The sequence below is a fragment of the Protomyctophum bolini genome (assembly GCF_963924005.1).
Source record: "Protomyctophum bolini genome assembly, chromosome: 22".
NCBI lineage: Eukaryota > Metazoa > Chordata > Actinopteri > Myctophiformes > Myctophidae > Protomyctophum > Protomyctophum bolini.
Genome location: NC_137883.1, coordinates 25408184 through 25480272, shown reverse-complemented (window position 1 = coordinate 25480272; position 72089 = coordinate 25408184). Strand labels below are relative to the sequence as shown.

Sequence of the window (72089 nt, the reverse complement as noted above, 5' to 3'; positions counted from 1 at the left end):
ATGTGAATTCACTCACTACCGCTTTTACCTGCACGTGCTATCTATACAACACTCAAATATCATTCCCAACACAAGGATTAGCCGTTACAGCTAAACATCAAATGGAGAGACACTTGTCCACCCTTGTCCACAGGTCTTTCCAGTGTGCTTGTCTTGGCCTGCACACAAATGACCAGCTCCTTTCCTACTGTATAGTATCGATGCATAGTTTATTATATAGGAATTTTAACGGTTAGGTTCTTCACTTACATATGATACTTGATGACTATTCCCAGGCAGGCAGGCACTCTGTTGCTGGCTCCATGAAGAGGCCTGGTCCACAGTCACACTCTTGAGGCAGCTGGGGGTCCATAATAGAAGTCCATGGACCTGCAGAGGGGGAGACGAAAAACTCCGGGGAGTGTCTCCCCGGACGATGAGTTAGTGGCACACCTTACTGGACCGTGAGTCTGTACAGTGTTAATAACAGCCACACTGATGGGAAACACAGGGGGGGGAGGAAAGGGAGGAGGGGGCAGGGAATATAAAATGCCGCCCCCAGGCTAAAAAAAACTTGAATAACCTCCCTATTCTGCATCATACCGACACTTTACATGTAGAGCAAAGGACCGACAGAGATACTAGCCAGAGCAAGCAATTTTACAGGAAAATACATTACAATATAATATTATATCATTATTATATTCACAATAATATCATCTGACATTGATATACCATAACAAAAGGTTTTCATGATAAAGTTTATTTGACACTTATATGGTTAACATTGAAGGTGTCTGTTTTTCTCCATGTTTTTAGTGATGGGAGATTAATCGGCAAACACATCGGTATCGGCCAATTTGAGTTGTTTTTAGATCAATCGGCATCGGTTCGATGAATCAATTAGACCGAATAATTCATCGGTCCGATTAATCGGTCTGTCTTCACAGATAAACAAGCCCAAAATAACAGCTTGAACAGATCTACAAGCTCACAATATTAAATATAAAGGTATTTAAGTTAAATCTGACTTGCCTAAGCCTGTAGTGCAGTTACCCTGTTACATGTATTTTTCAGAATGGACAAAATCATTAAAAAAATCAATACAGAATGACATATCAACATCGGTAATATCGGTTATCGGCCATAACAGCAATTATTTATATCGGATATCGATATCGGCCAAAATGTCTCATCGGCACATCCCCAATTACTTTTACATATATTTTCTAAATTTCACATGTCTTCTGCAGATCAGCTTCCACCACATTATGGAAGGAGGTGGTGTTAGGAGGTAGTGTTAGAAGGAGGTGGTGTAAGGAGGTGGTGTTAGGTGGTATTAGGAGGTGGTGTTAGAAGGAAATTGTAGAGGAGGTGGTGGCAGCTGATCTGCAGAAGACACGGAAATGTGAATTCACTCACTACCGCTTTTACCTGCACGTTCTATCTATACAAGGGACTATCATTCTGGGTTACAGCTAACATCATTAAATGGAGAGATACTGCTCCAAAAAAAAGATTTATCATGAAAACAATAAACTTAAGTGTCAGTCTGTGTCAGATGAGGCATAACTTGTCCACAGGTATTTCCAGTGTGCTTGTCTTGGCCTGCACACAAATGACCAGCCCCTTTCCTCAGGTATCATCTGTGTGACTCTATGCATAGATACTGCTACTGTATGTCAAGTTTCATTACATAGACATTTCAACAATTAGGTTCTTAGCTTACATATGATACTTGACTATTTCCAGGCAGGCAGGCACTCTGTTGCTGGCTCCATGAAGAGGCCTGGTCCACAGTCACACTCTTGAGGCAGCTGGGGGTCCATAATAGAAGTCCATGGACCTGCAGAGGGGGAGACGAAAAACTCCGGGGAGTGTCTCCCCGGACGATGAGTTAGTGGCACGCCTTACTGGACCGTGAGTCTGTACAGTGTTAAGAACAGCCACACTGATGGGAAACACAGGGGGGGGAGGAAAGGGAGGAGGGGGCAGGGAATATAAAATGCCGCCCCCAGGCTAAAAAAAACTTGAATAACCTCCCTATTCTGCATCATACCGACACTTTACATGTAGAGCAAAGGACCGACAGAGATACTAGCCAGAGCAAGCAATTTTACAGGAAAATACATTACAATATAATATTATATCATTATTATATTCACAATAATATCATCTGACATTGATATACCATAACAAAAGGTTTTCATGATAAAGTTTATTTGACACTTATATGGTTAACATTGAAGGTGTCTGTTTTTCTCCATGTTTTTAGTGATGGGAGATTAATCGGCAAACACATCGGTATCGGCCAATTTGAGTTGTTTTTAGATCAATCGGCATCGGTTCGATGAATCAATTAGACCGAATAATTCATCGGTCCGATTAATCGGTCTGTCTTCACAGATAAACAAGCCCAAAATAACAGCTTGAACAGATCTACAAGCTCACAATATTAATAAAGGTATTTAAGTTAAATCTGACTTGCCTAAGCCTGTAGTGCAGTTACCCTGTTACATGTATTTTTCAGAATGGACAAAATCATTTAAAAAATCAATACAGAATGACATATCAACATCGGTAATATCGGTTATCGGCCATAACAGCAATTATTTATATCGGATATCGATATCGGCCAAAATGTCTCATCGGCACATCCCTAATTACTTTTACATATATTATCTAAATTTCACATGTCTTCTGCAGATCAGCTTCCACCACATTATGGAAGGAGGTGGTGTTAGGAGGTAGTGTTAGAAGGAGGTGGTGTAAGGAGGTGGTGTTAGGTGGTATTAGGAGGTGGTGTTAGAAGGAAATTGTAGAGGAGGTGGTGGCAGCTGATCTGCAGAAGACACGGAAATGTGAATTCACTCACTACCGCTTTTACCTGCACGTTCTATCTATACAAGGGACTATCATTCTGGGTTACAGCTAACATCATTAAATGGAGAGATACTGCTCCAAAAAAAAGATTTATCATGAAAACAATAAACTTAAGTGTCAGTCTGTGTCAGGTGAGGCATAACTTGTCCACAGGTATTTCCAGTGTGCTTGTCTTGGCCTGCACACAAATGACCAGCCCCTTTCCTCAGGTATCATCTGTGTGACTCTATGCATAGATACTGCTACTGTATGTCAAGTTTCATTACATAGACATTTCAACAATTAGGTTCTTAGCTTACATATGATACTTGACTATTTCCAGGCACGTGACGTTACTCCTTTAAAGCAGGGATATACCATTCTGGCACGATAGTTACAAACGTTTAGACGGATGTTATATAGGAAAAAAACATAAGTAAAACAGTAAAAAAAGAAAAAGGGTAATTTACATTTACTTCACTTTTACCACTACATCTCAGAGGCAAATATTCTACTTAAACTTTCACTTTTAATTTGAAAACTTTTGTTACTGTATGTACATTTAGATCAGTGGTGGTTTTCAACCCTTTTCATATCAAGGCCCATTATTTATTGGGCATTTGAGCCACGGAACCACCATTTGATGACATTTAGCCTCTCAGACCCATTTGAGCCACGGAACCACCATTTGATGACATTTAGCCTCTCAGACCCATTTGAGCCACGGAACCACCATTTGATGACATTTAGCCTCTCAGACCCATTTGAGCCACGGAACCACCATTTGATGACATTTAGCCTCTCAGACCCATTTGAGCCACGGAACCACCATTTGATGACATTTAGCCTCTCAGACCCATTTGAGCCACGGAACCACCATTTGATGACATTTAGCCTCTCAGACCCAAAACTAAAGAATATTTTGGTATCGTTGCATTAGATTTTGTCCAACATTCCATGCTGTGTTTATGTTGGTGAGAGACAACAGGCAGATGTTGATCAAAAACACAAGTCTACACATTCTCTAATTGTGTAATGTAAAATAAGTAATGCAGATGTTTGACAATAATTTGTACGGGTCCATTTGGTTTCATTTTACACTCTAAAGAGTGGTTGAGGACCACTGTTTTAGATCATTACTACGAAACACACATCAGCCATATTAAGCCCTATAAGCCTATATACACTTCGGCCATTTGAAAATTGCTGATCTACAAGCATGCATTGTGACACATTGCGAGTTTGTAGATCTGCCATTTTCAAAATATTTGTATACAATTTATACATTTGAAAACGTGTCTGAAATGGGACATTCTGCATAATAATTGCAATTACTATGAAAACCTGTAAAACCTGTCGCTCCGTCAGTCACGCCACCATATACGGGCGTCAGTCCGTCACACCTCGTGACACAAGAAGCGAGAACAGAGCGACACAGAGGCTGCCATGACACTCCATATTTAGGCATTGCATTGGGACTCCAGAAGCCCTGAGAATTAAGCCATTTAGACCGAGGACGATTCTACAAATATCTCCTAAATCCAAGCGTTTGTTTCATAAAAAAAACACTGTAGACATGTTATGAGCTGCTTTCTGTCAAGAAATTATCTGCAGATGATTAAGACAAGTGATGGAGTTTGGAAGCACTCGTTTTTATTAACGGGTCGTGCTGCTGCCTCCTGCATTATGTACCAATGCTCAACAGGTGGTACCCAGGGCCGTTCAGTGACTTCAACGAGTGCTTCCAAACTCCAACAATTAGAAAAATAATCACCTGCAGAGAATTTCTTGACAGAAAGTAGCTCATAACAACATGTCTACGGTGGATTTTTATGAAACAATTTAAACCAACGCTTGGCAGATTGAAAGAGGATCTTGCCCTACAGCTGCAATGTTGGTGAGTTTAAAGTCGTTTAATACTTGAGCAGATCGCAAAAGCAAATTGGATGAATGGGGAGTCAATGGAGGGTATTGCAACTCTAGATTCATCCCATTATGCCCAAAGCAAATCACAATGTTGCACATTAAGCTACATCAACTGTAGACCCGTGGAGACGATTTGTATATAAATAGCAGATCTACAAGCTCTCACACACACACACACACACACACACACACACACACACACACACACACACCAAACAAACCAAAAATAGCCTCTGAGAAGTGTATTTTCAATGCATTGAAAATCTGAAATACTCCAGTAAAAGCTTCATTCACAACAATGCTTCTATAACTCAGTGGTTCTTAAAGTGGGGTCCGGGGACCCCCAGGGGTCCCTGAGGGAGTTCCAGGGGGTCCCCAGCTAAATGATAGTTTGGAACCAAATGGACCCTAATGGATATGTAACTCTTAAGTATCCAAATGTAACCAAATGGATCCATTTATACACTCAGACTGAAATAAACATTGTTTTTATAATATAAATTGGGATAGAAATGCCATTAAATGGGGGTTCATAGACTAATATAATTAAACGGGTTGAGAATCACTGCTAGAGAGCCATCGAAATATTCTCATGGGGGTCCCTGGCATATTTTTTTCAATTGGGGGGTCCGCGGGCTAATTAGTGTCAATTTGGGGGTCCTTGGTATGAAAAGGTTTAATTGGGAACGAGTGGTCTAACCAACTATTCGCTGCTACATCAAAGTGAAATTACACGCAATTCGATGAATTTTGATGGATCCATCAAGATCCTTGATATGATATGATATAAGCAGCTAAATAGCTAAGCCAGTCCACCAGTGGTCCTTGAGTGGTTCCAGGTGGTCCCCATGTAATGCAGCTATGGAGTTTAACCAAATGGACCCTTATTAGATCTTTAACTCGAGATAGAATGAAACCAAATGGACCCGTCAAGAGTAAAACAACATTGTTAAATATACCTGCGTTAGGCTAATTAATTTACCAGAAGTCTACACAATTAGATGGAAATTAATTTTGATCAACGTTTGCCTTTTATCTGTCCCAATGGTCCTACCAACATCAACACAGCTAGCATGGACGTGTGGACAAACTCTCTCCAACGAGACCAAACTATTCTTTAGTTTTGGGTCTGAGAGGCTAAATGTCATCAAATCAAACTTTATTTCTAGAGCACATTTGCAAAGACCAGAACAAGCTCAACCAAATTAAGTGCTGTAGGCTACACGATCATGAAACAAGCAAATCAACACAAACCGCATAATAAAACAACATCAAAGCAACACAAATATTACACAGGTTAATTAGGACAAACATCATTGAAAGCCAGGGAGAAGAGATGGGATTTAAGACATCAAATGGTGGTTCCGTGGCTCAAATGCCCAATAAACAATGGGCCTTGATATGAAGAGGGTTGAAAACCACCACTGGCACTGATCTAAATGTACAAACTAACATTACAGGAACGAAGTTTTCAAATGAATGTAGTACAAGTAGAATATTTGCCTCTGAGATGTAGTGGTAAAAGTGAAGTAAAAGTCCTGGAAATTTAAATACTCAAGTAAAATACCCCTTTTCTTTTTTTACCGATGAAATGATTAAATAATGGGCCTTGATGTGTAAACGGTTGTAAAGCACTGAGCTAAGCTAACAGTAACACCTGCACTGCAAACACTCACCTGGCTGAGTTTGATGATCAGCTGCTGGACATAAAGGCCTACTTCTGATTCCACAGCTTCTTGTAGAAGCGTTTCTTTTATTTTTGTCTAGTTTTCTCACCAGCCTGATAAAAAACACCGTCGACTCTCATTAACTCCATGTCAATGAAAGTTACATTCCGAGGTGTTTAATATTAAAAGTAAAACAAATGGCTTTCTGTAACAAACACTGCAGCAGCGTGGCGTGCCTGTTTGGGCGTGTGGGTCAGTGACTCTGTCTGTGCGCGTGTGTGGTGTGGGTGTGACCAAGAGGTGGCGCGCACGACCTGATGACTTAAAAACATGCACGTGCGTCATTATCATTATGGATCCCAGTCTCACCACAGCTCAAGCCCCCCCCCCCCCCCCCCACACACTCAGAACCCCCACTGCAAAGATGCACGCACGCATGCGATGACTGACGTTATCTGGCTGCATAAAGTCCATGGGGGGCTAATAGGAAGTCATCATGCTAGTAGATGATCTGCTAGTTTTTGATGAATGTTCCCCTCAGAATAATAGATGCTAGGGCTCAAGTGGTTAGATTGTAAAGTTTGCAACTCCCTGCAGTGCCCTGCTCAATTTGTTGTATTTACATGGTTCATTGGTCCATGGCATTAAAATTTCCGCAATTTCCTCAATTTTCAATTTCCGCAATTTGCAATTTGAAATTTCCGCAATTTTCAATTTCCGCAATTTCCACAATTTGAAATTTCAGCAAATTTTCAATTTCCGCAATTTTCAATTTCAGCAATTTTCAATTTCAGCAATTTGAAATTTCTTCAATTTCCGCAATTTGCAATTTCCGCAATTTCCGCAACACTCCGCAATTTTTCCGCATTTAAAAAAAAAAAATCAAAAACCGATTTGCTAAAACCCATCGTTTTTTTTTTGTTTTTTTTAACACTCCGCAATTTTTCTGCAACACTCCGCAATTTGCTGGATTTATATACTAAAATCCAAATATAGACGATCTATACAAGCTCAACATGTTTTGACCTTGCGATGCATTGCAGGCTTGTAGATCAGCTATTTAAAAAAATAAATATCTGTATATTATACATGTCAAAACTTTAGATGAGACATACAGCATTTATGTACTTTTATGCACATTTTGAATTCCGGATTTTGACTTGTAACAAAGTAATAAGTATACATCTATATTGCAGTATTGATACTTTGTCCATCACTGGCCATGATACTGACTTCAGCAGTACCTACTAGGCCTAGGCATGTGGTCTGCTGCCCTCTAGTGTTGGTCCACAGAACTCACACTAAACTTGTGTGGACTTAAAAGCAGTGCAAGTGATTTTCTTTAGTTAAATTGTGATTTTAGTCTTTTTTTCAAATCCTCAAAGTCCACACTTTTAAGATATAGGCTACCATAAACAACACTTTCTCTCTGCTCTTTGTATGTAAAAGATTTAAGCAAAAACCAGATAACACTAGGCCTAATGGAAAAGGCATATTTTATTCCTGCTATTAGATCAGAGGAAAACATGACACAAGCAAAGCCATCGTGGTGATTAGGACACCTTGTTTTAGCACACATCCCTTACAGCAGTGTTTCACAAACAGTAGGTCAGGACTCAAGACCCATTTATGGGTTGTGAATAAATATCCCTATATTTTTGTAATCATTTCAAAAGATTATCAAAAATGTTCACACATTAAAACTAATATAAATATATTTAAAAAAATTGCAAAGAAATCTGTGTTCCTATGAATCAGAGATGAATCCATTTTGGGCGGGAACCCCTTTTGGTGTTAGCATTATGTTATGCTTTAGCTATTGAAAAATAGCAGATCTACAAGCTCATAGCTACGAGCTTGTAGGTCTGCTATTTTTGAAAAATCGAAGAAACACTGACATAGAAACATAGCTTTTTCATATTTAGAAGACATTTTTAGAATCTTATCTCAGGTCAAAATGGGTTAAGTCACAAGATCTAAATAATCTTCATAGGCTTCATAAGTATTTTTAAAACAGGGTGACACATTTATGAAAAAATATGGTCGCCCGACAGCGACCATATTACTTGAAAGCTGGTGGAAATGCGTTAATTTCTATAATAGTGGTTCTCAACCTGTGAGTCTGATTTTGGCAGGGTCCGCAGATGACAGCAATTTGTAAAAAAAAAAAACAATTGAGGGGATAAAAAACAAACACATACATTTACTGCATCAAAAGTAATCAATAAACTATAAAAACTGGTAAAACATTGGCCAAATTGTAAAATAATTTAAGAAACATGGAAACAATTTGAAAATAGTCGATCTGAAAGCTCAGCTATTTTTACAATATTACATCTGTGGAATCGAGTCAAACAAAATTTAACCTACATTCCTATCATCAGGGTGCGGGGTCCCCAGTTAAAACATTATTCTTTTGGGGGGCAGCCTGAAAAGTTTTAGAACCATTGTACCAATTACTAACCAGTGAAAACCAGTCTGAAGATCCACTGATGCAAAAAGTATGTGCAAACAACCATTACCAACGCATTCCTGTAAAAACAAACCGATGACTGAAGCGAGGCAACAAAATAACACGAAGACAAAGGTAACACATTGCTGACCGAGTACTGTGCAGCATCTTATCTGAATGACAAATGCGAATCATGGCTCCGATGACAATTAAACCCAAGTTATATGCTTGATCAAAATAGCAGATTTTGCCCTCTATTTTCAACTAGTGACCCTGTCATATAACAAAGTATAAAGTAGGCTTCACTCCCTGAATCAAGATAATTTCCCTCAATAAGGCTTGGGCAGAGCATACCTCAATAGATTTATAAACACAGACCAATCAATCAGCATATATTCAATAGCAAATGAAGGATAGAAAGTTAAAACGTTCTTCAAAGTACAGTAATTAAGCTCACACTCACCTACAAGGAAACAAAACACATGTCAGAATGCAGCAAAGTGAGATAAAACTCAAGCTCTGCTCATTATGCTTTGAAATATTTTGTTACACATGATCCCATTATGTGTTAGAACCTCTTAACCGAAGATAACTCGGGGAACAACGGATGCAAATTAAAGTGTATAACAAATACAAAGAGCGAATGTCTTGATCTTTGGCTGTACTGGATACATTCCCAAAAAAACAAATCGTAAAGATACGTTTACAATTATACTGGAAAAGATTAATGCCGAAATGTTACGCCGTCTCTCTGTGTGTGTGCTGTATAATAATTATGATTTTATGTATGCATGAAATTATAAAATATAATTTCACAATGCCATTATGTTCTATTCAGATTCCCTGAAAGGCTCATTAGTTAAAAGGATGCCACTCCCACCATACTTGAAAAATGACCTATCACCATTGACAGCAGCACAAACATCAAAAGGAAATATAATAAATACAATCAATAGGAATAAAAAAAGGAAAAAAATAAACCTTCCTATTAACCATGCCCATTCCAATTGCGAAACTCCACATTGTGTACCAAACCGTTTCTTTAAGTCGTCATCTATCTTCTAAATGGATAACACCAAAACAACAAATAGTGTATATAGCAGTGTAAGTAATAAATAAAGTTAGGGACATCGCTATGTGACAACAGGTAACGCCTAATCATTGCTCTGTCGCATGGCGGCATCGATTGGCGAACACCTACCCACCTACAAGCTCGTGGGAAGGCAATTTTCGGCAAGCAACGACGCCAGTACGCATCAGGCTTAATGAGCATGGAAAGGTGGATGGATGGATGAATGATGTAGGTAGGACAGACTGACGGAGGCGGTTAGGAAGGAAGGAAGGAAGGAAGGAAGGAAGAAACGTCTCTGTGACAACTGAAGTAACGAGAGAATAACCGGTTGAAAAATGGCGGATGCTTCACTCGGGAGCCCCGTCTATCGTCCCTGTCATCTTTTCTTCATCCTCACGTTTGCCGTGGTGCAGTCTGGCGTAGGTCACTCCATCACCCCTGAAGATACAAGTGTGTGTGTGTGTGTGTGTGTGTGGGGGGGGGGGGGGGGGGGGGGTTCAGAAGCAGAGTGATAGCGAAGAAATGTTATGTAGAAGGATTCAAGGAGGACATGAAAGGAATTATCGATATAGAGCAGGGGTGTCAAACTGGTGATCCGCGGGCTCAAGCAAAAAAAAAAATAATAATAGCTAATATACAGGCTAATAAGTAAGGCTGCATGATTGCGAACGCAGTGATTGCGAACGCAGTGAGCACTTACTATGAGACCTAGCAGATCATGTCTGTCTGTCTGTCTGTGTGTCTGTCTGTCCCGCTATCCAAATATGGAGTGTGTTGCATCAGCAATCACTCAGCTCCATATATGGGCACAAAAGGGGCCAGGTCCACATATACAGTAACAGCGGGACAGACACACAGACAGACAGACAGACAGACATGATCTGCAGGGTCTCAGCTGCGTTCGCTTCCTGCGTTTGCGCGTCTTACTGGTATATCGAACATGTACCTTCATCAGAGTGGGGAATATAAGTATAAATCAAGTTGAGCAAAGCCACTCTTCTCTGCCCCTCTCTCTAACAGACACAGTTAACGATCGCTTGTTAAGTGCCTGCCAGACAGACAATCAGATGAAATGAAGGCAGGTGTAAAGTAGAGTGTAGACTAGTGAACTGAACATGTTCTCTTAATATCAAATACTTCATACCAGCCCCTTATGAAACTACTTCTCCCCAAATCCAAATGGATTTCATTTTCCATCCTGAATGGCAGTAACTAGCATACAATGAGAACTGAGAAGATCTCCACAAAGGTTTACTCATCAAAACTGATTATAAAACTGTAACGATCAAAGCATGCACTCAACATATAATGGTTATGTGACCATGGCATGTGCATAATATAAAATCTTATAAGTTGTATCTGATATTGATTAATATGGGGGGTGGGTTCAATGAATCGATTATTAATCGGCAGAGCTGTCGACATATTCCCCAATTTCCACTGAGATTATGGGGTGAATGAATGTGGCCAGACCCATCTTCTCTTTCTGTCATAGTGACATTGTCCTGCATCAGATCATGTCCAAATCAGGTTCTCCAATCTCCAGTAACCTCTTCAGTTTTTTGAAGATTTTTTGAGTGGTGCAACCACTCCCTTACGGAGCTATGTGTGTGGCTGGCTGGGTCTGAGCACTATGTGTGTGTGTGTGTGTGTGGCTGGCTGGTCTGAGCATACATAGACAGATAGATAGATAGATTATAGCAGTGACTGACTGAGACATCGAGCGTGCGTGCGCAACTGGTTGTGGCCCCCATCAAGTAACCTTTTGACCAATGCGGCCCTCGCCCCAAGTTGAGTTCGACACCCCTGATATAGAGCATGTACGACAGCGGAGGTTAAACACAATATTAAATGATTATATTGTAGACTCATTAGACTTCAAGCATTAAAGGAAATGTATCAGTACAAGCATTAATTTAAAAGCACTGTATGTCTTATTAATTGATTATAACCTGACAGGGGAGTGTTTAGGATGAGCCATTGTAACATTTTAGAGTGGGGTTTCTTATGCAGGACGGGGGAATGAAGAGAATGAGAAATTCCAAAATCATTAACTTGTTCGATAACATTCAGCTAACCACATGAACCCTGGGATCCCTAGTCTGAGCATGTCAAATTAGGCCAACATTCGCTGAAAATGGGTGATCAATTTGACAAAAATTGCAGATCTACAAGCTCACAACGTGTCACAATGTGAGCTTGAAGATCTGCTATTTATTTTATTTTATGTACAATGAAATGTAAGTTTAAGTGGCTAGATCGTATTGAATTAAATGTGTTTACTTAAGCAGAGCACTTACCTTTTGCCCAGAGAGGCAAGGCCATACAGGACTCCTGTAGCGAAGGCAATGGAATTCCCAAACAATGTTGTCAAGGAGAAGCTCAAGAATATGGGGAACACCGCCATTCTGCAAATGAACGACAGTCAGACAGACAGTGAGTGACAACCAAGAACAGAGCAAAACAATTATGCCAATTCATGCATATTTCCTGTATGCTGTACACTTCAAGAATGAGTCATAACTCATGTAATTTGTCATATTGTGAGAAATGTACAGTGCAATGTGACCGTGAATGAACCTTGGTCATTGTAAAAGGTTTAGGGTGCAACAGTAAATGGAACTGCCTTGATAAATACTTTTTTTAAGTGCTTCCCGATTAATAATCAGTAAAATAATTGCTAAGAAAATGATCGATAGTTGCGGTCCTAGTTGCGGCACATGTTCGTCTTACCCACAGTAGAAGAAGGCTTTCTGCCACGGTCTGAGTTTGTCTGCACGTGCCGCTACTGCGTTAGCAAACTCTATGAACTGGCAGCAGAATGGCACCTCACACAGGAACAGCACACAGGCATTTAACCTGTAAACAGGAGGACAGACGAAAACAAACAAGGGAGTGTGAACTGTCTTGTGCACTCAAAACGAGCCTGAACATGTGCATAGGAAAATCGTGAAACTTTGTGTGTATATATGGAGATACAAAGTTTCTTCTTCTATTCATGCCCCATTTTATACTTTGTCATTATGTCAGTGTCGCATAAAGTAATGAAAATAACAGACCTACTAGCTCAGAAGAACATGTCGCATTGCGAATTTGCAATGCGTTGTGTGAGATTGTAGATCAGCAATTTGTGTGTGTGTGTGTGTGTGTGTGTGTGTGTGTGTGTGCGTGTGTGCGCGCTGTGCCACTGACAGACCCAAAATAGGGATGCCAGGTTGACAGTGGTTAAAGTCAGTCTGTGGGTTTGATAAATGTTTAACCAATGTAAAGTATTAACAAGAGCTTAGTTGTGACTAAATGCAAACTACATTGGATCCCATCGGAACGGTGATGATATAGAATGTATAGGACACATTTCTACACATACAATTAGGCTGCATGTTAGCATTTGATGAACTTACACCATCCAGACTCCGGCAGCAATGTTTAAGGGGTTGACGGTCACACAGTTCCACACTCCCGAGGTGGCACATGCTATGTGGTTGGGATGAAAACAAAATAGTAGTTCATTTTAGTAATAGTAATTCATTGTATTGACTAAGGGCAGATTCACACTATGGTCCCGGATGCACACCCGGACCATTTGGCAGATGTTGTGGTAGTGTGAATGCTGCGTACCGTTCCCGGGAGCAGATCACCCAACCGTTTCCGGGACCACATGGAGGGGGACCATAGTGTGAATCTGACCCTAGGGGGGACCGACCTTGACGCCACGAGGGGTCAAAGGGGGTACTTGACCCCTCAACCCGACCTCCTTGACCCCCCAAAAAAATGTATTATATATATATATATATATATATATATATATATAAAACGACCTTTTGTGCTGGATTGGTTTTCTAGTGATATTTGGCAGTGATATTCACTAGCAGCACTGGTTATAACAACTCAAAACATGCTGCTACAAACATTTTTTTTTATTGTACAGGCATGCAAGGAACATCTAACATGCGTCATGGCCATCTCCCATCTGGAAAGAACATGAAGTACGACATTCCTGAGGCACAGGAATTTAACACATGTCAATTCGGATCAACTGATTGTATGTGTCTGACATGATTGTCTGCCATTGGGGGGGAGGGGTGCTATTGATGCAGTGGATCAGAGAGAGTGGCAAAGTGGGATATGGACTATTGTGGACACACTGAAGAATGTATTCTTTGAGCACAGACGCAGTACACTTAATGTGGTCTGCAGGTTAATATCAGAATACTGGTATGTTATTGATTTGAGCTGTTCCAATTGCAATTCCAAACATGCGAACATGACCCGCTTTAATTACTTCAGTCTAATGTGTTAATAGCTTAATGACTAGTACTAGTCTTTTTTATGTCCAATATTTGCATTTCAGTTCATAATCATAAAGTTAATGTATTTAATGTATTCAAAAATAGGTGAAAATAATGTAGGATTCCAATTAAAAAAAAAATAGCGACACATTTTGAGCTTGTAGATCAGCTACCTTTAACTATATGCATATAGAGTGTCCCTCTCCATCTTCAAAGTTGCCCACCCCTGCCCTATCCAATGTTTTGTAGCCTACTGCTGATGTTGGCAAATGGCAATAATAGCACAGTAAAGATGATAATAATCTAATATGTGTGTAGTTCTTTATAGATCTAGCCTCTTCATTTTTATCAAGTGCACTCGGATACGGATCGCTGCAATGTAAAAGCATTGAATACAGTTGAATGAAGTGTACTCAGGTGCGGAAGAATCAAGGCCAATGTGAATCATGGCCAGTGGGGACCAGGCAATCGTATTCGGGAACAGTTTGAATCAAACAGACTCAGTGTTTAGTTTATTATTAGTTTGTTTTTTCTTTCCATACAAAACATTCTTAGTTCATCAGTTTTTTCTTTTTCTTATTCTGGAAAAAAAAGGGTATAGACTGAAGCCTAGGCTTATTACGTCTACCCTTTTGTCCATTAAATTAAAATAATACAAATGTAAATATATATGTACATCCCTTTTACAGGTCCTCAAACAACATTTCTACTGAACAGTGCAATATTCATGTTTCTTTTCCTTTTTTTCTCTTCTTCTTCTTTCTGAATAACAAGCAAAAACAAAAAAATAACAATATGCTAATAAAAGTCACTGTAGTAACATGAAGTAGTAGTTCCTTTACTCTGTATAGCTATTTAATACTTTTTTTTTAATACCTTCTTAAATTTATCCTTAGCTACACAGTCTTTCAATTCATCATCACATCTGTTCCACAGCTTCACACCCCTTATCGTTATACAATTACTTCTCACGTTGATCCTTTCTTTTTTTTTGTTTAAACATACATTTACCTCTGAGGGAATAACAGCTCTCTCTCATTGTGAACAACCCTTGGATACAGTCTGGAAGTGTTTTCATTTTGGCTCTAAGCAGTATCTCTAATGTTTTAAATTCAACTACCGTAAATCCTTAAATTTCAGCGTACGACATTTAATAAATAATTCATTGGTGGGGTGAATATAATCAACCCCATTTATGATCCTTATGGCTTTTTTTTGCAGTAGGGTGATACAGTTTGTACTAGTGTGAATCTGCTCTAAGACTAAAACAATTGATATTTAGTCGACTAAGACTAGACTAAGATTAAACAATTACAGATGACTAAAATAGGACTAAAACAAATTGTTTATTATTCAAATTACTATAAATTAATTTTCTGTCAAAATTCAAAATGAACGGCCCAGGCGGTTAGCTCAACTGTCTGGGCACCTAGGCTGCTGAGCCAGCCTGACGGCGTGCTGCGGGCTCGACTCCCGATCCCGACGGTCTTCTCCCCCATGAGAAGAGGAAGAAAACGCGGACTATGCATTTACACATAGTAAAAGAACTGACCTGTAAAGAGCACATTTGGTACGCTCTTAATTCACTCTATACAAATATACGGTTCTCCAAAAATAGCAGATCTACAAGATCACAACATGGCAAGGGTGTTGTGAGCTTGTAGAGCTTTGGAAAAGGCAAAGTTTTGGCAAACGTTCCCTTCAGAATAGTGACAAAAGCGCCATTTTAAGCATTAGATTTTGATTATGATATCGCAATAATCGATTTTTTTTGCAATGGCAGATATGTAATTTTCATATCATCGCATCCCTAAGAGGGAGAGGCTTTTTCTAGCTCTTGCTCACAGTAAACTCCTCTGAGTTAATGAATCCAGGCATTAATACATTAAAGACTGTACAGATTCCTTACATTTGTTACAGTAAATAAAATAAAATAAACAGACTCATGTGGATGGAGCCGAGCTCTTGAACAGAGCAGCTGTGTGAAGCAGATACTAAATTTCCCACACGATTTAATAAAGGTCTTTCTTGGTGATGTGGTGCCTTTGTCTGACTCCGATACTGCAGGGTTCAATTAAATAACTATGAAATGCTTTGCCTATAAAACATCTAGTATCCTTCTCAACTCTCTGTTCTAATTTTGTCACAGCTTGTCACAAGATCTTATGAGGGTGATTGGCACTCCAGCATTATAAACATTAAAAAGGCCATGTCACCCATGACTAACCTCCGTAAAGGCCTGTTTTCCATTTACTGTTTGGTGCCTATATGTGGTCATCTCCACACATACATATGTATGTTACGCTTTTCCGTATCAGCTCTAGACCGAAGATGCACATTGAATTGGTTCCGGGCAGTTTACATAAGACGAACACATGACTACTACTACATCAATCACATCTTTATTAGCGGACTCAGGGCCATAGAAGTACAATAAATAATGATAATAATAATAATACAATGCTGAGATTAAAATATAAATACATATTCGACAATTCATAATTTGAATGCTAATTACTAGCCAGTTTGCCCTGATAGGGTTAGGTCAGAGAGCACTATATATATATACAGGTTCATACTTCATAGACATAGTTGTTGCATGAACTTGAAACATGAAAATACTCAAAAAGTGCTTGTAAATAAAACACATTATTTGAGATTCAGAAATAGATGACAAGCCACAAACTAACATTATTTCTAGAAATGAACAGGCGTGGGTTTATAGACCACATTGCAGGCTTTTTAGGGGGAGGGGGTCACAAATCAAGACATGGAACTTTCTTTGGGCAACAACAACTACTACTACTACTACTTACCTATTCCTCCCAGAACTCCAGCTATCTTGCAGAGCCATCGGTACCACCATGTCATGCCATCATCATCGGTGGCGACAGCAGCAGCAGAGTCGTTGGTGCTCATCATGGTGACGACGGCAGCAGCAGACAGCAGCCTCTAAAGCTAACTGTTAGCAACACTGTCAAATGTCAATAAATCCAACGATGTCGCACAGTAGAGACCACCCAGCGATACAGTAGCGATAACTCACTGGGTCTTTGTGAAGTTACTACATTAACCTACCTTTCAAGGAACAAATACTTGCATAAATAATAATACTATAAATATCTGGCAGGAACGTCGCGAGGTTTAAGATGAATGCTCTAAAAAAAAATGTATATACACCGTGTTTTTAATATCTTTTGTTTTGCCAAACAAAGAGCTGGTCAGTCCCACCCACCACAGCTGGTACATACAGTACAGTTGTGTGACTGGCTGCAAACTGACGTGAGCTATCCTAGCATTAGCAACTTAGCTACCATAAACAACAAGCGTTTTTTTCCCCCACTCACGACACGTTGAAGCCGTAAACTTCTTCTTCTCCTGCGCTCACACAAAGAAACATGCCTTGTTGTTGTTCCTACCGCAATATATTACACTGTTAATACGTTGACATTTAATCCTACGAGAGCGGTCTGTAGTTTTGTGGTAGCTAATGCTACATTCTAATTTCTAACGTACGGAACTGTTGTTCGGAGCTTGTTGTAATGTTTTTGTTCCTGTGGGAGGAGCTTCGTGTAGTACTACGTCATGGTTTGTTTACGTACAGAGGCAGAGCCAGAGTAAGACAGAGTTACGACATCGAGAGGGCAGAAAACAGCACGGTCACGTGGTTCAGAGAGCGCTCAAGCGCTCTTCGTGCAGAGCCTGAAAAGGGACAGGTATACGGTCGCCCCTTTTCCATCTCGCCTCACTACTCTACCTAGCTGTAAATAACAAATAATAAATCATGTTGGTGATTATATAAAAGGTATTATATTCAATATTCATTTATCATTGTTAAGTTCACTGTATATCACTGTATATCCATGGGCATCATATGATCATAGCATGATGATTAAAATTAAAACATGGGCTACATGGAAGAAATGTGTTTTAGAAAACGAAATGAACTGCTAGAAGGTCCTAAATTAACCTAATTAAGCAGTCATCGTCTCTGTGTCATGTTGTTCTTTCTAAAATTTAAAGAGTATAGAGATCAACTAGGCTACTATGCAATCAAATAAATCATATACAAGACACATTTCAGAGAGGGAGGGAAATACTAAATTGACTGTTAACTACATTAAAACAATTTGCGGGGCGAGTTGGTAAAGGGGCGAGTGGCAAATATCTGCAATCTTAGGGGTAACAGGTCATCTCGCCCCTTTGCCAACTCGCCCCGGAATTTCGAAAAGTGAAGACGGCTCACCCCAAGCCATGGATAGCTCGCCCCCAAAGCGTAGATATCTCGCCCCAAAGCACGGATATCTCGCCCCATGTTTATTTGACCTTATTTCTCATATTAGAACATTTAGAATCAATGTTGTTTGTCAAAGGAGAACATTTAGAACCAGTTTGTTGTTGTTGGTCAAATGAAAATGATGCATGGATAATGAATGGCTCACCCCCCTCCATTGTTCTGGAAATTCCATTCTGGAAACGTGTTCCATTCCTCCATTGTTACTGAAATTTCAGCCGTTTCGACCGAAAATCAACGATAAATCCCAGTAGGTTACTTATTACGCCGATCTTATCCAGCCGATCGGCTCGCCTGGAGCCTACTGGCTGCGATTGGCGTTGACACGTTAACCGATCTTATCGGTCTAGTCAGGTCTACTGAGCCTACTGAAAACGACAAGCCTACTCATACCCTCCCCTAAACATAACCGCAAGCATGTCGCAGCGCGGTCCTAATATTAACGCATGTTCGCCAACCGTAATCCTGTCTGGGGTTTTTGTTCAGGCGGCAGAGCATGCCCATACTCGTCGAAAACAATCGTACTGATCCTAAGTGATCACTGCGGTCTTGTCGATTGATATCAGTCAAAACGGGTGCAGAGCTAAGACTGTTGGCTGAATTGAGAGCTATTATTTTTTTCCATAGCCATTGTTTTTATTGTTCAGTTCCTTTATATCATTTCACTTTGTGATTAATTTTACATTTATTTTTGAATGAAGGTCGCAGGGAGTTAACCGTACATTGTGGACTGTAGACGAGAAGCTATTTTCCTGCTATGTGCACACATCAGGCTGAATTCATATTTATAGCAGATATAAAAGCTGCGTTGTGAGCATGTAGATCTGCTATTATCTGTATATATAATAACCTCCCCCCCTCTCTTCTCCAGTGAGGGACAATACAAATGGAGTTTTGTTTCAAGTGTGGAGCCATTTCTGCCTGGTTTTTATTTTGAAAGGATTGGAGAAAATGATCCCCATTTTGATTGCTAATAACAAATGGAACATCTTTTCTGTACGTTACAATAAAAAAATATATATATTTAACCTCATATCGGTAGCATAGCTGTATATAGAGTCAATACCCCATATTGGCTTGGCATCTCAATAATCAACTCTGTTCAATCCTGTATGCCAGGGGAGTCCATGGTGGTTTTAATTGTTAAGAGTCTAGCCTCCGTCGTATGATGGTGTCTTAAACAGGACAAAATAGCCGATCTATAAGCTTACATGTAGCACTGTGACACGTTGTGAGCTTGTAGATCGGCTATTTTCACATAAGACCAGCACGCAGCCCACTTCACTCAGACCAAAGACTGGATACCAATGGCGTCAAAGTCCTTCGGCTGATCCTCCTCTCCTCCAATATTGGTTGTGGCCTCCTCATCGTCGTGGGCACGTGGCACAGCATATAATCCAGACTTTTCCCGGTCACCTGACCAGCCTGCTCAAGCTGCCACACGATCTGCTCCACTCTTTCCATGTATAGTCCATGCTTACTGCGCAAACGCAGCAGTTCCACCTGGATGAAAACAGTAATCAATTAGCTGGACAGATATTCTAAAGTCAAGGTTAAATGTGACCCAGGTCTTTGTGAGTCCAAAGTGCTTGCATGGGCAACTTAAACTTGAATCTTGAATGTTTTTGGGCATGAATGAAAATGATTATTAATATTATCATTATCATCATTATTAAAACGTTTAAAAGCACAATCAACTTGTTGATCTTACAAGAATTAGTTAGTTATACTTTGTCGCCACTTTGTTTATGTGACAATTCTAAAAGAGTGACTTTGAGAGCTGTTTCGCCGTGGAGAATACTGTATTTTGGATTATCTTCTGGATTTCTGCCAGAGAGCAACTGTGAATGGAAGCTAACTCAAATATTTTGAGTTATCATGGCAAGGTAACTACACTAACCCAAACATCTACCAAACGAAGTTTCACTTACAACTTCCTGAGAAAATTCAAGCTTCTTCACAAAAGTTGGACTTTTCAAGGCTGCATGCAAGACACCAATACAGTCTGTTACTGCACCGGACATTGCAGAAATCACCACCTATTAAAAAACAAACAAAAAGGATCAATCAACTAATGTTGATAAAAAATTGCCAATATTACTATTACATGATGAACCCTTACCTTCAGATTTTGACATATTTTGCCATCTGTATTCCTTATCTGTGAATATAGTGACTGTGCCTTTTCAACATCATTCTGGGGCAGAAGGGAGGGGGGGAAAGGGGGCGGGGGTAATTTTAGTATTATATATACACCGGTATATATATTTTGATGTACATATGGAATGCCATTAAAGGAGGATAGACCTACCTGTCTAAGTGCTAATGCCACAGCAAAACAGTAGGCATGTCTGGAGATAAAGTGTCCTTTGGATTGTCCCTCCTCTAGTAGAGTAGAGCAAATTCTATACGTTTCTGTTGAGTTCTGAGAAAAATGGAAATCAACTCGTCAATGGAAGTCAACTCATTAATTATTGTACATGACATGGTGAGTAATGGGGAGTAAATACTCAAGTTATTTAGATAGTGGCAAAGGATATAAATTATATCAAATCAAAAAGGCAATATACATTCACCACATTCGATGCCAATTCAGTTTTCTGTAAAAGGTGTTGCTATATCAGTGGTGCTCAAACCTTTATATGACCCCTCATCTCAAAATATTTTGTTCCAGGAACCCCCAGAAGGAAAGATTTAAAACTGTTAACTTTAAAAATATATATAAGATTTACATTTTTCACAATAATAACAATTAAAAAAAAAGCATATATACAGTACAAGCTCATAGCGTGGCATGAGCTTGTATATCTGCTATTTTTTAATAGACAAATTATTACATATGGCTGAAAAATGACACAATGCTTTCCCGGTTTTAATGGATTAAAGGATCCCAGAAGCAGATGTAACCATTTCAGAAAAAAACTAAAACTAAATTACTTTGTTACTTACCAGTTTATAGCAGGTGCCACATGCCAACATGTAAGTGTCCTTGTTAAATAACACACCTTGGTTCTTCATCTCTCTTACAACATAAAGTGCCCCTGCAATGCATATTGTTCTCTTTATTATACAGTACAAAGAATCAAATAGAGTATAAATACTGGAGTAATATATTATCCACTATGTTCAGTTACCGTTAGCCTCTCACTTACTCTTGTAACATTCTTTTGTGAATAACATGTCTATGGCAATGTTGAAGGAGGTTCCGTCATTGAAGAATCCTTTCAAACGCTGTAATTAATCATAATAACACAAATGCATACATTTGTATAGCACTTATTTTAACAACATAGTGGTTCAACGATACATTTAAAGAGAATAAGCAGACTTAATAAAATACAGGTTATAAAATGGAAGTCATACAACTTAAAGCGCAAATAACATGCATTTTAACCCATTCGGGGCGGGAACCCCTTTGTGTTTTAAGCATAATGTTATTCTTTAGCTATTGGAAAATAGCAGATCTACAAGCTCATAGCTAGGAGCTTGTAGGTCTGCTATTTTTGAATATATATTCTTTCAGAGTGAACGTTTATAACTCAAATCTTTGCCTCTGGGGGGGGGGTCTCTGAAACAACATATTTTCAGACGGGGGTCCGCGGCCAAATACAGATAATTCTGGGGGTCCTTGACATGAAAAAGATTGAGAACCACTGACAGAAACATAGGGTTTTCTGAAAACTGTCAGAATTTAGAAAACCTTTGTAGAATCTAGTGTCAGTCAGGTCTAAATGGGTTAAAACAGTTTTTAATATTTAATATCATATTGTCAATGTCCCTCAAACTTATTTCTAATGGTTTGAGCCTCAATCACCACTCTGATATAACCAGCCCATGTCATTTCTTTCTGGACTTTGAAAGCAGTTTTAGCTGCAGTACCACAATGTCCTGAGGTGGTGGGGGTGCCGATATGCCGATTATTTAATATTTGAGTCATTATAATACTGATGCTAGATAAAACCAGGCTTGTTTCCATTCCATGCCAGCTTGGAAAATCAACAATGGTGGACATTGTAAACAAAGTGGAAATGCAAATTTGGAACTGAATACTGAAGGAAGAATTATACAAAGTAGGGTGACATTGATGACATCACGATGAGGACAAAATCAGTTGAGCTGTTCCTGAGTGCTTGTCCCCATTAAAGCACCCATATGATATGAAAGCCTGATTGTTCAAAATTGGTTATTTGTGGGGATAGAAAACACATATGGGAGCCCCAGAAACACAAAAGAAATTGAAAAAGTTGACGTTACAAAACAGCAATAAAACATTGCATTATCCAGCATCAGCAAACTTTAATGAGTCATTTGTGTGACCCTAAGAGACAGCACAGCATAGGCTAAATAGCTTTTTTACTTTGATGCTATATCAAAAATCTAAATAACTAAGATTGTATTCATTCAAGACAAAAATATGGATTGCAATTCAAGATCTGCAATTTGCTCTGAATATTTGCTTCCATAATAGAGCAGTCCCGCCCCCTTTCATGACGACGCCAGGCCCAGGAAATAGTTTCCAATGCATTTTTCCCATAGACATTTCAAAACGTATTTATTTAAAGACCTTATAAGGGTCGTATGAAGCCAACTTTTGTCGTGACAAATCATGACAACAAACACAATATTTTGGACCAAACAAATAATTACAAAGAAGAAAAACAAAAAAAGTGTTTAAACCTGCCGTTTTCTTCTTCTTTCTAATTATTTGTTCAGCCCGAACCTCGACGGTCTATAGGGATGCTAGGCTTCAAGTGGTTAAAATTGTGTACCTGATCAGTAAGTGTTGAGGCCGCCATCTCCTCAGCTCCCAGCTCATAACACAGTCTCATGAAAAGTGGACCAAACTTAAATTCTCCAAATGCCAGGTTCCGGTTCTCTTCATGATACCTGATGAAGGGAACATACAGGAAACGTTTGTCTTGGGGAAGTGGTCACGTGACTGGGCTACGCCATGACACTTTCATGGACACTTTCATGGGAGCCAAACTCACACAGGAAGTGCAATGAATACATGGCTGGACCAGCTCATAACAAACATTATTCATGAACAATTGAGACCTTTTGTAAAGTAATTACTTCTGGAAAATAACAGAAGACAATATCACAGGTTGTTTTCTAATCACTTACTTTTCGATGTGCACAGAGTGCACAGTATATAATTTTATCTGAGGATCTAAACAGCAGCAGGTATCGTTTCTGGCTACGAAGTATCGCAATATTTGGCTGCCAGACAGGAAACGGTGGGAAGTCTTGTGATAAAAATTACACAGTGTACACATCGAATAACAACACAGCAGACAATAATGTGTTACATGTCTTCTGTGATTACTTTACAAAAGGTCTCAATTGTTCATAAATAATGTTTGTTCATGAGCTGGTCACTGAGCTCTCATTGACTCCAGTGCATTCTGCCAAACCACTTCACTTACTTCTCAGAGCTTCCTTGGGGCATGTATGTCAAACCTTACCTCACGCTACAGAAACAGGAGATACCGGTAGGCTCCTGCTGATCCATTCCTCTGCATTTGACTCCCCCCAAACCCTGATTATCATCAACCTAGTTAGCAGTACTGGCAAATGTCTCTCCATCAGTGTGCAGTGTAGGCTACCAACCTAAAGATGGCATCTCTTGCTGTCACAAGGTCCTCTGCAGACTGACACATGTGAAGGAGCAGCTTCAGCTCCTCTTCCAGGATCAGCTCATATTTCTGTAGTTTCTGGTTGAATTGCTCAAAATAATCGTCTGTAAACATGGGTAACATGTCAGCCTTTCTACTTACAGTTCTTATACATTATAATAATATAGGAAACTTGTAATTGCAGCAAGGTGAAGTAAGGTTGCTGGGTAACCCATACAGTCTTAAGTGTTGAGTCAACTTGACTGTATATTTGTACCTTTTGACCCGGGGTGAGCAACAGCAAGTTTCCTTTGTTGAAAGTCTTGTAGTTTGATGACATCATCTGACAAGAGATGCCTTTTTGCTGGGGGAAAGGTTCATAGTTAGTTAGCCTACAGTATTAATGATAATAGGCTGTATGGATACAATTGTGCAGCAGCTAGAGTGCTATGATGAGATGAGATGAGTGAAAACTGGAGAAACAATATAGACTATTGAAAATAGCTAGTCTAAGCTCACAACACATCCAAACTTTAAGACATATAGCAACTCGTTGTGACTTGTGAGCTTGAATTTGATAGACCAGCTATTTTCAGTTGCAAAATGGGAAGCCCAAAGCTCTTGGTCCAAGGCTGCTAAAGTGCTAAATACTATTCTAATTATTAGCCTAATGTTCAAATCAAAATGACAATATGGCTCATTTACCTCCCGTACAACGTTCCAGCCAGCCTGGCTGTATAGATACACGCAGAAGTCCTTTTGAATGACTATGAATTAAGGATATGAAGGCATATCTGCCCACTCTCCCAAACGCCATTGTGCACGACTGAACCATCACAATGAAAACAAGGGGATATATGTTAATCATGTGCTATAGATCTCAAATTAGACACCAAATATATGCATTGAAATTTAATATAGGATTTGTTATAATGGCACACTGTTTTAAAAATATGATCAAAGCTAGAGAATGCCGTTTTGATTATGCAATACGCTGTAAATTGTTGGTTTATTCCAATATGGCAGCGCCCTAGAGCGCATGATTTTTCTTTAACCCACAACAAGCCCACAACTACCAGATATGTAATTTCCTCTTTTAACCGGCAGGTGGTGCAAATGTGCCTTTTGAATATCAGCAGCAAGTGTATGATATAATCTTATTTACTGTAGGCCTGTTTCTTTGTAATGTCCTGAAGATCTGATCTGCCATCATGCTATTTAGATATCATGTTGTGTATCCTGTTTTGTTTTAGCATTTGATTGTTGGTTGCACCACTCACACGGGTGTGATGTTTTTGCATTGTAAGTGCATGTAACCTGGTGGGCAAGGAATTTACTTGTATTATAAAATGTAGCCTACGACTACGCCACCTTGATGTTGTTTGTATCAAGGAATAGAATGAATGAACTGCTATAAATTGGGTTCCCCAAAACACAGATAAGCCAATGAGACCGAGACATCGAGTTTGAGTTTCCCCCGAACACATTGAATTTATTCAGATTAACCACACAAGGGTTAAAATCACTACATGCACTGGATAAACAGTATTTATTCGCAATACAGTTAAGACTACCAAAATATTGTAGAATATTAAAATACAGTTCCATACAACCCCAAGGATAACGTTAAGCATGGCAATCACTGACCACAATAAGTACGTAGGCTATAGCCAGAGTCAACTGGCCAGTGGGCGACAACACTTCTACAGGGGAAGCTAGCTAAAGGGGTAGAGGGGTAGGTTAGAATCTAACATACCGTTAGATCACTATGCCCACTTTGCCCAGCCAACCACACAGCAATCACACTGTGGACTCAGTGAAACCTAGTGAACTCCCCTGTAGCAGTCAGCTGCACCACTCTGTTGAACTCACATGAAGGACTCCATGTGTGGGGGAGAAACAAAAGAAAACATAAATAAAAGGAAATAGCTCAATATTCAAAAGAAACAATAACGATAAAATCAACCTAAACAATAAAGCAGCAGTGGCCAGATCTAAGGGCGGAATATAAAACAAACATTTAGTACATTAGACTAGACAAATAAAGTAAGACCCACGGCCAGGCCAGCATTCAAACTCCTGCTTGGAAGAAGACAGGGCATTTAATGAGGAAGTGCCCCTATGTTGGCCTCGAGGCTCAACCATAGAGTATTAAAAGGGCTCAACTCCAAATGGCTACAATGAATTAGAAGCAGGTTTCACAATCACAATTGGTAGAATAGAGCAATCTTTGCCTAGCAGTAAACTGAAATGTCCCTTCTCTGGTCTTAATTATTTTTGACGTTTACATTATTGAATAGTTTACCATTTTGAATTCAGATGTCTGTTTATCTTGGTACGAGAAAATATGAAAATATATGTTACTCCATATGCTGAATGGGAACTACTGAGTCATCTATATTAATGTCAGCGTATTCCTCCTGTCTTCCACAGCTGTGACAGTGCTGCAATTAGCAATTAGCAATGTGTATGCCACTTTTTGTCCAATCAACAAAATTGGCATGACATTTGAGGGGTGGCAAGGGTCCCCCCCCCCCCAAATAATCACATTTAAACTGGGGACAAGCACTTGGCATTATATTTAGTTTGACTCCGCTCCACAGATATAGCCTAAATTACGAAAATAGACTATAAGCTCACAACACCTCGCACTGTGTGAGGTGCTGTGAGCTATTTCCTCGATGTTTGATTTTTTTTTGTTTGGGAACCACTGACCTACTGCATAGATATCACACGAGGGTCCTTGAAATTCAAAAGGTTGAGAATCACTGAACCTTCACTATGCTTTGAGTTAGTTTAGGCCTACATACTGTGCAGCCCAGGAGCACATGAGATGATGGATGGATACAGGATGGGTCTCTCTCCTAGCTGTTACCCTAGCAACAGGAGCCCAACCCATTCAGCTGAGACTGCCTCATGGTCAATCAGGGAGTTTAGTTTCTTTCTTTCTTTCTTTCTTTCACATGATTTGAATACCATTACATTGTGTGAAGTTTGCAATGGGCCCAGACATCCCATGACAAACAACATGCAGGTTTTATCTGCATCCTCCTTTAATTAATCTCTGTGTGGATGCCGGGGTGTTGGAACCAGGGGTCACTAACATGTCCATACACGGACAAATGTGTCTGTGGCAAATGTTTGATTTTCTGTTTTACACACCATATGTTCTTATTTTTATCATATGGCCCAATTACTGAATGTCAATTAAGTCTCCAGGTTTTCTCCAGAATGATTTATTATGGCACATTAGGAGTCCACTAGTAGTCTACTAGTGGTTCTCAAATGTTTTATTTGCAAGTACCCCTGTAACTCTGAGTGTGTTCAAATGGAACCAAATTATTCAGGGCTATCTATGTATGTGTTTCTTGTTGTTCTTCTCATTCTGTATGTCCGTGGCAAAAAAATATGTTGGCAAATTGCTTCATCATTAATAAATGTCCCAACTGAAACAAAGCGACTGTAGCACAGTGATAAAGAATGTATGCAATGTACTGTATAAAACAACCACACTTTATTTTTCTGAGTTAGATATGTGATATAGGCTATACTGTACAGTAGTTACGTTATGTCTTTCAACAATAATAATACCATCCATGTCTTTTCAAATTGGCCAGTTTAGTCTTTATACAAAGGAGCAGGCCAGATAACTCCTTGCAACGTCCCTGGTTTGTTTCTGGCTGGAGATGTGTTATATTCTTCCTCTTCCTTGGTTTCTTGTCTCTGTTTCCTGTCTAAATAAAGTAAATCTGACTAAAGAATCTGTTCCAGTGTCCCAGGGACATCGGTTATTGTTGTTGTGAGAGGTGATATAACTTTAGTTACAAGCCAAATTATGTCATGACGACGTTATGACGTCCTCTGGTGACGTTCAGGACTAGGCCAGATCACAGCCCATAAGGGGATGATCTTTACGTAATTTCCAGGACATCTTCAGCAGTTGAAATAATATAGCTTATTCTGGGCCAGATCCAACTAGTTATGATGTGACTTAAGTTGATCTGGCCTCGATCGAACTCTCTCTGATTCATCCAGGGGCGTCTGTCTTAGTGAGCAGATTTGATGTTGGTTGAAATCAGGTGATATTCTGGGCCAGACCTGACTAGTCTTGGTTTGACTTGATCTGGCCCCAGTAGAGACGTCACTAATTCGTCCAGGTATATATATATATATTTGCAAAACTGGACCAGTTTTAAATCATTAACTATCATACTGTTGTTAAGCCTAATTTACTGTATACACCATTATAACAAACAATGCAGTTTTCATTAACTTCTTCTTCTTGCAGATCTGTTATACCTGGTTAATATGTACAATAATACAAGCTCACAGCAACACGTTGTGAGCTTGTAGATGAGCTATCGTTGGTGACTTTGCTAGTATTCAGAGTTCTAGTTTGAGGAGAAAGACAAAAGCATAGACACAAAACAATTTCCGTGTCAGATTTTTATTGTGGTTTGTTTTGAAGGTTTATTTGGTTTTTTTTAGTAGGGGGTCACTTTACATCATATTTAACAGTAAGAGTAGATGAGGTTTTGCACACAACATCAGAAAAGCACTAAAGTCATATTTTCACTTGAAACTAATCGCTAGAGGTTAGATATGAGTTTGGGAAAGGGAAGGTACTAAGGTAGGATGCAAGATCACAAGACAAATATACAGTACCACACACAACTGCAGACAAACATGATTAACAATCGCCCAAGAGAAAGAGATAAAGAGTGATTAATAAAGATTTATATAGACAGATTATTGAGATATAAAAGGAGAGAGAGAGAGAGGGGGAGTCAGTGTGTTATTGATTTGACGTACATGCTATAGAGATTCCATTGCAGGAAAAACTGCTACATGGCAATAATCTGATCAACCAAACTTGCAGTGCTGAGAACAAGCACGGCTGGAATCCCTTGATCCTATTCCTGCTCTATCATTCCATGTCAGTATACTGTAGGTGATATTTTGCTCATAGAACTCATTCTCAACCAATCAATAAATGATGAAATGCATGGTCAGTGACTCAGTGCCATGAGTAAACTGACCAGTGCATAACACCAAAACCTGCAGCATAATATGCAACAACTTTGTGTTAAGCGCTTGCTTGTCAAGCGGTCAACACAAGTTTGTCAGTTTGCTGAAGGTGCTGCAAGTGGCTGGCCTCCTAAGGTTGATCTTTGGGCTCTCTGCATTGTCATCCATCCACCATCGTGTAGGTTTTTAAGTGTCTTTTTCTCTTCAACACAAAGCAGTCAGCTGCTTAATTTACTCTCCATCGTACAATGGTTTCTGCCTGCCGGAAATAGCCAATCTGCAAGATCACCACGCATTGCACCGCAGCGCACTGTGAGCTTGAAGATTATCTATTTTCGACAATCGGCACTATCGACACCATCGCAATGATCGCACGACAAAGACATAACTCAAGCTTTAGAGGCTTCCCAGATGTAAGAATGTTAAGGGAGAGAGAGATTAAAATGGACAATGTTACTAGCAGATTGCTTGTACTTTGAACTAATACAGTGCCATGGACAACAATAACTGGAATTAGCACACAATGCTGCAGTACAGCTCGTAGTTCCTGAAATGCTCTGTATACTTAGTCAAGTTACTAATTAGTCAATGCTTAATATAGTTTCTCAAGCCTATAATTGTGTACTAGTCCACATGGCAATTCTGAGCAAATTTGATTTCCTTTTGAAAAGAAAAAGAAAAGAAGAGCAAGCAATCCATCCAGCATCACATTGCTCATGCGCATTCCTTCCAACCATTCGCCCTGCCACAAAGCTATTTATAATTATAGTACAGTGCTTTACAAAACAACAAGCCATAGTAAAATATTCTGCTTGGGAAAATGCTAGTGGCCTCATAGCTCAGCAATTATACACAAAAAACATGGCGTAAAAAGGTCAGACCTGGCACACGGCTACACAGTTGAAAGGACTATTCATTTAACTCTGAAGTGTAAAAATGAGCCTGTTGTTCGTACGGTAGGGAAGCCAGGCGAGATGGGGCAATCACTGTCACTGCATGTACCAAAGACTCCTACGTGAGGAGGAGTAGAGCAGTGGTTCCCAAACAATGGATACAGTTCCGGGTCACGCAGCCATTATTAAAAATAAATTAAAAAAAGATTTTCCCAAAAGATTAAAAAAAAGAAAATCTAAATTCTTTCAGAAATTAGGGGGGCATAAAAAAAACATGCATTAAAATAATTGCATGAAAAATCGAAATTCGAGCTAAAACGTTTGCGCTACATTCTCACTTATAGGTGAATCAACAACAATGTGGGGAATTCTGGAATTGGCATAAGGTCTAAAATGGATGAAAAGGGGGGGTTAAAAACAAACCTGGAAGGATCCATTTGAACACTTTCAGAGATAAATTTGCATTTCTTTCCTGTGTGTAATTGTGAGTTCTGAAACAACTCTGAAGCAACAAACAAAACTAGAAAGTTATCTTCTACAGTCTAAGTTTGTTGTAAATCAAGCTTAACCTTTGGAGATAATAAATACATTTCACAGACGTGATACTAGGCAAAATCCCTCATAGCTACAAGCTATCTCGGTAGCGGATCATATAAATTAACATATTAATCAACAGTCATACTCTATTAAAAAAAGACCAGAAACTTCTTAACACATGTACACGTCAAGTCACTCACACACACGCACACGCACACACACACACACACACACACACACACACACACACACACACACACACACACACACACACACACACACACACACACACACACACACACAAATAAATAAATAAATAAAACATAAGGAACAACTGTTTCCCATTAGAAAGCACATTGCCTTGCACATAACATAAAGTCAGACAGCCATAATGTTTTATGATGATCAGTTAAAGTATCCCATCGATTTAATTTAAGTTCCCACTGCTCAACCGTACATGTACAGTACATCCCCATACTGGCATTCATAATATTAAGCGTGGCATCTCTTACGTGGTACTGTGTTTAATATGTTCTAGTTAAGTCTAAGCTTACGTGACTGCTATACTTGCCTGCTAGATTAAGTGCATCAATAATTTTTTACATTCATTTAGACTAAGGCAATAACAGAAAACAGGTTAGTTGTGATCCTTTGGCGTGAATATTAAGGAATCAACATAATGTAAGGTTTAGTCTTGGAGGGCGGATTCATAGTTCACACACTAAACAGACATTTTGATATCCATTCCTTAGAGTCATGTCCAGTCTACGTGGGAATAGATGCAAGTAACTCAATTTAGGGCCTTAAGTTAAGTGTGCCAGCGCTAGTATAACAAGATCAGTGTTAGCAATACAAGATTATGTGGCCAGGATCATGTTTTAGTTTTCATTTCGTCCCTCCGCAATACATTCATCCATTTACAGCCGAAACATCTGATTCCCCATCAGGAGATGGTCTTATTTAATTGTTTCCTAATGCCTTTATCATTATTATTGTATTATATATTTAATTCATAGGCCAAACTAAAGAGTATAGGCTGTCCTCAATCAAGTTATCTATTTGTATACTTTTGCTCTCATATAGGATAATTTACTGAGCATATACTGTATGTACGTTTATCACATGTCCCTTCTAGTTTTGCATTATACTGTATGAATCATATTTAACATCAGGAATAATGATCCACTGTCACCTGTTATTTTCAATGGTTCTCAAAGTAGGGTCCGGGGACCCTCTGGGTTCCTTGAGTGGTTCCAAATGGACCATTAACAGGTACATAACTCTGAGAGTGGACACATTCTGTAACTCCGTACACTCTCAGAGTTATGGTGGTCTGTAGAACACTGTCTCACCCCCAACAATATTGTGACTTATTAACGTCAAACTGTGACTTAGAGGGGGACAAATAAGGCACATGTTGACTTTATGGGACTTCTGTACTACATCAATGCCAAAGTCCAATTCTCAACATTTTGACTGTGTCCGGCAAAGAAAAACAACCGTTAAACCGACGGAGGCGAGCTCAGACGAGCAAGTCGCTGCGGCAAACATTTCGAAGTCCGCTTGAGCCGACGACTCGGCGCCGTCCCGTATGTGCCGACAGGGACAGAATCGTAAAATCAGATATTCCTCAAAAGTCAACATGTGTGACATCAACATGTTGATGTTTGGTACATTTTTTTCCCCAAGTCACAATAATATGCCTTTTGGGGGTGAGACGGTGTTGATTTTAGGGAATCCCTTGCTGGACAGAGAGAGTTACAGCTCTATCTTACATGCTGGGAAGGACTCGTCCTGCATCACCACAGTGCTGCTGCTGGCCAGCACCATGATGTTCAGCTCCTGCTGCTTGTCGTGGGTCTCCTGGTACCATTCCCTCATCACGTCAGAGTCATGGGTGGGAATGAGGGTTACCTGTAGGTATGTATGAGGGAGAGGAGGTGGAAAACACAAGTGTAAGTAAGTAACACATGTTTTTTGTTTTCATGATAGGATTTTTAGGGCCATTTAGGGCAGTGGTTTTCAACCAGTGGTCCTTGAGGGGGGTTCCAGGTGGTCCCCAGCTGAATGATGGAGAGTTGGTAAGCAAATGGTCCCTTATAGATGTTTAACTCTTGAGAGCTTAAAATGAAACCAAATGGACCCTCAAGAGTTAAATTGTTGTTCATCTGCATTACATAATGCATTACTTTACAATTTAATTTACACAATTGTCTACACAATTAGAGAATGTAGAAGACTTATTTATTTTGATCAATGTTTGCCTGTTATCTCTCCTAATGGTACCAATTAACATCAATTCAATCAAATTGTGGACAAAATCTTTTGGGTCAAAATACTTTGGGTCTGAGAGGCTAAATGTCATCAAAGGGCGGGCCGTGGCTCAAATACCAAAGAAATAATAAGCCTTTCAGCCTTGATATGAAAAGGGTTGAAAACCACTGATTTAGGGTTTGTTTGTATTATCAGGATGCCTGATAGTGGAATCGGCACCATCATCATCATAACCTTTATTTAAACTCGGAGTACAATTGAGGGGCAAGCCCTCATTTTCAATGTAGCCACCATGTCAAACCCTAGAGGGGATTGTGAAGTGCAGTGCAGGCGAACCACATTCGGGCACAATGTCCTTTCAGTACAGAGTAGTTCGACATGGAATGACCTTCCATTGGCCATAAGGGAGATTGTCCTAGTTTTCCATCCTTCGAGTACAATCTAAAAAAAATGGTTGACTTGATCATTATGACCATTCATAATCAATCCTGCACTTTATTTGACAACGTATTACTACTACTTATAAATAATAGTGCACTTTATACACAATTCACTTTGGTATACAAATATATATTTCTCTCTCTCTCTCTCTCTCTCTCTCTCTGCAACTGCCCCGTAGAGCCAGGTTCTGCTCAACATTTCTTCCAGTTAATGTGAAGGTTTTCCTGGCTGCTGTCACTAAGTGCATTCTCAGGGTTGGGTCGATGTAAGAGTGATTATGGTCTTGGCCTGTTCTGCATGTGTCTTGAGGCAACTTGCTGTGATATCATTTGGCACTGTATAATTTCCAATTGACTTGACTTATGCTTAAAACATGACCATCTCTAACATAATTCCCAGGCAATACTTTTTAAACTTATAGGCCAGTCATTCTAAGCAACAAAAAAAAATCACACCCATGTGAAGTGAGGGGCACTCTTATCATCGTATCATCTCATTCCGGCCAATCACAATTTGCGTCCCTCCTCACCTTCATCATCATTACGCAATATTTGTGTTTAAACAAACACTCAAAATTGTCCATTCATTGTCAATGGCATTTAATGTTTGTGTTAGGACAAAATTTGCGTTACACACACCAAAAGCTGGACATGGGAGGGGCTATGGCCCCTCCTAACCCATTTTGGACTGATGCCGATTCTAAAAAATACCTTAGATTGACTGGCCTAGGCTATTATACGTAAACCTAATTTACTGTTACTGTACATCACAAAACCCAAGAAACATGACCACTTCTAGGTCACAGCTCTGCTTGGCACTGGCTGTTTTGGGCAGTGAACCGTGGATATGGTTCTGCCAGTTCACAGGCCACTAACTATAATGTTTTATCACACCTATCACACATATTAGATCGCATCACATCATCTTGACAAACATTTATTTCCAATTGCGGAATAATATGTCATGTAACCGAAACACCACGGGAGACGGCGAGATGTTTTATCACACCATCACGACATGATGGAGGTGATGATATGGATGTCCCGATGTCAAGGAAAAGCCCATAAACAGTGAAACTGAAAACTCAGCCAACAATAAATAGTCTGCCTAAATTATTCAGATGAAACTCTATCACGTTGAAACCCCAAAACAAATCTGCCGTTATGCTTTGTGAATAAACCAATAGGATTTTTCGTGTCATTTTACATCCAAAATAACAACAAAAATGGAAGCAGAATGTGTTTCTTGCCAAAGAACCATCATAACCCATTCAGGGAACACCTTTTGGTCTTATGTTATACTTTAGCTATTGTAAAATAGCAAATCTACAAGCTCATAGTGCTCAAGAGGTCTCAGGTTACCGTGTATTTTACAATGGCTGAGAGGTGTAGGTAGACCCGACGCGATAGCGAAGGGTCTTCTACCCTATCAGCCATTGTAATCCACGGTAAGCTGGGACCTCGCGTGGCTTATTGCTTTTCTAAAACGGTTACAAACATATAGCAATATTAACCTAATAAAACTATTAAATTCACAAAAGTAGCTACGCTTTGCGCCCATTAGAGCGAGCGACACTTGTTTTGCTCAGCAAGTAGGCTATGTGACGGGAGAATAGTGCTTGATGTCTTTACTGGGCTGCCAGGAGCCACACATTCAGTCATATGAGTGCGGGCGGTGCTTACACGCTTACACGGTCAGCGTGTGTATTGCAATCAAGTGCTCCCCTTCCCCAGTTCAGCTACAGAGCTGCGGGATCAGCTGGGAATGATATAAAGTGATTGAACAGATGGGGGTCGGCGGGGAATTAGTTACATAATTATAATGTTTGCGGTCCTTGACATGAAATAGTTTGAAAGCCACCGATATAGAAACATAGGTTTTTCAGAAAACTGTCAGGATTTAGAAGACATTTTGTAGAATCTGGTCTACAGTCCTAAATGGGCTAAGTCTTACCTGTGTGTTGTTTCCCCACTGTGCCTTTCCTTCCAGCAGAGCATCGAGGACAGCCTTGCTGGGCTCCTGGGCGGTCTGGTCGTTGCCACTGACTACATAGTAGGAGGACCGCACCCGCTTAAAGAACTCTGCGTCCACATTCTTGGCGCTGCAGTGATTGGGGATGTAGACCAAGTCCATGTACATGGGAGGGCAGCTGGACACAGAGGCACCACCTGATGCCTTTGCACTGCCTGAACCTAAGGCACAAAAAAAAACAATTAAACAAACAAACAAAATCACATAATGAATTAGTTTAACCCATTAACCCATGTAAGTGTAAGTAGTTCTTACACTTTCGAGATTTTAAAAAAATGTTCAAGATAGCACATGTACAAGCTTACAGCGGGCCAAGAAGTGACGCGCTGTGAGCTTGTACATTAATACTGAGTATTATACATTATATAGATTGGGGTTACAGTATAGTTTAGTTCAGTGATTCACACCATTTATTCTGTAATTTCAATGACAAGTTTGAGGGTAACTGTAAAATCTAAACTGTAAATGTTAATTTAACTCAGAGTGTACAAATGGAACCAAATGGTCAGAATTACAGACCCTATGAGTGGTTTAATGTATTATATTATCATAATTATGAAACTTCAGTGTATGTAAAAGCTCACCCGAAGTGGCACTTTTCACACCCCTGGAGGCAGAGGTATTGGTCGCATTCTTTGCGTCTTTCCCTTCTCCCACACTCTTCTTTGGGGAGGCGGTTTTCAAATCCTTGACTTTGGACAGTCCCCCCTTTCTGGCCGGCGAGGAGGCCTTCTTGGTGAGCTTCTTCTTTTTGGGCTTCTCCGCTCCGTCCGCTTTGGCGTCCTGGTTCTTTTCCTCGGCCTTCAGGGCCTCCGGGTCCACCATGCAGGTGTCGGGCTGGGCTGAAGACGGAGTGGGGTCCCTGGCCGCCATGGGAGGAGGATCCGGATGCCTGTAGGTCAGAGTTCTGTCCGTGGGAAGGGTCTCCGAGTCATCCTCAGAGTCGATGTTGGCATCGGCAGTGATGGAGGGACACTCCTCTGTTCCAGGCGGTACGTCGGAGTCTGTTTGGGAGGGTGCAGACTCGCTGATGGAGGTGGGCGGTGTCTCGTCACACTGCTTGGCGGGCAGCTTGCCCCCGGGAGGCGGGGGTCCTCCTCCGGACTTGGTCAGAAGCTTCTCTTCGTCCAAAGGATTCTCCGCGTTCATGAAGTACTCGAGTGGGCTGGGGTTGATGAAAGACGGGGAGAGCTCTGTTTTAGGGTGACGGTACTCACATGAGGTGACCAGACAGAGGTCCACATCTGTCCTAGACTGGGGAGAGGGGCTTTTCTTGGATGAATCTGGATGCCTGGAGTCTGATAGATTGGAGCAGAGAGGCAGATATGATGGGGATGGAATATTATGGCCGGTAGGGGATTTGGACTGAATAGTAGAACCCTCACATTTAAAAGGATTAGTCTCCCGTGCTGGGGATAGTGCCTCTTCCTTAGAAGGGGAGGGTGAAGGCGACAAACCTTTTGGAGGGGAGGGTGACTTATGGTATTTCTGCTGTGTGCCAAGTTTATTAGAATTATCCTCCACAGACAACAAGGTTTTAGCTTGGGGACCTCCTGCCACTGGCGATGAGTCAGCGGAGACAGGAGAGTGGGTAATGGAGGCCATTTTTGGTGTGACTGGAGACTTCTCTGCCTGCTGTGCTGCTCCTGGTGACATCCCTGCCATGTGGCAGGGCGTGGTAACAGAAGGAGTGGACTGAGATCCATCGGAAGGAGATGCAGAGGCTGCACGGCCTGAGTCATGGTCTTTAAATAGGATTGAACTATGTAGGGCAGGTGGTGTTTTTATTTCACTTCCATCTGAGGGGCTGTAGTCCACCTCGGTGGGGCCATTCTCAGTAGCACGTATGCTTGCTCCCAAAGACGGGTGCTCTGGTGACTGCTTACTAAAGTCAAGAGCTAAGGAATGGTCAGGGGACTCTTGGCCAAACTCGAGGGACATGGTTGATTGCTCTGGGGATTTTGTGTCCTGGCTCTCTGGCCTGGTTTTTGTCTTTGGTGAGATATCTGGGGAGATGGACATGGGCCTGGGGCTGTCCTCTTTGGATGGGGACCCCTCAACCTCATGGAAGGTGGTTGGAGTCTGAGCCACAGAGACGGAAAAGGAGTCATCCACCTCTGTTGAGTGAGGAGAGCCCACCTCGGCATGTAGGGAACGGGAGTCAGTTGCGGGCTCCGGGTAGGAGTTGGTAGCTAGAGAGGCAGTTGATGCTGAAGCTAAATGTGAGAATGTGTCCTCTGCTACTGCCTCCTCCAATGGGGTGCCTGACTTGTCGGATGTGGTGCCCTCTGATATTGACATTTTGCTTTCTTCTTTGAAACCGGCAAATGGATTTGTGTCTTGTTCATGCTTTGTTACTGATGCAGAGGACAAAACCAAATTACCGTTTTCTCCATTTGTCTTGTGATCAAAAGGTGACCCATCTTTCTTTGTTGGGGATTCTGAACAAGGAACAGTGGGGCTTTTGGGAGGGGACCCCATCTTCACCCTAGGGGTGGCAGGACCATCTACTGGGCTCACTCTGCTTGAAGACTCCTCTTTATCACTTGTGACCTCTACAATTGTGGGACCTTCAGCATTACCCTCCGTTACAGATGGCATAGCCCCAGCTTTCTCTTCCACTGGGGATTGATAGTAGGGTGTGTGACCAGAGGATTGAGGTGAGTATCCCCCGTCTAATGCCCTGTCAATTGGGCTGTGGGGGGACTCCGCTGATCCCATGGCTGCTCCTGCCAGTGTTGTGCACAGTTCTATTGGTGCAGCAAAAAGTGACGGAGCCTCAAAAGTCCTCTTGTGATCTCCTGAGGGAGAACGAATAAGGGGTGCCGTGGTGGAAAAGGAGCCGAGTCTGGTTGTGTCATGGACATTTGTTTTGCATGTCTCCTGATCGAACTCCAAGTCCCCCACTGTCTCACCTGGCCCTGGGGGAAACTCCTTGCAGAATTTATCCTCCTCTAGTGACGGAGGGGGAGATATTGTTGAAGCTGAGTGCTGGTAGTCCCTGCCGTCTGTGAGAGCACTTTTTGAGTGGTCTGACTCAGGACCATCCTGGAGTGGAGAGAGACGCCTCCTCATGTCAAACTCCCTGACAAGGTCCTGGGAAGGGGAGTCAGTGTCATCATTGGTGGTTTCGTCACTAATGTCCTTGGGAGTCAACATCTCATCCATCGCTGTAGGCACACTGGAGATCTCCATGGTGGATTGGGTGTGTCCAGAGGTAGCGGTGAACTCTTCAGGTGGCTCATCGCGATTCTCATCATCCGAGGCAGTTTCACTCTCAAAGCCGACAGGGAACATTTCATCATGAATGGATGCAGCTGGAGAAACAGGCGAGGACACTTTCACTGGGGTCGATACAATCAGAGCATTTTTCTCTATCTCCCTTTCATTAATGTGCTTATCAGCTGTGTGTTCATTAGCCTTGTCATCAATGTCTGCACCTGCTTCTTCTTCTTGTACTTCCTCTTTATCTGCACCTATTTTATGCATCTCATAAACCTCTTCCGTCTCTCCCTTTTCTTCATAATCGCCACCCTCTAATGTCTCTTCCAGTCCAGTGCCCTCATCCTCAAACCTTTCACTTACACTTCCACTGAGTTTTGCCTTATTCTCTGGTTCATCTGGAGTCTCCTCGCCTTCTCCTTCAGCCTCTGTGGTTGTTATTCCCTCGTCCACAGACTCCCCCGCCTCGGGTGACTCTTTGGTCTGCATTATTTCCTCACAACTGATCATCTCGGATTCTTGCTGCGGGGTTTGCTGCACTGTGGCCTCATCCTCCACTAACTCCTCAGCCTTGAGCTCCTCAAAGTCCTTGGTGAGATCTTCTGGTGAGGACATGAGAGATCGCTCTGCTTCTAGAGCCACAGCAACAGCTCCTGCAACAGCACCTGCTACAGCACTTGCGCTGGCTTCCAATTTAATGTCATTTACCTTTGTGTCCTTCTTTGTTGATTTTGACTTGCCCTTTTCTCTTAACTTCAAGGGACTTCCAGTATCTTTTTTTGAGGCATCATCCTTTTTCAAAGGCTTTGGTTTTGGTGCCATTTTCCTCTCCTCTCCAACAGTCTTTTTTATGTCTTTAGAGGTTTTTTTCACTTCTTTCTTCTCTTCCTTCCTTTCCTTCATCGGAGAGTCTCTTTTGACATCTCTTTTGATATCCTTTTTTATGTCTTCTTTCTTAACTTTCTCATCCTTTTTGCTTTCCTTTTTGGGTGTAAGCTTTTCGTCTTTCTTTGTTACTTCATTTTTCTTTTCCACAGATTTTTTGGGTTCCTTCTTAGTAACATTGTCCTTTTGAAGCTTGGGTTTGATGTCAGACTTCTTTTTCTCCGGAGTCTCATTTTGTGAAGCTTGCTCTACTTTTGTCTTGGTTTCTTTCTCGGGCGCCTTTGCCTTTTTAATTGGGGCCTTTTCTTTTTTCTCTGCCTTTTGAGTTTTTTCCTGGGCTAATTCCGCATCCGTCTTTGCCTTTTCCGGGACTTCCTCCTTTGATTCCTTTCTTAAGCTTTTGATCGGTGACGCCTTGGGGGTAGACTTGATGCTCTCCTTGCTGTCTGTTCTCTGTCTCAGCTTAGCCTGCTTAAGGCCTGCTGGGGCCGGCGCCATATTAGGAGACATTGACTTGTGAGTGACAACGGGCTGCTTCAAGAAGTCCAGGTGCTTTAGTTTTTCTAAACCGTCAAGGACGTGATGTTGTGTGGCGTTTCCAGGAAAGAGAACACGCACTACCTTCTCTGAGGGGTTCGCAGGGTGCCACACAATGAGAGAGGAGATGGACGCCAAGAACGAGACGGGGAACTCTGATTCTTTTCCATTTGGCAGCAGAATGGAGGCTTTGTCTTTGTCACTGCCTGTCCACTGTTTCATAAAGTGCTGCAACTCCTTGCTGTTCTTTGAGGGATTAAGCACGTACATCTCTAGTTTCCCTACACCCATTTTCTGGAAGAGTATGATGGGCTCTATCGTGTTTCCAACGGGTCTTTGCAAAGACTCTATCCTTAGATTTAGCTTGGTGAGGAACTTCTGCGTGAACGCCGCCTCCTCCACATTCCTCCGCACCCTGTAGTTAGCGTCGGGGATACTCAGGCTTTCAGGGAGGTTCACAAACACAACGCCAATGTCTGGAGAAATCTGGTTCTTCACCCAGTCACTATTGCCCTGGGATCCCTGCGACTGCTCTTCCTCCATCTCTGCAATCTTTCTCAGCAACATGCTGTTGATGCCTGGCAGGTTGTCATCGCCGATGTGGGTCAAGAGGATGGAATCCACCCGGTCCAGGTGTCTCACCAGCTTCCAGAAGCATGATTTCCTGTCCGAGCCGCCGTTAATCAGCATGTTGAACCCGTTCACCGCAAATAGAGCGGAGTCACCGCGGCCACCGGGGAAAATATAGCAGCATGGCTTTGACAGCTTCAGAAAACCGCCTGAGGTGGGCGGTTCTAGCATGTCAAATGGAGATGGGATCTCCACCGATTCTGATAGGTACTCTGTAAACTCAGAGAGGCCCTCCATTTCTGGGAGTATGAGAGTGGAGTTAAGTTTCATGTTGATGAAGTCCTGCAGGTTGTGTTTGTCCAAGTTGGAGTTTTTCCAGTCGCCTTGTTCGGGGCAGGAGAGGGTAAGATTGGCCTTGTTCGCTGGATGAATGGTGCTGAGCAATTCGCCAATCTAGGAATGGGGGAAAATGCTATGTCAAGTTTGTAAGTTTGGCAAAACACAGCAACCAGTGACAAAATTTAATGAATAAATAATATGTCAACATCTAACGATGGGTAACAATGAAGAATATGTTGAATATTCAATGCAATTCAATGCTCACACTGCGTCACACAACGTGTGCTGTGAGATTGTAGATTGCCCATTTTCATTGTGCGACACTGTCGTACGACAGACAATTAAAAAAATAATAAGCACAAGAAATCACGACTCACCTCTTGGTCAGTGAAAATGTCTATGAAGTTGAAGAAAGAAAAGGATCCAGACTGAAGAATGAGCTCCCCGGTGTTTTCAAAGCATTGTCCAGAGAGGACCAGCAGCTTGTGTCTGGCAGTGTCTGAGATCATCAAACGAGCCTTGAAATTAAAAGAGAACAAAGGCCAACTTATTATTATATCTTGTTCTCTGGTATGTTAGTTACAGTTAACAGCAAGCGGCCAACAGCTCAGGACAATAAGACATTCAGACACAAGGGATTTAATTTTCTAATGTTAATTACTTCTACTGTGGAGAATAAAAACTGCTACTACAGAAATTTGCTGAACTCGTTTACCGCAAACACCACCATCTCGTGGCTGAATTATGTACTCCAGGACTGCCTGGAGGGCATTTCGAGCAGAAGGCGTCAAATGGCGATCTCGGCAGTAAAATAGTTCATTTTTGGTGTTTAAAATCGTTATTGGATTAGGGTCCCGGTAAATATGCATTTAAAATATCACCACAGTCATTTCAGTCAAGTCCATTAGTTAATTAGCTGAGTCACTCCGTCCCCTCTAAACCATCTTCTTCTCTCTCTCAGTTTCTTTCTCTCTCGCCATCTATTGCTGGTGTTCAGCATCTCCCAGTCCCCAGCATTTCTTCCACTTCAATGTCATCTATCTGTTCCGGGCTGCTGGCCAGGTCAAACCCGCAGCGCTGTGAGATGATATGAATGCACAGCTTGACCGCAGATTCAGCTGGGTTGGTGTAAAAGCCGACAGGCACGGGTATAACACAGAAAATGTAACACCACCCCAATCGCTCAACTAAAGGTTTCAAATAATTGTAGTGGAGTAAAAGTGCGATATTTGCCTCTGAGATGTAGTGGAGTACAAGTAAAAGTATTGGAGATTGCAATTACTCAAGTACTCAAGTACAAATAACTCAAAATTGTACTTAAGTACAGTAGTTAAGTAAATGTTCTTAGTTACAAGTGGATAATAGATCCAACAAAAACACTGGTTAATGGAAACACAAGAGGGTGTCTAATAACGTCATGGTTTCCTTGTGGATCTCTCATGTTGATGACATCATATTGCAGTCTTGACATCATCAATATGGAGGAACGACAGCATCGAGATTATGCATTCACAAGACCTGTCCGGACCTTTCCGGACGCGTACACTTGTATGTCGCAGCCACCGATCCGACCAATAATATCCCCATTCCCCATGTAATTGTATGGAGAGCTCTATATTTGTCATTCCTTTTCCTTTTTATAAACATAATATGGATGGACATCCCTGATGTATTTTAATGCCTACTGTATACTACTGTATATGGGCATGTGACGACGGGGGTTATGTCTGCGACATAGTGACGGTCCGCTGGCCCTCGTCTACCCTCCCATTAGCCGATTCTTATATAAATACGCACAAATCAAATATTGACAATATGCGATAAGAAATGTGGGCATCTGGCAGCGTCACCAGCGTGCACAAGAAATTCTGTCCAAGGCTGCAGTCTGTGTTCTTCAGAGCTTCTAATCTTTCACATTTCTTCATTATTCGTCTAGCAGGCACTCTAACCAGCAGCTTGTATTACCAAGGCTGCATAATCTGCTGATTAAGTTGTTTCAAACTGTCATTCTTTTCAAGTAATGAGTCACATTGTAATGCATGCTTGTAGGACCTGTGATTGACTGTGTCTGGGAAGAGGAAGAGCAATGGAGGAAAGAGATGTCACTAGAATGATAAATCTGAGAAAATGTTTTTTGTTTTTACCTCAGTGCTGACAGCTTCTTCTGACGGGTTGATAAGCACCACAGTCTCCAGGACAGTGCTTTTGTGGTGAAGAATCCTCTGTCCTAAAGAAGAAGGGAAAAAAAACAATATTATTAATTAATATTAACCCAACTAACTAAGTAACCCAAGACTATAACGTACAAATATATCACAAATGCTGAGCATGTTATTTCGGTGTTGTTTCGACAGAGGCTGCAGGTTTGATTTGCCTGGCGTCCTAGTTTATTTGAAGCACTACATTGTTCTCTTTGCACTCTATATATTTGGCAGTGGGACTAGGGCTAGGGCAGTCATATATTTTGGCCATCTGGAAATGGACATCCAGAAGAGAAGATTTATATTAAAACAAACAAGAAATGATTCAACATTTTCCAAACATTTTCAATATGTTTCAAAAGATTTAGAAAATAGCAGATGTGCAAGCTCGCAGCGCGGCACAAAGTGACATGCTGTGAGCTTGCACATCTATTTTATAGATGTACATCTGTCTATAAGTATAAAGTGGTTAAAATGATTGTGATGCTGTGGGACCAGCTGGGGACCCCCTGGAACTGCCCCCTGCCTCTCTGATCTCACTCCCTGGATATGAACGTCTGCTAAATACCTAAATTGTAAGCGCATGCGAGTGCATACAGGCACACTGGCTACACAGTACACAATGGATCTAATATGACTTTTCTTGTTTCCTGTCAAGTTGATCTGGCTTTTCTGACCACCAGATGACCTATCCTCTCCATCATACTGGATCTGCACATCCAATTATCGCCCCATGACCTGACATCCACTGGCCCGCACAAGGCCTGCTCCGTCATGCTGTGTCACCTACTATATACCCGCCCTGATAATGGATTATATACTCTTAACAGAAGAAAAAAAAGTGGTTCATGTGATCTTTCTCTGGATAGGATGGATGCCCTTTACTGTAGGATATATTTAACCAATCACACCGGAGTGCTGTGGTGAGAGAGCGAGAGAGAGCGGGCAAGAGAGAGAGCGAGAGAGAGTGGTGAGTCTATCGTTTAAATATGAACATATTAATTTAGAAATTAAACAAAGATTCGGGTGGTTCATGTTTGCGTAATGTGGCGTGCCTTTCCAAAATAATTGTGGAACAGAGGATTTGAAATGTTTGAATGTCTGAATTGCAGTGATGATAATAATAAATCCTGTGGTGTTTATTTTTTTGTTTTTTTACCGGGCCAGGATGTCCGGAGGGAATGATATTTTCTGTTCTTTGTCATAACAAATATGGCCAGAACCGGTAATTGCCGGCCTAACACGGCCGTTGAGATACTGTTAGCTTTAATTTCACTGAAACAGAAAATACACACTGTACAATGCATGGCCCGTACGACGCCTTGATATTTTAAAATACACACTATACTGTGACTTTACAATGCATGGCCCATATCCAACAATCAACAACAACAGCAACCAGCAGCTCAAACTGTCAGGACACAGGATACAGGATGGTAAACGTTCATCACTGTGACAGTCCAACCAGACGCTAATAATCTGACATGCAATGCCCTGAGAAAACCCAATTACAAATACACTATTGTGTGTGTGTGTGTGTGTGTGTGTGTGTGTGTGTGTGTGTGTGTGTGTGTGTGTGTGTGTGTGTGTGTGTGTGTGCGCGCGCGCCAGTGCGTGCGTGTGTTGTGTTCTCAAGATGACACAACAGTAAATGCTTATCTGCCTGCCTGAGTCTGTCTGTCTGTCTGTCTGTCTGTCTGTCTGTCTGTCCGTCTGTCCCATCCCGTCCGTCCGTCTGCTGGGTCAATTTTCCATACATATTTTTAATATTTTATATAGCAGACAGTTTCTCATGATGAGGCTGTAGCCATTAACCCTGTAGACTCTTCCCAGAGGGCTGCCTATCATTCCCCATGGAAGAAATGATGTTTCATTTGCTGCCGATAACACTGAATTGTATTTGACAGTATAGTGCCACTGCACTCAGCCAATTATGTTCAAGATATTTACCAGGAAATTTTACAATAACATCAAAGCATTTCAAGTGCAAACTCTGTCTCTCTATCCACTGACGTGCTGGGTTCGGTGACGTTCTGTTGAGTTTAATAGCATCAGCAATGGCATCACACTTGCCCCCGCTTTGTACAAACTGGACTGCAGCATCAGCAATCCTAAAACTCTGAGCTTTTCTTAGAAAAGGCCCGCGGAAACAACTTTTAGTATGACCTCAAAACAAACAAGGTCAAAGCATTTTTCTACCTGCTAATATGACAGTTATTAGAGTTAAGAGTGGTATCATGTTGATGTTTATGTTTCTTTTTTAGCAAAAGGCCGATGCACACCTCAGAAGGCTAGTGACAGGTGCGTAGGGCAATATAATAGAGCATATATTAAAAAGGGTATCTTTGAAAAAGAAAGAAAGGTCCCGCACACTGTCAGACACTTGCCAAAATGTTACTCTTTATTAGGTCGACGTTTCGGTCGATTAGACCTTCATCAGGACAGACAAAGGACATCATCTGTCCTGATGAAGGTCTAATTGACCGAAACACCGACCTAATAAAGAGTAACATTTTGGCAAGTGTCTGACAAGTGTTTTTCAAAGATACCCTTTATGATGTTTATGTTTCTACATTTAATTATCTTTTGGTATGTGACCTATTAAAAAGGACAGAATGTGAGATGTGAGGACAGGGAATCATAGTTATGGGTACTGGAGCATGCTTTAGTCTGGCAATCACCTCGGATCAATGTAAAACCTGCTAACCAGTACCTAAGCCCTGATTTATGTCACGTTTCAGCCATTCTACAAGCTTACTGCTTACATACACCACGTCGCATCGTGTAGTCTTTAGTAGCCAGACGATCAGAGGTCTCCGACACATCGGGGGGAAATCTCAACTCATTGAATGGGCTTGGACGCTGGAGAAGACCAACAACACTACAGTACGTCTACGGCTTTGAAATCCAATCCTGATATCGTTAAGTAGAGTCGTTCCGATACCAATACCAGTATGGGAAAAGCTGTCAATACTGTCTAAAATGCTGGCATCGGTATCGGCGAGTATGTCAGTCTATGATGCCATTCTGATACCATGTAATTCATCACATGATGATGATAACATTTGCACTAATCAATTAGTTTTTTATTTTAAATGCTTCAGTTGATGTTGCACTTACTTTTACACACTTACTGTACTTTTTACTTCATTAGTTTACTAACTTGTAGCTGCATTTTAAGGATTGTTAACCCATTTTGGGCGGGAACCCCTTTTGGTGTTAGCATTATGTTATGCTTTAGCTATTCAAAATAGCAGATCATACCAAGTGGCGCGCTACGAGCTTGTAGGTCTGCTATTTTTGAAAAATTGAAGAACGGCTGACATAGAAACATTTTGCAACCCATTTTTTCACCCAGTGTCAATTATCTAATGTAATCCTGGGTGCTACATTTCCTCTGCCAACCTGGGGGGGCAACAGACTGACCTCATGCTTCCTTCTATACATGAGGAGTCCAAGCTGCTTCTTTTCACCTGACAGAGGGGTTTCCCCGGCCGGACGTAGCGTGTAGAAAGAACACGTTATTCCAGCCAGTTCTTTTCCCCTTCATCAGGCACCCCAGCTGGCCAGGGGGAGGTAGTTTAGAGACCAGGATTACTGCATGTTTTTGTGAGGATACCTACACTAGGAGACAGAGACAACAGGGAGAACATGCAAACTCCACACAGAAAGGCCCTTTCGCCAACTCCGCCTCGGGTATGGGCACTGATGATGCGGGGGAGAGAACACACCCCCAGCGCTCACGGCGCCCCCAGCGGGAATCGAACCCAGGACCTTCTAGCTGTGAGGCCATAGCAGCCACCATGCCCCCAAAGCAGAGATCTCTGATCATCTGGCTAAACACGAGACTACACATTGTGTCGTTTTGTGAGCTTTGCCATTTTTGAGGGGAGGAATTGTCCTTTCATCATTGGCATGCTCAAAATAGCAGTGCCAGGTTGAAAGTTGTTAAATCCCTGGGCCTGGCATAGATCTCTCTCTCTCTCTGCATGGAAGGTCGAACAAATCAGGCATAACACCATGCATCAGCTGAAAATATACTGAACCACCAATTAAGGTAATGCATCTGGTGATAAACCCGCCCTGTATTTGCATACTGGTTCCTGATTGGTGCCCCACAACTTTGGGGGAAGCGAAATCCAATCACAACCTGCAGAGAGCTACGGTATTTTCTTTTTTTGCAATGGCAGATTTGTATGGTTTCCAGTCTACGATGTCACAGGATGGTCACATGATGTCCGAGATCCACACTGTTTCTATGTAATGTTATGAGATCCACATATTTCAACAGAAGAAATGTTCAGAAATGTGTTGATAAATTCTTATGTATTTACTGTTTATCTTAAGCTTAGTTTATTTGCTTATGTGTTTACTGTTTATCTTAGTTTATTATTTGCTTTATGTGTTTACTGTTTATCATAAGCTTAGTTTATTTTTAGACTGCTTTCTTTAGTATCTCTCAGCTCTTTGTGTTGCTGTGTTTCTCCCTCATGATATCCAGCTGACCCTGAACATAACTTTCGATGTCACTTGACTTGACCCAACACTGTCATGGGAAGTTCCCAGTGGGGCAAAGCAACTAAGCTCATTTACTCCCATACTGTACAGTACCATTTTGAGGTACTTTTACTTTACTTGTGTATATCCCCTTTCAATGCTTTATAATTCTACTCTCTACTACCGGGACATCTTAGAGGAAAATATTCTTATATCTTATTGCACTTTCTTTACAAATACATTTGATTTAGATTGGAATTATTACAAAACACGCATTAACCAAATAAGTTATATTTTATACTTTGTCTATTTGAAAATACCCGATCTTGGAGCTTGCAACGTGTCACAATGTGATGTGTTTGTAGATTAGCTATTTCCAAAAGGTTTCTGAAACTTTCTTGGGCTAAAACAATCAAACTACAAACTTGTGAAATGGGAACTCTCTATTATTAGTTTTATCTTGGGAAATTTAAGTATAATTTGGCAGTACTTTACTTGAGTAAAACCTTCAATACAGGACTTTCACTTGTAAGGCTGCGGTCACACTAAACTTTAATTCTTAATTAATTTAATCTTAATTGAATTCATGAGGGTGGATTCTGCCAATGCTTTTCAATGGGGACAGAACATGTTTTTTTGCAGAAGCCCTGAGGGTGTGGTTACATTGAACTGGAATTAACTTTTTCCACCACTGGCAGCTCCATTAGATCACATTGCACTAATGTCACATAGCCTACTATTTATTTTGATTGGTGATTCCGTTACCCTGATTAAACTTCCTGCCTGCACTGAATAAAACTATATACGGTATGAGGATTATTAGGAGTACACTATCATATTCTATAATAGTGTACTCTATCTACAAGCTCATAGTGCGCCACCGAGTGGTGTGCTACGAGCTTGTAGGTCTGCTATTTCTGAAAAATCGAAGAAGACTGACATAGAAACATAGCTTTTTCAGAAAACTGTCAGGATGTAGAAGACATTTTTAGAATGTGATCTCAGGTCAAAATGGGTTAATCACTATTGATCATTACCTGGAGTCACGTCCCTGAACCATTCCACATGGGAGGGGCGCGCATATAGATCTGTGGTTTCAAGATGAGACATTTTAATTCTCTAGTTGCTTCTTAGGCCTTTAGTGTGCCGTCTGCAGAGGAGAGAGGATGGGCAGGAGAACCTATATAATATACACTGGTACATAATATATCCATCTAGACGAAGCAAGGAGTCTCAGCCTCTCTCCTTGTCCCATCTTCCCTCTCTTCTAGCTCTCCTTTGCTCTGTTTTCCATCAAGATGTGTACTAGGGCCCTGTGCTTCCATCCATGGCGCACAGAGGAGTCCTAACTCACTGTGATGTATGGCATATCATCTGTCAAGCTGGCGGGGTATAATTGCATTGGTCCTCCCTCTATCCTTTTCTGTCCACTAACAGGTAAAGCAAACAGTGGAAATACCAACTGCTGCCTTGTATTTCCCCCAGCAAGAAATACAATCCTACACAGTAAAATGATTAGTGTGTATTTAGCCCTTGCAAAAATGTATGGACACTGAGGACTTTGCTGTGTATTTTCTAGTGAACGACGCCCGAATCCTCATCCCCTAGCACTTCACTCTCCTTGCATCCTTTCTTGTTTACTGCGCCACAGATACATTGTATTTAAAAAAAAATTGATTTAGACATGTTGTTTAGACAGATGCTAGGTTTATCATTTAGCCGGTAGATATCCAAGCTTCTTCGAGGTACTACACTCTTTTAAGAGATTACCTAGCCACCCACCCACCCACCCAGCCACCCAGCCAGCCAGCCAACCACACACATAGCTCCGTAAGGGAGTGGTTGCACCACTCAAAAATGAATAATCTGTACATTGAAACTACACACACACACTATAGCATGGCATTTTAGCCTTTGCATAAGCCTGCAAGGTCGTCAAGGGTAGGGCAAAAGTGCTACGGCAAGTGCTACGGGCTAAAGTGGAGTCCAAAGAGGTGAGTCTTCAGATGTAATGAACAATGTGCTATGGTGCTGTCTTTGATTAAAACAAATCCCATGTCAATATCAGGAAAGAGCAGGGTTCAATTGGTTTAGGGGGCGGGGGGGTCCATTGAATCTGTCGGGCCAGTGGGGATAGTATTAATCCCTGCTTCTGGATTGGTCAGACTGAATTACTTACAGTGCATGCATTTCCTTTTGGGAAACGTAGACTTTGTGGTATGTTTGATACTATCGTAATTTTTACAATTTAATACGAAAGCATGTTACCCACAATAACCCAGAGTCCAGATTTTGGGCACATTTTTCAACACTGATCAAAAGTATTTAAGTGGCTAAGACAATGTCCCCCTCTGTTTTTATTTATTTTTTGACAAATCAAACCCTGGTGATGAGGGACATTATTATGATGATGCCTACGTTATCATAAGTGTTTCAAAGTGGTGATAATAGCAGCTCTGTATGTGTGTGTGTATATATATATATATATATATATATATATATATATATATATATATATATATATATATATAATATATATTATACAGTATATATAGTAGCAGCCTTCAGTATCGAGAGACCTGGATTATGGTATTATTGTTTCCCCCGATTTGGGTCAATGTCACTGCAGCCACCTTTGACAATTAGGTGACAGATGTGGACTATATGGGATTCAGCACCATGGACAGCGCTGTTAGTTGTGTGAGGGGGGGGGGGGGGGGGGTTGCTGTATGTCCATGACAGAAAGAAGTAGGTTAGTGAAACAAAGCAGACAGACAGCAAACGAGTTTAGTTCCATAGCTTGCTGATTTTGACAATGAATAGTCCATAAATGGTAGTACTATTGTGCAAACGTGCTCTGATTATGTCATCTAGAAACAATAGCTTGTACTTATGTCGTCTTTCTGAAGCTATTGGAACGTTAATCCTTATTTCATGAATGTCACTTTTAGTCTGTCTATACTTTTACTGAGTGTCGGTGTCCAGTATTAGCTGTGCCTTATTGTTTGTGGTCAGTGCATCAAATTGCTCTTGTACACAAGTTTATGAGGCATTAGCCTTCCTGGCTCACCCACCACCTAGGTTCACTTCCATTATAAAATAATGGAACAATATACAATACATATACTTCCTCTGCCTACTGGAAACGTGCACAAGTAATTTGATGCAGAACGGCCCAGTGGTTTGCGAGATTAGCCCCGGACACACAGACATTTATAGACAGCTGGCCTCCGACGGAGCCACGCCATAATGATAATAATAATAACACAAATAATTATTGATTACATTCATACAGTACTTGATACCCAAAGTGCTTCACAGCAAGTGGGGGAACTGATGTCATCCTGAGTCATGCACGGCACGGCGGCCATTTTGCACCGGGCTGCTCACCAGTCACCACAAATCAGTTTGAGGTGGAGAGAGGGGGGGGGGGGGGGGGGGTGTTGGAATCATCAAGCCAATTACACTGAGAGATGATTAGTTGGCAATATGGAGTAGAGGTAGACAGGTTGGAACTGTTTGCCAAGGCAGCAGAGGACACCAGGGATCCCCCTACACTACACCTGCTCTGCTGTCCATGTATCCATATCTCTATCAACTACTGTACGTCTCTTTATTCCCCCTCTTGATCAGCTCAGTTGCCTTTAGAACTGTCACAATTATTTCATAATCACCTGATCCCAACTATTTGAGCTCATCGCGATTGTCTCGCATAATTATTAGAATCGTTTTCATTCATCTGTGTATGAAAAAAAAGCTGGATAAAATGAACATAAATGTCATAGTCCCATCGTTATTTCCATGTTGTTATCCAAACTCTTGACGTCCCTGCCGTCCCTATCATTTGGTGCAAAATATTTATAGCCGTTTGAAAATTTCGAAGAAACTTGCAGATGTAATCTCACAACACGACACAACGTGCCCTTTTTGAACATCGGGGGTCAACAAGTACCGTATCTGGCTTTGTATTAAATGTTATTTGTCATTGCATTTATCTTGCATTTACAGTATCTGCACTGTGCAATTTACAAAGCCCTATGGGAAAGAAGAAAACATCATTTTAATTTATATGCTCCAAAGTGCAATGCCTTGAACCTAAACTAAAATGTGATTGTGGCAGATCTAGAGTTGCCTTCAGTCTCCCTCTTCTACCTTATCCGCCCTGTCCCCCCCCCCCCCCCCCCCCCCCCTCTCTGAATCATCCTTCTCTTCCGTGTTTCTCTCTCCACACCCTTTCTTCTTCCCCCGTCCTTTGTGTTCTCCTCCTCCCGTTCTTTTCAGTGACAGAGTCAAACCATCAGGGGAATTCTAAGTCTGCTAATTACCCACATCTCGGTGCTGCATCTCTGCTGCGTCGCAGGGCAACCACCACGCACAGGAGAAAGGAGCGGAGGAGGAAAAACTAGTACAAACAGGGTGGGGTGACAGCCACGGATTGCTATGGATTTGGTCTAATGAACCAACAGTTTGCACAGATTTGTGCTGTGGTTCATGTAAAGGCAGAAACCTTTACATGTCAGGCAGAAACCTTAGTAATCTTTTTTTTTTGTATACAAATGAATGCCCTATTTTATACTTTGTAACAGTGTCAAACAAAAGTAGCAAAAACAACATGGATTGGCTATAATAAAATTAAGATTATGGCAGATTTTCACTTATAATGACATGCCCAAAATAATAACGGCAGATATTTACGGCACATATTTATGTATTTATATATTTTTAGTATGAACAAGAGCTTGTGACAAAAACCTCCTGCGCACTTTTGAGATAGAATTTTAAATGACCATAAAAAATCCAAAAGAGGCACTCCAGATGTTACCATCTGGCAGGAAACTGACAAAACGGTACAAGAAAGAATTGATGCCCTCTACTATGGCTATTTTCAATGAGTAGGCCTACAATAAAATAACCGCCCACAAACACACACGCGTACACACACACACATACACTACAGCTCGATCGGTGGAGATTATGTTTTCACCCCTATCCGTGTGTCCATCCATCTGTCTGTTAACTGTTTTACACTGTGTTGGCAGAATGCCGATGGCAAACTTAAATTGCATGCTAATTTAACCTAACCTGACTCCGCCAGATGGAAGGGACACTGGCTTCACAAATTATCACAATCACATTTGTTTCACAACGTACTTCCATCTGGGACCTCTGTAGCCCAATCACTGAAGAAAGCCATCCCTTAATTTGAATTTAGAAGGCTTTTTTTGTTTTAATCGGCCTCAGGTCTAAATGGGTTAATGCCGATGGACACAAACTGTGTCTTTATCTCATGTTATCTTATCTATAAATGGTGGCTATGAGCAATGTGTTTCTATTGAAGACCGAGCCCTCAGAATTGAATGAAGCCCTGCAGGTCACAATAACCAATATGGAACACAGCCAAGCAGAGACCTGTCTGTGATCAAGGTCATACTTCCCCCTGACTCGCCACATGTCCTGCTGTAGATCCATTCTGTCCCCTATAGGGTCCACTCCATTCTTTACCTTGCTAAAATCCCTGCCATAGGGGCATAGAAGCCGATAGCCAACAGGGCACATCCGGAGAAAGGTAATAAAGCACCAGTGCTTGGTCTGCGGGGAGCTCTAGGGCAGCTGACTATGAGCTGGCATTGTATGCTACCGTATGAGGTCAGAATTTTCTTAAAGGCTTTTCTTTATGGGGTATTAAAAATGGACAACGCTGCAGCTGTTAACTTCTGCGGAAGGCAGAAGCACTTTCTGTATACACAGTAAATATAAGTGAGACTAATAGACTAAGGTGAGGACGGACGCCATTTCAGATTGGCCGGAATGAGATGATTTATGATGGTAAATGGTGCATTTATATAGTGCCTTTATCCTTTATGATGATGTACAATGATAAGATGGCCCCTCACTTCACACGGGAGTGATTTGTAACTCCATTTGTAACAAGTCTGAGATGGTACAATTTGGTTGTATGTATTATACCCTCTCAGTGATAAATGAATATCGTCACCTTATTAAACTAATTGCCTAAGTCATTTTTTGCCAATTTTTTTTTTTTGCCTAAATCACCACCTGGTGATGCTGGCCACCTCTGGTAAACTCGCCCAAGCCCTAATGTAAAAGGCCTTCCTGTTACACCCTATTAAAACAATGGCCTATGTCAAGAGGGAGACTTAGGCCATATTATTTTGCCTAAGTCATAATAAAATGTGACTTAGGCCATTTTAACACACCTTTCAAAATGGGAGTGAATGGGACTGAATGGGAGGTAGGCCTACTGTTACTATGGGACTGATAGAATGGGAGTGAATGGGAGTGAAAGGGAGGTACTGTTACTATGGGACTGATACTATGGGAGTGCATGGGACTGAATGGGAGTGAAAGGGAGGTACTGTTACTATGGGACTGATACTATGGGAGTGCATGGGACTGAATTTGAGTGAATGGGAGGTACTGTTACTATGGGACTGATACTATGGGAGTGAATGGGACTGAATGGGAGTGAAAGGGAGGTACTGTTACTATGGGACTGATACTATGGGAGTGAATGGGACTGAATGGGAGTGCATGGGACTGAATGGGAGTGAATGGGAGGTACTGTTACTATGGGACTGATACTATGGGAGTGCATGGGAGGTACTGTTACTATGGGACTGATACTATGGGAGTGAATGGGACTGAATGGGAGTGCATGGGACTGAATGGGAGTGCATGGGAGGTACTGTTACTATGGGACTGATACTATGGGAGTGAATGGGACTGAATGGGAGTGCATGGGACTGAATGGGAGGTACTGTTACTATGGGACTGATACTATGGGAGTGCATGGGAGGTACTGTTACTATGGGACTGATACTATGGGAGTGAATGGGACTGAATGGGAGTGAAAGGGAGGTACTGTTACTATGGGTAACAGTACCCGGCCAGGAGACAACCCACAGAGCCTAGTCCCTCCATGTGCCAGAAGTGTACGTCCCAGCCTTGGCAGAGTAGTTCTGGAGTAGTTCCAACGGATTGTGTGCCACTGGTTTTTCCCTAGTGGGACTGATTGAGGGTAGCTACTGGGACGTAAGTCGGGACTTGATCACTCCCGGCTGGGTCGCCTAAGTGAGGGGTATGATGTTGAGAGACCCGAAACCCTGTTGACCTCAGGATACATCACTGAGGATACATCCCAGGTTCATCCATGCGATGTTTTTTAGTTATAGTTCTTCTATTTATAGTGACTCATAGGAATAGACTATGTGACAACCAGGTATAGTCTGGTGACACCGGAGAGACGGGTGACAGCCGGAATGTAGACAGCACCCGGGTGAGCAGTATGGGTTAGCGCCCCAGCCTGTGTCCTCCGTGAGGATGAAGTCCAACAACCCTCGTTGAGGCCTGTGGGAGGGCCATGCAAGCAGCAAGCGGAACCGCAGCACCATGACCCTGCGGAACCATTGCCCACCACTCCTGAATGAACTGTCTGGTGCTGGGACTCTGGTGCAACGCACAGGTCCTCGCTCTACTCCTGGTGAGAGCAGGAGTGGACCTGGTGAGACGTAGGAGGGGCCCGGCCAGGAGACAACCCACAGAGCCTAGTCCCTCCATGTGCCAGAAGTGTACCTCCCAGCCCTGGCAGAGTAGTTCTGGAATAGTTCCAACGGATTGTGTGCCCCTGGTTTTTTCCTAGTGGGACTGATTGAGGGTAGCTACTGGGACGTAAGTCGGGACTTGATCAACCCCGGCTGGGTCACCTGAGTGAGGGGTATGATGTTGAGAGACCCGAAACCCTGTTGACCTCAGGATACATCACTGAGGATACATCCCAGGTTCATCCATGCAATGTTTTTTAGTTATGGGACTGATACTATGGGAGTGCATGGGAGGTACTGTTACTATGGGAGTGAATGGGAGTTACTGATACTATGGGAGTGAATGGGACTGAATGGGACTGAATGGGAGGTACTGTTACTATGGGACTGATACTATGGGAGTGCATGGGAGTGAATGGGAGGTATTGTTACTATGGGACTGATACTATGGGACTGAATGGGAGGTACTGTTACTATGGGACTGATACGATGGGAGTGAATGGGGTGTACTGTTACTATGTGACTGAATGGGAGTGAATAAAAGTGAGAATCGGAGTGAATGGGAGGTACTGTTACTATAGGACTGTCACTCCCATTCACTCCCATTCAGAGTGAAAGGGAGTGAATGGGAGGTAGCGTTACTATGGGACTGTCACTCCCATTCACTCCCATTCAGAGTGAAAGGGAGTGAATGTGACTGAATGTGAGTGAATGGGACTGAATGGGAGGAATGGGAGTGAGTGGGAGTGAATGGGAGGTACTGTTTACTATGGGACTGTCACTCCCATTCAGTCCTGTTCACTCCCATAGTATCAGTCCCATAGTAACAGTACCTCCCATTCAGTCCCATTCAGTCCCAATCACTCCCATTCACTCCCATTCAGTCCCATAGTATCAGACCCATAGTAACAGTACCTCCCATTCACTCCCATACAGTCCCATTCACTCCCATTCAGTTCCATAGTAACAGTACCTCCCATTCAGTCCCATTCACTCCAAATTCACTCCCATTCACTCCAAATTCACTCCCATTCACTCCTATTCACTCCCCTTCAGTGTCTTTGTGCTATGATATTATTTTAAACACTCTGTGGCTGACCCTAAACCATGGTCTATTAAAAATAATTGGAATAAAACATTTTGCCTAAGTCACTTACCGCAGAAGTAATTTGGCCTAAATAACGTTTATAATTGCCTAAGTTAAAATAGATATGTTCAGATATTGGCCTAAGTCATTTTATCCTTCCATGTTACATGATTGACATACACCTTTATTTGTATGTCAATAGTCATATTTTTTCATAGTTTTTGGAATTGAAATAATTAAGAAATATAATATATTCTACATTTGGCACAGTTTTTTGTGTTTCCTGAAAACCTTGAAAAAATGATTTAGGCAATTAGTTTAATAAGGTGACGATATGCACAATTTAACAGTGTACAAACTTGGTTTCCAGCTGTTAGTCCATCTTCAGGACCCTCACGATATAGTTGAATTGTGGAAGGCCTATGTGTCTTACCTTTGACATCAGCAGAGAAACGAGCAGAGTGTCGGGACACAAAGAGCTTGAGTTCCTGGTCCAGGTTACAGTCAATAAGGTTGGTATCCCATGAACGGATTCCTGGATGTATGAGGAAAAAAAGAAGAGAGAAACCAATAAAAGAGAAAGAATAACAAGGAGGAGGAAGTTAATTTAGTCTGACACATAATTGCTGCATTCATTGCATATTCATTATATCCAGCCATCACATTTTCATTATAAATCCCACATGCCTGTTTGAACCTGGTGCCCTACTAGACTCCCTGCCATTCAATAAGGCCCGGACTGAACAGGTACGTGTTGGCAACTTGGCATGAGAGGAAATCTATATACATGCTAACAGCGGGAGAATAACGGTGAGCGATCATGAATTTCATTGGCTATCGCCTAATCGCCCACTATTGCCAGACGATGTCCCCCGAAAAGATCTTTTCGGGTGACGTTCCTCCGCCTATCGCCTGTTCGCCAGTAGTTGCCGGGTCCCATTCGACAAAAAATGCACTTCCGGATAATTTGGTCTGTCGCCCGCTGTTAAAACGCACTGTTACAGTCCGACAGCCATTAGTCAGACACCCTACGACTAACCCTAACCTAACCCTAACCGCACGTGGGATGCAACGCATGTCGGACTAACGCATGTCGGACCAACGCATGCATGTCGGACTTTTGGTGTGTTGGATAAGCGCGTGCACCCCATTGTCTGTCTCCCCCAGCCCTCATTTCTAAATAGCTAACTCTATAAGCTAGTCTAAAAGCGCAATGAAACCATGGGCTGATTTTGTTGCTAATTTCCTGTTCAGGTTCAAAAACTACAGCAGTGTAAAAAAGAAAGCAGGCTACACAAGGCTGACCTTATAGTGCAAAAACATCTAAAATGACACAGATGCTTTCCCCGGGGTAGTTTTTTTTTTTTCATGTTTATTTCGAATATGCCAATAAACAGAAATGAAAAACAATGAAAAACAATAGTTATAATATTATTATAAAATATAGTCCACGCCTAAAACAAAGGGCGTGGCAAAGTAGAAGTGGCCTTTACACAACAATCCAGAAAATAAACTAAGCTATGGCTTTCATGTAGGCTAGAGTTATTTCACGTATATGCTATGGTTAAAGGTTTGAAAGACAGCAATGAAGAAAATGGGTCTCTAAAAGACTATGACTTGTTGTTTATAGATGATTAGGCTATAGTTTGTTATTTACAGCATATTCAGGGTTGGGGGACTACAAATTTGCCAGGCATCACACATCACCCAGGCATCACACACAAATTTGCCAGGCATCACACATAAATATAGCCTAATATAGGCTACATCCATGAATCATATTCTTAACAAATAAATCATGGAAAGTCCTATACACAATAACCTCAATTGCACTATATATCCTCCCAATGTATGAATGAATGAACCATTGTAAAGCGCTTTGAGCACTTGGAAAAGCGCTATAAAAATGCAATTCATTATTATATATAGGCTATATGACTGAAAGCGTTTTGTAAATGAAAAGGCTTAACATTCCTTTCAAATACCCTTTTTTTAATCAAAATCTGCAACATGTTACTTGTAAATTAGGCCTATAATACTTTTAAAAAAACATCCACCCAAGCAAAAAAAAAAGAAAAACTGAAAAAAACCAATATAGGCGTTAACATGTTTGAAGGATGTTTTTAATTGTTTTTTTGTTTTTTGTTTTAGATTATTAATGAATAGGCTATATGGGTATGGAAGTAAACTAACTATTTTATTGACCAAATATAGCCTATTCCTTCTGCAATTCTAGCCTATGTAGCCTACCTACACTACACAATGTTTACAGAACTGTCACCCAGGCCACTACCATCAAACATTTCCAATCAAACAAATGGCATAACATCTGGCACGCACAATCGTATGTCTTGTATCAAACAACCTGTAGTGTACTCACTGTATTCTGTATAGTTATTACGCACACCGACACACACACACACACACACACACACACACACACACACACACACACACACATGCTCTCTGTGAATAGCGTTCCTTACGACTTTCCGTAGGGACCGCAGTGCGGACCGAGCCACGCCCACTAGCCGGTATCGGATGAGAGACAGACAGCTGGATGGATGCAGGAGTCTGATGTCTACTGTGACGATGATGGACAAATAACGATGATGCGCCCCGAAAATAGCCGATCTACAAGCTCGCAGAGCCACGAGTTGTGATTGTAGATCGGCTGTTTTCAGTGGAATAATAAAATAAATTAAGCATAATGGGCTGGGCTGGGCTGGCTATAAATCGAGGTATAATAGGCCTACCATCAATTCTCAAGACGGATTTAGGACAGGTCTGCATGCAGCCTGGGGAGAGGAGATAGTTCGAAAACGCACTTTTATAGGCTACTAAAAGAAAACATAAAAAGAGGGGGTTCATGCATGGATTCCTGAAACAAAAGCCCTCCCTGTTACACTGTCTGTCCCGACCCTTCCCACCCACCCAGACCCACCTATAGCCTATAGGCCTAGGCTGGCAGGTGTTTACAGGAGAAAGCGCTATTATTCATATAGGCTACTACTGTAATCTTGGAATGCGGCCAACGAAAGCAGAGCTATTACGGCCTATCTGATATTGACGCATAGGTTAAAAAAAAATGCTGAATCATTCTTGTCAACTTTATTAGCGGACTTGATCCACGTATACGTCTGGGAATGGATATATTCCAGTGTGAACAAACACAACGAAAACAAATGGTGAGCATGTCATGGTGCTCATATATATATAGAAACAATACACGGTGTCAGGGAATTATAAGGTCTCTGGTATAGCCTAGTGCAGCATGCATGGGGGCGAAGAGATGCAGCTGCACGGGCGAGCTGCCTCTTTAAAGGCCAACTGTCTAGAATTGATGACATAGGCCTAATAATAAAGGGAGGGGCTGATCAATAGCTCCGGTGTCGCAAACAAACTACTATCCAATATATCTCCAAAACGTATAGGATCCATTAAGATCTTATCCATTAACGGCCGGGCCGGTGCTGCGCGTTAAATACGCACAGATGGACAAAATGAGTGATGATGATTGATCACAAAACGATGCCTGTGCATGCATGGCTCATGGCTGCATGCATGGGCGTGTGTGGGGCTTGTAGATCTGCCATTGTCGGCGTGCGACACCGTCGTGCGACGGAGTACAGAATAAAACATAAACTTCAACGCCGCTTCGCCATAAAATGCTATTGTATGTAGAGTTGCTTGCGCCTGCTGAATCCTCCTATAGAATGTAACATGTTTACTCCATCCGTTCCATGCCATGAGCCTCTTCTTTTTTAGCCTACCTTTCTCAATGTCCGCAATGGCACACTTTAAGTGGTCCTCCGTTACGATTTCCCCGATAACAACCAGAAGGTAGAATTTGCTGTCGACAAAGTGTTGCGAGAGGCTCGCAGACGTCGGAGATGCCATGGCGTTGCTCGCACTGTTGTTGCCCAATGTTAACGTTTCCATCATCATCATATCTGCTGCGGATTCTACAAGAGTCGCCATCCTCTCTGTTCCACCACCACGCACGGCCACACACACACACACACACACACACACGCACACGCGCACACAAACAAACACACGCACGCACTCACACCTAGCTAGCTGGTACGTTAGTCAGTGGAGCGGGGAGGTGCTGGATCTCCAGACATGGGCTCCGCTACAGTACAACAATATAGGCTGAACGCCTAGTGGCCAGCCCTTTTATACCCGCAGACACCACACCACTGTGTCATACTCATATTCAGTAACCGGGGAGAAGGACAAGAGGGGGAAATTCGCACACTCACAGCTGAGGTCATCCCTCATTCAGCAAGCTCAAAGCAACTGGAACCAAAAATATAAAGGCAAATAGAATGAAAACAGAGCAACTGAATATATATCTAGGCTACTGAAAATTGTAGTGGGATAGGGCGCTACTGCTACATATGCCAACCTCGGGGGCCCCACATGATTTACTTCTGTCCACTATACATTAATGGTTCTCAACATGTTCTCGTCATGCAGGGCCCCCAGCTAACATGTCCATCTGGGCCCCACTTGGGTTTTGACATGGGCTATGGGCATGGGTTCCGAGTGGGCCGTGTACCCAGTTTTCACAAAGGGCCCACCCGTGTTAGACCATATGGGCTTATGCGGGTTTCTAAGTGGGTCTTGGGTGGTATCCAAATGGGCCATTTTATTTCAGAACCATGTGTGCGCCACCTGTGTTTATGGGTTTGAACTTTGAACGATTGTTCATTCCTACAGATAGGATGCAGTGTTTCCAGTTTTCTGTAGTAGTTTCTTCAAGTGTTCAAACTTTATGACTGGATAGCACTTGATCTGTGGAGTCCTACATTACTATCTCCTACGATCAAGGGTTAGGGTTAGGGTACTGTAGCATGCCGTTTTTCATCAGTTTTGAGGATTTGAAAAAAAGACGAAAATCACTCCACTCTGCATCAATGATTGATTACTATTAGAATATATAACTTTTGGGGTGCTCGGGTGGTGGTAAATGTCCTGCCCACCATCACGGAGGTCGGGTGGCACAGTGTGGGGGTAAATGTCCTGCCCACCATCACGGAGGTCGGGTGGCACAGTGTGGGGGTAAATGTCCTGCCCACCATCACGGAGGTCGGGTGGCACAGTGTGGGGGTAAATGTCCTGCCCACCATCACGGAGGTCGGGTGGCACAGTGTGGGGGTAAATGTCCTGCCCACCATCACGGAGGTCGTGGGTTTGAATCCATCGTGGTGCATCTGGCTTTATTGGACGTCTTCTATACACGAACACAATAGAGGGTATGCGCATGCTTAAAGTGAATGGCACATCGAGTGGCAAACCGAGTGGCAAAGCAACAGGCAAAGTCAGTTTAACATTGTTTAACGTTGTTTAATGCAATCAGATAGGACTTTTTGTTTGGATGTCTGGGCTGTCAAGGCCAGAAAGTAGTTTTTGCCACTCAGTAGGCATTCCTGCATAACTTCCTGGTTTGATGATGATGTCACCCGCATACACTCTATTTGCTCTTACCCTTATTACCTTCTATAGGCCCGTGTTGGAAAGCCGAGCAGGGAGGGTGATAATGGTCATTGCACGTATTCCTACAGGCTGGGGTGACACCTGTCAGCGGGGAGTGTTGGGCGGGAGGAGTAGGAACCTGAACCTAAATTGGGGAGAAAAAGGGCAAAAAATCTATTGGCCACTCTAATTTATAATAAAAATCACACCCGTGTGAAGCGTCTACACCTTCGTCATAAATGTTTGTGTTACGCAATGTTTGTGTTTATACTAGGACGTAAAATTTGACATAAAATGTACACTATGACGTAAAATTCTCCATTCATTGTCAATGAGAATTTATTGTTTGTATAGGACAAAGTTTGTGAACACACACTAAAGGACACATAGGAGGGGCTAGCACCTGTGTGAAGTAAGGGGCGCTCTTATCATCGTTGTTACGTCCCTATAAGTCTAGGGCTTTAAAGGAGCATTCAGTGATTTGGGTGATTTGAAAAAAAAACCTGGTCCGCCCCACGCACACCAAGGCCCGCCCCTGCTCGATCCTGATTGGTGGAAGGCCCCTCTTTATCCTGATTGGATGAAGGCTGGGCCACCTAGCCAAAAGGTTTTTTTTTACCCTCAGGGGTTAACTGGGGACAGGGAGGAACTCTTTATGGTCAGCACACTCTCTATAGTAGGGAGGATTATCACAACAAAACAAAAAAAGAAGTGATATTTGAATTAAGTGAAATCACTGTACCTTTAAGGGACAATAACAAATATCCAGTGAAAGAATGGAGGAAACTGAAAAAAATAACTCATGCAGTGTTATATTGAAACAAGTCTGAAACAAACTGGCGAGTGCCATCATCATACGTACATCATCATGTTACGCAATGTTTGTGTTTACACGAACACTCAAATTCACTCCATTCATTGTCAATGGCATTTAATGTTTGTGTTAGGACAAAGTGTGTTAGCACAGTAAGCACACATAGGGAGGGGATATCCGATATCGTCCCTCAAAATAATATCACTTAATAGTGCCCCTCAAAAATAGATCAATCTACAAGCTCACAATGCATCACGTGATTCGTTGTGAGCTTACTGTAGATGTGCCATTTTTGGTAAAGATAATGGTGTAAGAGGGGGAAAAAGGAGAGGGCCTATTATAGACCCCTGGGGGACACCATGGTCACAATGGTGTTTTCTTTTATTTGTCACATCACAGTTTACACGTGTAAACCAGTGGGTTTTTAAGAGAAGAAAGGATAGAGTGAGAGCAAAGGGGAAAAAATGAAGATACACGATACATCATACAGAAAGCACATGATATTCGGAACGCTATAGGCTACTGTATACATTCACGGGTTCACGGTAAGATTTATTCGCTCATCGTTAAAGACACCAAATCAAAATGTTTCATATTCGTATGAGAACACAGTCAAGTGTTAAAGACAGGAGACAACAGAGGAATGACAAATGAAAAGAAAAAACATGACAGGAAAAGGATTGTGTTTGTGTGTGTGTAGTGTGTTTAACGTGACTCCCACGCACGCACGCACGCACGCAGCCACACACACAATATTTACAAAGGGGTTTCCCTCTGACAAGCCTCACTAATGTGATTCTGTCTCATGGACAAGGTCACACAAGGTGCATTATTGACTTAAACATCTCATTCCCAAGGGACCAGCCAGCCAGGGGCCCCACTCAGCTGCACCTTGGATATTAATATTTCAGGGGTTCTCAAAATGTGGGGGAGCAATATAATTAATATAGCACAAGAATCAGTTTAACCACTTTAAGTATATATTATACTGCCCTACAAGCCAAAGTACATCAGGAAAAAAAAGGCCGATAATGAGTTTAAAAGTGTTCCAACTGGTCAGTCAAAAGAGATATCGGCAAAAACGTTATATTACATTAATTGTAAATATGTTCTTTAGGTAATTGTTTATCCCCTTTGGGATACAATCATACACAAATAAGTCGATGTGTCCAAAAACGTAGTTACTTTGGCTTTGTAGGGCAGTATCCTATAAAGAATAAATAAACTAGAAGAATTTGGAATAATCTAGAAATTTCTCTTTTATTGGGATCCCTAGTGCAAAGAACAATATATATTGTTCTGATGGGGCAAACCACGGGCAAATACATTTTTGCAAATTTGGGGGATTATAACCACTGGTTTAGACGATGTGGACGAGATGTGGTGAGCTGGCCTTGGGTCATGTGTTGCTGAGAGGCCTGGGATGATACAGCATAATCAAACATTCATCACTCACAGCTGCGTGGGGAAGAAAGGACGGACGCATTAAATATACAAAAGGCTGCGGCCATCACTCTGCAGAACCTGCCGTGATTTTGATGTTGGTGCGTGCGTACGTCTGAGCATGATGTGTGCCTCTAGAATAGTAGTAGTAGTAGTAGTAGGACAATTACAGTACATTGTGTACATGGTCAATTGTGTGTGTGTGTGTGTGTGTGTGTGTGTGTGTGTGTGTGTGTGTGTGTGTGTGTGTGTGTGTGTGTGTGTGTGTGTGTGTGTGTTGGGGCGGGGGTTAAAAATGCTGTGAGCAAAAATAATTATGGCCAATGCTATGGAATTATGGCCAATGCTATGGAAATGCTATGGAATTATGGCCAACAATGCTATGGAATTATGGCAAATGCTATGGAAATGCTATGGAATTATGGCCAATGCTATGGAATTATGGCCAATGCTATGGAATTATGGCCAATGCTATGGAAATGCTATGGAATTGTGGCCAATGCTATGGAATTATGGTCAATGCTATGGAATTATAGCCATGCAATGCTGTGGAATTATGGCCAATTCTATGGAAATGCTATGAGAGTCTTTAACCTTTGGGTTGGATTTGCTGGAGCTAATATTCATGCCCCTGAATTAAGTGCAATAGACTTGTCTGATATGTTGGATATTTATGTTTGATAATATCACAGTTTAACAATTTAGAAAATGGGTACATTTTCAGAATCTGTCAAGACTTGTCAAGACTACTTTCAAAAGTAGCAAAAGTTGCAGATATTTAAGCTCACACTCCATTGTGATGCATGCGGTTTGAGCTTAGGCCTATAGATAGGCTGTTTTCACTATTTGTCGTATAGAAGTGTGGAGTTGTGGACCTATATATACGGGTAGCGTAATTCCCACCCTGTCCTCTTTTTCTTGTTTTCCCTGAACAAATTGAACCCTTCAAAGGAAGACTGATGTTTTGGTGAAGTGGTTGTGTCATCCCACCTTCCATCTCACTTAGGCCTACAGTACAGAAATTGTATAGCACAGCAGTTGTGAGATTCTTTTGGTTTTTGGCTGGTAACCACCGGAAATGCTTTGGCCATGCATGTCTCGCCAATGGCGCTATACTTTTATTATAGTGCTACCAAAACAAGTACTGTAAACCGTGGTGGAAAGTATAAAGTACATTTACTTAAGTACTGTAAGTACAGGATTGAGGTATTTTTTTTTACTTTACTGGAGTATTTTAATTATTGCACTTTTTACCCCACTACAATTTGTAGGCTACAACAGATATACATTAACCACTTAAACACCATTTACATTTTGGCAATTTGAATATATCTGATCTTCAAGCTCAAAAGATTTTTATACATTTTATATTACTACTATACTGTTAGTACTATATACTATTATACTATTTCTACTATACTATTATTATATTATATTTAATACCTGTACGTGAAATGGGACATTCTGCATAATGGGTAGGTACTTTTACTGTGTCTTGATGCCAATAATTTTGTACTTACTCAAGTAAATTTTTAATTATGGACTTTTGCTTGTAAGAGTAGCCGTTTTGCCGCCGCTAGGTAACATCTAGGCCTATATCTAAATAACACATCTATCTAAGTAGTTTACAGTGCAGAAACAAGGTGGAGGTTAAGCGCCTAAATAGGTGAGTTGGAAGGATTTGATATGAGAAGGTTCATTTGGATGGTTTGTTTTGAGCTGCCGTGACTCAACATCAGGCCACTAATGTAATGTTATCATCATGGCGGCGGGCGGCGCCACATAGAGTGGTTAGAGGTAGAGAGAGAAGGTCTGTGGTTTGAATAGGCTTCTTCTTTAACAGCACTCTTGCAGTAATTACGAGTTCCCGGTGAAGAACAGAAAACACAGGCTCCCATTATAAACATCCCTTTAACTCCAACCCCAGAGCGAGCCTTCCTCACCAGCTTGTTCATCTTTGTTGGCATCACTTGAGTTGATCAGAAGCACAATATAGTCTGTTGCACCGTGATTCACTGGAGCCTCAATAGTTCCACCATGGGTCCATCACTTGTCACTGAGTCAGTACAAAGTCGAGATTCAAGGTTTTTATTGTTGCACGTTATGTGCAAGTACGAAGAGTACAAGCTAGTAGAATCGGCCTCCTGGTGGCGCTATAACAGGCCGTTCTGGGGCAGAAGTTCATCGTTGGCATCCAGGGAGTGTGTGTGCAAAATTTGGCATCGACCAGGTTAACGGTGCCGGAGATTAGCTGGTAACGGACGGACTCACACACACACACACACACACACACACACACACACACACACACACACACACACACACACACACACACACACACACACACACACACACACACACACACACACACACACACACACACACACACACACACACACACACACACACACACACACACACACACACACACACACACACACACACACACACACACACACACACACACACACACACACACACACACGGAGTGCAAAACATACTCTCTCCCCATGCCTTCGGCCTGGTGGAGACAAAAATTAGTGTGGGTGAGGTGGGTTCTGGCAGTTAGGCCAAGTAGTAGCCCGACTAGTTTGTTTTGGGATGTCATGGAGCCTTGTTTTTAGGGCCTTTGAGGTGCTGTGCATAGTCAAAGAAACCTTGTATGAGGGCTCCTGTTTAGGGTCTTCAAAGTATGTTTGCTGACCATTGAGGAGATCCTGTACAGGAATCTTGTTCTTTGGTTGACCTTTTTGATTACGTTGGTAATTAGGAAAGATTTGCCTCCAGGATTGAGCCTGTAGCTATTCAATCTCTCCTGCATAATCAGGAAACACAAATTATGATGAAAGAAAAGAAAAAGGTGACGGTGATGCAGAATACCAGTAAGACGCCCTGAGGGCGAGAAGCGACCTCACCCCTAAAGGGAGCATCTGCCTGGGTGACGGCAGATGGCAGACTATGGGCGAGCTGGCACTTTGGCATGGGGGGTCAGATCAACATATGGAATGAATTCTGTACTGGCCATATATGGAGCGTGTCTTGAGTGTACAGGGTTTGATGAGGTCAGATCAACATGTGGAATGTCAGAACAGGAAGTACAGGTGGGGAGCGATCAACATATGTCAGAAAAGGTCAGCTCCATATATGGCGATCTATGGGTTTGAGGTCAGAGTTGCTGGTAGAGTTGCTGTAACCAAGTTGCTGGCCGGCTCCATATATGCAGATGTAGGTGATGATCCAGTCAGCTCCATGTATGGTTATCCAGGGTTAGATGAGGTCAGTGTCGTGATTTTCATATATGGAGATGAGATGGCATATATGGTAGTAGCGTGATGTGTCACGAGGCACCATATATGGAGATCTAAGCTATTCATGATGTCACGTCAAGAGGCAGCGATGCTGTAAAAACAACACAGGGCACTGGTGGTGTGGAACTTAAACTTTAAACCTGACTGCTGGCATCCCCTGGTGGTAACAGTGGGTAAAACATTGTTGTCTTATTTTGTTCAGCCATGGCAACCAAAACTTTGAATTTGTTTTAGAAAATAAAACAATGCCCCATTTTCTTTTAATGTCTGAAGTGGTTATAGGGCACCCAGTGTCAATATACTTTGTAGATTACGATGCGAAGATGTGGCTTTCACATTTGCAAAACCTTGGGATAAAGGGTTATTTTGTACATTGCAAGAAAATGCCAACTCCCAACAACCTCAATGACATGATGCCAGCTAAGATTTATGTAGCGCTTTTCTAAGAACCCAAAGTCGCTTTTACATAAAGAAATGGAAGGAACCAATAATTGTCCTCACTACACTGACTGATTTCTTCTGCAATATAGGTTTCCCTGCCAATAAATATATACAATTATACCTTGTTTTAGACAGTGTTGCATGCATGACAATGGCTATGCTGCCACCTCCGCAGGCACTGTTTGACCCCACTGATTCCAAAAACAAAAAAAACTCACTCTCACAATCACATATAGCCTACACAACTCAACAGAACTTTGATCTTTCACCACACACGTACATATACATAACCGCAGTAGGTCAGTTCACTTCATCTTTCCAATTCCAAACGATGTGAGAAGTCAATGAGTGATCATTCACTATGACTATGAAGTGTTTGGCACCGTTTTGGCCAAACTCAGACAGACATATAATCTGGATCGAGTGATGCCAAAATAGGCATCCATTTCAGACCCCTTTGACACCACTATAAGCCCCCAGGTCCTTGTAGTGGAAACGGCGGCACAAGTAGGCGGTGTGGTGTGAGGCCAGTGGGAAAAAACAGCCAGTGGGGTAACATTTACTGTGCCAAATTGGAGAAATCTCACCTCATGATCACCTACACCAGGGGTCTTCAAAGCTTTTCAGGCCAAGGACCCCTTAGGTGATACTACATAGTACATACCCAGTACTGGATCGATTTAAACCGTCCTACTTTGTAAAGTTGACCCGTGGCTCAGTACTTGGTCGGGTCTTTTTTCCCTGTACACTAAATCTCTTTGCCGAAAATAGCCATCGCAAACTCGTTGTGAGCTGTAGATCTATTATAAATCTATATAGATTAAAAAACTATTATTTTTGAAAATAAAGCTAAACTAAAAACAAACACGAAGAATAGGCATGTGAATGTTCAAGTGGTTAATGTAAAATCCCTATCACAGTACACAAATATGTGTCAGCCCCACTGCATTATTTATGACGAGGACCCTGAGTTTAAGACCCCTGACGTACACAAATGAACTTTGACCTTCCATCAAAGTTCCTCAGTAGGTGTATATTTGGACGCCTCTAAATGTTCTGATGAATTGAAAATGGTGGACCCTATTGTAAAAAAGTGCAATGCATTATGGTGTCATCCACAGTTAACAGTTTTAGTATTGAGTTGCGCTGCATACCGTTAATAAATACTTCAATCAATCAGGTCATTTCACCATGGAAAACACTGGTAAACATAATGGCCTTAACCTCATCTATTCTGCTGGTCTGTCTGTTCACAGAGTCATTCACTACCCATCTGTGACAGCCAGATGGAGCAGTCACACAAACAAGTAACAACTAGCCTGAGTCTAGATCAGTCATTCATTCTCAACCGTTATCGTTTCAAACAAGGAGAGCCAGTTGGAAACACATTAGGCCACAGAACCCCATTTGATATCCTTTGTCATTTTGGGAAATCCTCATTGTTATATTGAAGCCAGCTCAGCCAGTTGACAGAGATGGACACAACACATGCAAGCATAGACCTATTGCTCTTCATCAGCTAGACTCCATAGGACTACATATCCAGCCCAACCATTGACAGTTTCAAATCCTCCCTAAAAACTTTCTCCATTGCCTTCAGCTCCTTGTCCTGTGAATGTTTTAAACCTTTTTGTAATCAGTAGGCTTTTTTGTTGTTTCATGCTCTTTAAATGTTGTTATATTGTATTTTTCTTATATGAAGTATTGCTAAACGTTTATTTAAATTTTGTATTTTATGATGTAATTGTTATATGGAAAGCACTTTGGGTCAACTTCTGTTGTTTTAAAATGTGCTATATAAATAAAGGTGCATTGACTTGAAAAGCAGCTGCTGTGGGCTGAACCCCTGAAAATCCTGATGAATCCCCACACACCTGTAATTAGCTGAGAATATATTTCCAGGTATTTTTTATTCTACATTCTCAAACGGTTGTGCCAAGGAGCCCTCAAAATTAAAAAGATTGTTAATTTTATAATAGATTAATGTCATCAGTTCGATTAACCTTTTCACCCCTACACTATACACAGAATGTGATTCGTCTTTGACTTCCAGTAAAAGGCCAAACGGTTCCCGTTTGACCCCGGCTAGAACATTCCGGCCTGTGTTCAGCCTCTGTACAATCTCAATCTCTCGTTTTGAAGTTGTAACGCTGTGCAGCCCAGGTCCTACAGAAAGGAAATTCTCACATCCTGATATAACTGCACTGGACTCTGCTCAGTAGCGCTTTGTTTTGGTTCCAGCTAATTTAAGGCCCAATCGCGTTTTTTCTGGTTCTTTGGCCCCGTCTTATCTATGCAATGACTGGATGATGTTTACTCAGGCCAGGGACTGAGTGACTGCATGCGTAAAACTCTATCCGGTAAAAGATACACAAACACACTATCAGTATCCTCAGAGGGCACTCTCTTTCCTTTTTTGCCAATGGATTCCCAGATTGGTGTCCTCATGATGATAGGGCATTTTCAGTTCAAGGACCGCCATAACTTTTTAATTTGTATGACCTAGCCTACATGTCTGTAGAGTGTACAAATGGAACCAAATGGACTCCAAATTGGTTCCATTTGTACACTCTCAGAGGTACAGACCTGTAAGGGTCCATTTGGATCCCCCTAGCAAAAGGAACCCTGACCTCAATTTGAGAAACACTGGCTTACAAGTTACAATATAAGGAATCCACAAAATGGGAAATGGCGCACATGCTCTGCACCATTTCTGTTCTGTGCAGGAAGGACACAGTGTTCTATAGACCAACTTTAGAAATGTGCAGATATACCCTGTACTCTTATACTGTATGTTGGTTCCTGTATAGTATCAACTGGGGAACCTGGTTATATAGGCCTAGGCCTATTAGCACAATAACGAATATATTTTTAGCTGCGTCCACCTTTACTTTTGTTTTGAATCCATTTCTAAATCTATGTATCCAAGAAGAGTTTAGGCCTATTCACTGATGTGTCAAGACTCAAAAGCAATACAGAGCCGCTGTTGCTACATGTGTCCCAATCAAACCAAGATAATAACATTACTAAAACATTTAAGAAAATGTGTCTGTAACCGCCCCATGGTTACACACATATGGCGAGACATGGCCAAAGTATTTGTGCGGGTCCCCAGCCCTAAAGGTTGAGAACCCGTGCTGTGTATTTTAACTTAAGTCATAATGGTGGTGGCCGGAGAGCCAAATATTTTCTGAGGTGGTACTTGGTGAAAAAAGGTTGAGAACCACTGCTCTAGAACACTGATTCACAACATGTGTCACGGTGTATGTCAGGTGAGAGGACCCAGAAGCAAACGAGAACTGAAAAATTGATTGAGTACAGCAAATTATGATATTAAACAAAATTGCTATATGAGCCCTTGTTATTGTTACAGACCCTTGCGAGGTACAGACCCTTTTCCATGTCAACCTACTGTCTATCAAATAAAGGCAGAAAAGCTCTCAAAATATCTAAAAACTCCTCCTTTTACTGGAGAGATGCAGTGATTGGACCCCTGGAGAAAACCACTGATATGGGTGATGCAGTGATTGGTCCCCTGGAGAGAACCCTGATATGGGTGATGCAGTGATTGGTCCCCTGGAGAGAACCACTGATATGGGTGATGCAGTGATTGTGTCTGGCCAGTGTTAACCATCCTTTGCCAGCATCATGGATGCCAGCTTGTTACTAACTCTCCTTCCAAAACCACAGCATTTTGGCCAGACATGTTTACAAAGCCAAGTTGGGAAAGTTCTTTTTAGGACACCACGACAGGAATCCTTGGGAATATTTGTGAAAAGAATAGGTGCATTTCTGTCACATGGGAGCCATGTGCACGCATGCGTTCAAGTCCAACTCCAAATTTCATTTTCCCTCCACTCCAAGACCAACTGGTGCCACAAAAGGATCGCTAATAGACGTAAAAAAAAAAGTATACCATTTAAATGATTTTTTCTTTTTGAATACTTTCACTCTACAAATATTGTAGTTTTGACTCCTCTACATTTCTAGGAAGGGAAAAAGTACACGAAGTAACCACTTAAGCTCAAATATTGTGAAAACAGATATTTAATTATTTATACCTATTTTCACGTCAAATACAGCAATATGGGGGGAGGGTGGGGGCGCTGGGGACCGGGGAGTGTGCTGATCAGTCATCGAGATCAACACACGATGATCTCATCAAGTGTGTTTTACTTGTGAGCTACTTCTAAGACAGAAGAGTCATTCCAGAGGCATTCCAAAGAGCCAACAGCTGTACAGTAGAGTAGATGACATGAGACGGCTGCTGCAAGAATGCTCAACCTACTGACACACTAAAAAACAATCCCCCCCCCCCCCACACACACACACACAC

The 72089-nt window shown here is 41.6% G+C and overlaps 3 protein-coding genes across 3 annotated transcripts; all 3 read right to left on the bottom strand.

Moving 5' to 3' along the window:
• Nucleotides 1–7919: 7919 nt before the first annotated feature.
• LOC308309812 (calcium channel flower homolog) lies at nt 7920–17775 on the bottom strand. Its single transcript, XM_080755728.1, has 5 exons — nt 17064–17775; nt 13360–13432; nt 12692–12817; nt 12259–12366; nt 7920–10396 (listed from the first exon to the last, which is right to left on the bottom strand). Exons 1-5 carry the CDS (start codon nt 17167–17169, stop codon nt 10306–10308), a joined length of 504 nt encoding a protein of 167 aa, XP_080611854.1. The 5' UTR covers nt 17170–17775; the 3' UTR covers nt 7920–10305.
• A 1693-nt stretch (nt 17776–19468) lies between these two features.
• On the bottom strand, nt 19469–24517 carry ptcd2 (pentatricopeptide repeat domain 2). Its single transcript, XM_080755871.1, has 9 exons — nt 24437–24517; nt 24155–24284; nt 23311–23428; nt 21694–21772; nt 21491–21582; nt 20853–20966; nt 20664–20738; nt 20473–20580; nt 19469–20044 (listed from the first exon to the last, which is right to left on the bottom strand). Exons 2-9 carry the CDS (start codon nt 24202–24204, stop codon nt 19823–19825), a joined length of 858 nt encoding a protein of 285 aa, XP_080611997.1. The 5' UTR covers nt 24205–24284; nt 24437–24517; the 3' UTR covers nt 19469–19822.
• Nucleotides 24518–28603: 4086 nt separating this feature from the next.
• Nucleotides 28604–60304, bottom strand: map1b (microtubule-associated protein 1B). The gene is made up of 7 exons (XM_080756497.1): nt 60037–60304; nt 56697–56798; nt 43061–43143; nt 41294–41434; nt 35948–41030; nt 35286–35524; nt 28604–32531 (listed from the first exon to the last, which is right to left on the bottom strand). Exons 1-7 carry the CDS (start codon nt 60242–60244, stop codon nt 32376–32378), a joined length of 6012 nt encoding a protein of 2003 aa, XP_080612623.1. The 5' UTR covers nt 60245–60304; the 3' UTR covers nt 28604–32375.
• Between the last annotated feature and the right edge of the window lie 11785 nt (nt 60305–72089).

Excerpts from the sequence above, each read along its gene's own strand:
- map1b (XM_080756497.1), bottom strand. The coding sequence starts at position 60,244 with ATGGCGACTCTTGTAGAATCCGCAGCAGATATGATGATGATGGAAACG. Across the intron at positions 56,799-60,036 it reads CATTGCGGACATTGAGAAAG|GAATCCGTTCATGGGATACC; the intron begins GTAGGCTAAAAA and ends TCATACATCCAG. Across the intron at positions 41,435-43,060 it reads AAGAAGCTGTCAGCACTGAG|GCTCGTTTGATGATCTCAGA; the intron begins GTAAAAACAAAA and ends TTTAATTTCAAG.
- ptcd2 (XM_080755871.1), bottom strand. The coding sequence starts at position 24,204 with ATGTGTCAGTCTGCAGAGGACCTTGTGACAGCAAGAGATGCCATCTTT. Across the intron at positions 23,429-24,154 it reads GCAAGAGATGCCATCTTTAG|GTATCATGAAGAGAACCGGA; the intron begins GTTGGTAGCCTA and ends TCCCTTCATCAG. Across the intron at positions 20,045-20,472 it reads TTGAATTTTCTCAGGAAGTT|GTGGAACTGCTGCGTTTGCG; the intron begins GTAAGTGAAACT and ends GTTTTCATCCAG.
- LOC308309812 (XM_080755728.1), bottom strand. The coding sequence starts at position 17,169 with ATGATGAGCACCAACGACTCTGCTGCTGCTGTCGCCACCGATGATGAT. Across the intron at positions 13,433-17,063 it reads TGGAGTTCTGGGAGGAATAG|CATGTGCCACCTCGGGAGTG; the intron begins GTAAGTAGTAGT and ends CCAACCACATAG. Across the intron at positions 12,367-12,691 it reads AAAGCCTTCTTCTACTGTGG|AATGGCGGTGTTCCCCATAT; the intron begins GTAAGACGAACA and ends GTTCATTTGCAG.